This window comes from Maylandia zebra, linkage group LG5 (genome assembly GCF_041146795.1).
Source record: "Maylandia zebra isolate NMK-2024a linkage group LG5, Mzebra_GT3a, whole genome shotgun sequence".
Classification (NCBI taxonomy): domain Eukaryota; kingdom Metazoa; phylum Chordata; class Actinopteri; order Cichliformes; family Cichlidae; genus Maylandia; species Maylandia zebra.
The window spans coordinates 19,020,993-19,091,738 of record NC_135171.1 but is presented as its reverse complement, the minus strand read 5'-3'; the positions used below and the strand labels follow the sequence as shown (position 1 = coordinate 19,091,738).

Below are 70,746 nucleotides of genomic sequence, written 5' to 3'. Positions count from 1 at the left end.
GTGCCTGCTCGTGTGTCTGCTTCTGTGCTTTCTGAAATTGTCTCAAATCAGTATTCATGGTGTAGCCCACATTTTATCACAGTCTAGTATTCTGCTTCGCACAAACGCTGACAGTATCTGGGAACATGTGGACAAATTTCTTTAGTCTGTTGTCAGGACTGACATCAGTCCAAAGGCATTGTTTATGATTTTTATGATATTTGGGATTTAGTGTTAAAGGGGATCTTTTAAAGTCCAGACACGATAATGTTATGGCTGGAAGTCATGGTGATGCTTCCTCGGATATATAATCTATGTTTGAAAGAAGAGAAGAGAAGAAGAGAAAAGAGAAGAGAGAATGTGTTTCACTTACTGTTATCAGATCAAATCCATTTAATCTGATGTGTCTTTTTTATGTGCAGCAGATGTACAGCTAGTAGATAACTTGATCTGGCAGGCTGCTCTGCCTTATGAGCTTCTTAATGCGCGGTTTGTTTTATGCCTGTAATACTGTATGACTGGGCCTATTTGCCCCAATAAATCACCTGAGAACAAATACGCCTGTCACTTCTGCAAAAAGAATTAATTGAGGGACATTATCTCACACACATGCTTTCACGAATAAGAGCGGATGTGTAGCAAGCCCTTTGGCTCTGTCTGAACAGACATCTGATTACTAGCTGCTTGAATATTTGCCAATACTGTGACTGTTGTGACAAATATTACAAAGGAAATTGCTTCCTCTGATCATTAATCACTGCAGCAGCAGAAGCAACAGACCTGTAACAGACTATACATGTAATCATGTCTTACACAGGAACAATAACACCTCAGAAGGTATGTTAAAAAGAAGCACAGGGGGAAAAATGAACACCTACTTACTGAAATTCTCATGTTCTGTGAATCCATAAATGGTGCTGCTTGCATTTTTTTTCACTTTGCTGATAAAGGTTCATTTGGAGTAAAAGTGAAACCTAAGTTAGGAAGTTCTAGCTAAAATGTTGTACTATCTTTCTTCGAAACTTGTGGCCAAGTTTTCCTCTTCTGGTGTCACAATCTGCTGAAAAATGAAAATGAGATAAGTACATGATGTGTAGGATCATATTGTACAGATCTTTTACTTAGACATGAATCTATGTGCTCAGTTTCAGAAAATGTTAGCCAACTGATATATAAGTGATTGGACTGTTGATACTTACAACAATGTATGAGAACATTTATTTATATCCACTGTAAAGAAACTATTCTTAAGGAGGGGAAACAGGCTGAAGTACCAAATAACACAAGAACTGGACTGAAGATTAGTGCCAACAGTGCTTCTCACCAACTGATTAATCTAATTGTAAAATTTGATTTCAGCCAGCTGTACTGGGAATCTTATCAAAATTGATGGAATTATGAAAGCGGGAAAGTTTGATCTGGTTTTGATCCCATTTAGAAACCATCTGACTCACACTGGCTTCGATTTTCAACATGAAAGTGATACCAAACACACAATGGAACACTGTCAGGCATGGATTGGCCTCCCCACAGCTCAGACCACAATGATAATGGACAAGTGTGGGATCATCTTGATAGAGAGAACAGAATAAAAGGCAGTCAACATCCAATGAAGAGCTTTAATCCAACAATGTGGTGGTTCATCACTAACATCATATAGACACAAATATCCACAATCCTGATTAACGACTGCACAACAATCCCAGCCACTTTTCCTTATAGCAACACAAAGGACTCACTCACCTCCTCCAGTATCGTTTGGCCCACAGCCCACAGCTAAAACTAAATCTAATAGAACAAAATATTAATATCACCAATAAGTCACTGCATCAAACAAACCCATGACAATCTTATCAGTATTCAGAAATGATTTGGGAACATGAATTTGCTTTCTGCCCCTACTCCTCAACAGAAATCTGTAATAACCCTTTTCCACACCTAATGGTACAGATAAATTACTTACACAGTGTATGGATATTTACAGAGTTCGCAGCAACCACAGAGAGGAGTTTGCGGATGGCCAAAGAAACTCTCACCCTCTGTTCCTAGAAAGCTTTCTCGAAACAGTTTTCAGAATGTCGTTTCTCATTTGATTCATCAGCTCCCTTCTACGTCTTTCTCACTCTGTTCCTTTTTTTCTTGATGGTTCAGACCAGGTCAAAAAAAAGTTTGACGGATATTGCAGACGGATGTATCACGATTTATGCCAGCAGTTCCGATCACTCATCCCAAGCATGGTGAAGGTATTATTTGACTTAACCAAACTGATTGTGATGGGTTGCAAAGAGTCAGGATCAAATGTTCCAATCTAAAACATGTCATACTCAAACATATCTCCTAACAGGCTGCTAGTGCTTTTGCAATCACCATTCTTCACCATTTAGGGAAATGCTGGTTTCTGTTCAATTCTGTTTCCTTGGAAGTATTACAAAAGCTCATGAAGACCCTCAGTGGTGGGCGGCGTGGGCCACTATTTCACTAGCAAGCACCCTCGTTAGGGTGTGGAGGTGACTTAACACTGCGGATAACAATCAAGGCAGATACGAAAATTTGACAAACCGAGAACGAGGAAATTGATGACTTAGAAACCGCACCTTGCCGAGACAACGAAAACATAACAGAACATACACAGAACAGAGGACTGCAAATGGCTGCTGACATTCATCACACTTCAGTTTAGTACAGAGCTACAACGTTGGACTTATTCAGCTGGATATTATATCAGCATCATCTGGTTTCAGGCACTGTGCTAAAAATCGCTGATGGCAGATTCTCAGCACCTGACAGCACTCGTGTGTGACAGGATTAGAAACTGAGTTTTGAAGGGGTGAAGGGTTCAGACCAAAACTTACAACGAAACATCTGAAATATGCAGAACAGGCAGATGCAAGAGAAGATTCGCTCTTTTTTTTTCAGTAAAGCAAAGTGTGAAGAGGAAAGATTTGGCACTGTTTAAGTTGTCAGTTACATTTAACAGGGTGGTGTGAAACATTGACAAACTTTTTTTTTTAACTCCTGGCACAGATGCATTTTGGTAGTATTATGAAATCGCATACATCTTTTAAGTCAAAGTCAGGAATTCATTTTTATGGTTACTGTGCTGTGTTAAACTTTGTGTGGTTTGCATTTTGTAACATGCTGTTTCAAAAATAAGGAACAAATTGTTAAAAACTCTAATAGACTAATATGGTCTGAAAAGAGAAGCAAGAATGGAAGTGCTTTAAACTTGCTTAAACATGAAAAATCCTCTGGTTGCAAGAAAAGTTGAACTCTGTAGAAGTCCTCAAGAAAATGACCCTACTCTTCACTTAAGTTAAATATTTTGAGCTTGTAACAGTTTGTTTTCAGTTTACATTTCATCTAAAATCGTCTTGTTCTGCATTCAGATGAACTAAAACACCGTGATTATCCTTTGCAAGTCCTCTAGGGTCCATGCAAAAATCCCTGTGACCATATAGACTTGTGTGTGACTTGTTAGACTTCAAAGAGGCGTAACAAATATGACCAAAATAACACCTCAATACATGTTTTTTGTCCCGTCTTCCTCCCCTCACTCCCAACCAGTCACAGCAGATACCTTCACAGCCAAATGGTGTAAAATGCCAAGACAGTGCAGTAAAAGCCCAACCAAACTGCATCCATCTCTTGCATATAGAACCGTACGTCTCATGACAAATTCAGTTCAGTTCAATTCATTTAGCATTTCTAACACCAGTAATATACTTTAAACAAATCAACCTGAGGACTCATCAAGGTGGGGGAAGAAACTGACGGGGCTCCTGAGGAGGGATTTTCTTTTCACTCCTTCCTTTATATACAGACACAACGAAACACAACACACATTTTAATTTGTTTTGGGGGTTTTTCTAGAGTCTTTTGTTCCCACATGCTCTCCTGCTGTCTCCCCCTTCCTCTTCACCCTCTACACCACAGACTTCAGCCACTGCACAGAGACCTGCCATCTTCAGAAGTTTTCTGATGACTCTGCGGTGGTTGGATGCATCAGCAGGGATGATGAGACAGAGTATCGGGCTGTGGTCGACTCCTTTGTCACGTGGTGTGAGCAGAATCATCTGCAGCTCAACGTGGCAAAGACCAAGGAACTGATCGTGGACTTCAGGAAGACCAGGAAACACTTGACCCCTGTTTCAATCCAGGGGGTCAATGTTGACATTGTGGAGGACTATAAATACCTTGGAGTATACATTGACAATAAACTGGACTGGGCTAAAAACACCACAGCACTTTACAGAAAGGGCCAGAGTCGTCTCTATTTTTGAGGCGACTGAGGTCCTTCAACATCTGCCAGAAAATGCTCAGGATTTTCTACGAGTCTGTTGTGGCCAGTGCGATCCTCTATGCTGTTGCATGCTGGGGGAGCAGGCTGAGGGTAGCAGATGTCAACAGACTCGATAAACTGATCCGTAAGGCCAGTAATGTTTTGGGGATGGAGCTGGACTCCCTCAAGGTGGTGTCGGAGAGGCGGATGTTGTCCAAAATAAAGACAATGTTGGACAACACCTCCCACCCACTCCATGACATGTTGGTCAGTCACAGGAGCACGTTCAGTGAAAGACTGAGAGTACCAAAGCACCACTGAACGACAGGAAATCTTTCCTGCCTGTGGCCATCTCCCTGTACAACGCATCCACTTAACACACTGTTTACTGCTACAACTGCACGTTTCTTTTTTAGCTATTTATTAATAAGTGACTTTTTATATATATACATACATATATATATATATATATATATATATATGTGTGTATATGTATATATATAGGGCAGCACGGTGGCATGGTAGTTAGCACTGTTGCCGCACAGCAAGAAGGTCCTGAGTTCAATTCCACCATCAGGCCGGGGTCTTTCTGTGTGGAGTTTGCATGTTCTCCCCGTGTTTGCGTGGGTTCTCTCCGGGTACTCCGGCTTCCTCCCACCGTCCAAAGACATGCAGCTTGTGGGGATAGGTTAATTGGATAATTCAAATTGTCACTAGGTGTGAATGTGTGAGTGAATCTGAGTGTGAATGGTTGTCTGTCCTTGTGTGTTAGCCCTGCGACAGACTGGCAACCTGTCCAGGGTGTACCCCGCCTTTCGCCCTATGACAGCTGGGATAGGCTCCAGCTCCCCCCGCAACCCTGAAAAGGATAAGCGGAAGCGAATGGATGGATGTATATATATATATATATATATATATATATATATATATATATAATCGTAACTTGTGGCTTGAGTCTGATGACACTCTGGTTTTTGCTATGACACAGAGACAAGAGTTTTCTAGTTTTTCTATAGAGAAGTGGTTAGGTACTCTTGGAGGGAGGGGGGACTTTCAGAAACTTTTAAACTTATATGTTATTGAAAAAGATTGTGACTGAGTCACTGTGGATCACTGTGTATATATATATATATATATATATATATATATATATATATATATATATATATATATATATATATATATATAAGGGGTGCAACGATACACAAAATTCACGGTTCGGTTCGATACTTTGGTGTCACGGTTCGATATTTTTTCGATACAAAAAAAATGTTCATGCCTTTTTTATTTGTCATTTATTAAAATTATAAATATATGTTTTAACTCAAAAGTACAGTTTTTAAATTTAACCCTAACCCTTGTGCGTGTTTTTTATTTTGACAGCGAATGCGCACCTGCGGACCACTTATGTGCAGCCCTGGTTATTTAGCTCATCATATTGCAGCCACAGAAATTCTTTTGTCCATGAAACCATGAAGCTGCACTTTCTTTTTGCCTTATAGTCTGATTTGTCATAACTTCTCCGTTTTGTGGTAAGCTTTTCTTTGGCTGTCACTTCTTCACCCTGACCTGTCTTATTTGGCTCAGCAGAACTAAAATATATATCCTGCTGCTTTTACACACGCACTCACATAAGCTCAGCGATTCTCTGCGCGATCAACCTCTCACAAGTTTAAGCTTGCTGCGGGAGATTTCACTTGTCATGTTTGCATAGTAAGCTACCAATTAATAAGACGATGTCAGAGGAATTGGTGCACAAATTATCATCACTCACAGATCAGTGCTGTCGCTCTCTATACACAGTTCGCACGATTGCAAAGTGAAAGCAAAAAAACAAGCGCAAATTCAAACGCGACTTCAATATGTCACATATTGACAGTGGCTCACCGATGCCAATGACATAATTACCCAGCTACATTTCTGAAAGAATGCAAAAGCATTGACATATATTTTTCCTTCCTACAATAGCCCGACGGGCAGGGAAGAGATCGATTTTGGTAGCCCGACTGAAAAGATCGCTAGCCCCGGGACGTCGGGCTAGCGATATTGCGAGCCCTGTATCTGATTGAGGAATCACTCATCTTTGGAAAAGAGAGTTTATTACAGAGAAATGTCTCTTTCCAAAATAAAAGCTATACTATCCGCTTCTTCTGGGCTATATTCTCAGCAGCATAAGGAGAATCATGTGCTAACAGCTGTCTAAATGACTCGGCTAAAGTTAGTAGCATGCTTGCTTGTTTTTTTTCTGCTTCCACTTGTCTTTGCACTAGGATGATGTCGGCGTAAATGTGCAGTCATATTCGTCGTGTTCCCACTAGTGCTTTCAGGTTAATCTCGTTGAAATGACCTTAACGCCACAACACGGCAAATCTCCGTTAACGAGCTACCGCCGATCGCTCCGTGCATGGGGCTAGACGGCCAACACGTTAACGAGCTAACTGCGCTAACACACTAGTTCCCACCCATGTAATTGAGCATTGCATGGCACATCCAACATACTGTTTTACTTTAGTGCATGACTCGCTTACCTTCAGGGTCATACGTCACATGAAAACCAAAATAATTCCAAACGCCAGATGTGGGGCCCGTTCTTCGTACGTCGCTTACTACATCCAAGATCAAATGACACATCCAAGATCAAATCATCGCGCTAACCGTGAGCTCGCTAATCCGGTTCCCCGAACACACCTGCTGTTGACGATTACTACAGCTGGACGCAGGAATGTGACATCACTGGGTGTCGTAAAAGGGGCTACGCATCGATAGTAGAAACATTGATCGGCAACCCGCTGATTGGTCGGCGAAAATGTCGAAGGGGCGTGCTCGGTATTTTCCGGCAGCAGAGCAAGAACTCATGAGTGAGGGATTTCAGGAGTTTCAGAGTTTAATTAAAACGCAAGAGAACACTGCAAAGGCTGCAAAAGCAAGGAGAGAGGGCTGGCAGAAAGTTGCTGACAAATCAAACTCGTAGGTAATTTAATAATAATAATAATAATGGAGTGGATTTATATAGCGCTTTTCAAGGCACCCAAAGCGCTTTACGATACCACTATTCATTCACTCCCACATTCACACACTGGTGGAGGCAGCTACGGTTGTAGCCAGGCTGCCATATCGCGCCATCGGCCCCTCTGGCCAACACCAGTAGGCGGTAGGGTAGATCTATCATATGACACTATATTGTCCAATATCATATGGCATTATATTATATTATAATATGTTATATTATATCCCCTTTCACATTAGAGCCACAACAGGACCCACAAGAACATGGGAACAAGTAAAAGTGGAATACAGGAGTATTCTACAGAATGGTAATATTTATCTCTTAGATTGCTTTGCGTCTCTTGGCAAGGTAATACTGGCCTGTAATACTCTGTTAGTTTGTTCATAACAGCAACCAAGAAAAGGGCAGAGGAAAAAAAGACAGGTGGTGGTCCTGCACCCCCTCGTCAACAAGTTGGTTAAGTAAATAATACCCTCACGGGAATATCGACATCTCTCTATGAGCACACTGTCGCGCTGAGCTAAAGGATCCTGTCTATCCCGCAATATACGCTGAATTCTGAGGACTCTCCTTATCAATCTTGCACCTTCCGCAATGGGTTGGTCGCGTATACGGACAGGACATGGCTGCGACAGGCTTCCCAAATCCACCTTCGCTTTTATAGCCGTGGTCTCTCATCTTGATTACACGAAGTAATTTACAATTACTACTCTGAAATATGAATTACATCTGTAATAATCACATACATGTAATAGAATGTTAATAGTTCATTTCCCTTTTTTAGGAAATGACCTGTATGTATCTGTGTGACATCAATAAAAGGATCAAGTGCTGCATTATCTTTAGTTACATTGATAATATTTATTTATGGTGAAACAGTGGAAAAATATCGCTGTTGCTTTCGTATAAATGAAGCGGACATACCTGCGTGGCCGCGATCTAATCCTGTTTACATAAAGTAAACCTGCTCCCGAGCAGGTTTACGCTTACGGCTCTGTTGCTATGGCAGCAAGTCCCGGATGAGCTTCGGGGAACCGAACGATCCAAGATCACGCGAAATCGTCAACAATCTAATCCAGCTAACCTACTTAGCGAGGTACGAAGAACGGGCCCCTGAATGAGGGTGGGGGAGGTCCATGTTGCAAGGAGAGCTTAACTTCTGTCTTGCTAGCTTGCCCTGCGCTCTTCCTTCTGACGATGCTGTCTGTGTTGAGCGCTCAGTGGATCTGCGCTCGACAGTGCAGCCTAGGCGGAGCATCGTCAGAAGGAAAGTTGATAAAATAAATTAAAAATGTTGTATTGTTCGATACATATGCGTACCGAACCGAAAGCACTGTATCGAACGGTTCAATATCGATACGAATATCGTTGCACCCCTAATATATATATATATATATATATATATATATATATATGTGTGTGTATATATCTATCTATATATATATATATGTGTGTGTATATATCTATATATATATATATATATATATATATATATATATATATATATATATATATATAGGGATGGGTACCGGTGTCCGGTGCCATGATGGCACCGGTTCTGACATAAACGGTAGTAACCAGACCGAAAAGCAGCGCACATTTCGGTGCTTTATTTCGGTGCTTTTTTTTCCTGAGCTGTGATACACTTCTAGCCAATCATTTTACGTTTCCGAGGATAGTAGGCGGGGCCAGGTACGTACGTTCTTTTATGCAGAGCTACAGATTAAAAATGCCCAAGGCGAAGCGGTCAAAAGTCTGGCTGTACTTCACAGCAAAATATGCAAACTCAGCAGCCTGCAACAAGTGCTTTAAGCTGATACTGTGATACTGTCAAAGGAGGTAACACCTCAAATCCGATGAAACACCTGGCGACGCATAGCGTTTTTTTTTTAAAAGCCGAGAAATGCGCCGTATTTGATGTCAGCAGCAGCCGTTCTTCTCTGCGTGAGTAGCTTAATGTTGTTTGTGTGTAATTTACGTTGAGTAGGCTAACCACGTTATTACATTAATGCATGTAAGGTGAACTAGCAAACATCATCATAGCTACATGCGGCTGTCTTCTTGTTTGATGGCAGATACTCCCTTCACCCTGGCTAAAAAGGCTAAAATGACCAAAGAAAAAGTGGAAAACAGTTAAACATGAGAGGTTTTTGGACAAAGTTTGTATTTTTTCCATTGTTTAAGCACTGCTTCCAGCTAAGAGTGATACCATATATGCCCCATAGCTGCAGAAAAGGCTAACATTGTTATCTTTTTACAAAAAACCAGCTGAATATGAGAGGTTTTTGGACCAATTTTGTGTTCTCCATTCTTTAAGCACCGGTTTGAGCACCGTTTGAGCACCGGCACCGTTTCAAAAGTACCGATTTGGCACCGGTATCGGATAAAACCTAAACGATACCCATCCCTATATATATATATATATATATATATATATATATATATATATATACACACACATACACAGTGATCCACAGTGACTCATTTTTTTCAATAACATATAAGTTTAAAAGTTTCTGAAAGAGTCCCCCCTCCCTCCAAGAGTACCTAACCACTTCTCTATAGAAAAACTAGAAAACTCTTGTCTCTGTGTCATAGCAAAAACCAGAGTGTCATCAGACTCAAGCCACAAGTTACAATTAACATGTAAACTAATACAACGTGCTTTACTGAATTTAATGAAAACCATTTTCTCCCTGCGACAGACTGGTGACCCTGTGTTAGCCGGGCCGGGCTCAAGCCCTTCCGTGACCCTGATAAAGATAAGCAGAAGAGAACGACTGGATGGGCACAATTTCTGATAATTTTTTTAAAATTCAGTTCAATTCAGGTTTATTTATATAAAACCAAATCACAACAAGAGTCACCTCAAGGTGCTTTAAATTGGAAGGTAAAGACCCTACAATATTAAGTAGCTGCTTCTATCTTTGGTAGTTTAATGGGTCTGACAATGCTATTGATGCTATTATTATGTAGGTCAATGATTCAGTAAATTCTGGCAGATCATTCCAGAGTCTTCCTGCTTTGCTCTTTCAGTTGCACATATAAAGACAATAACAGTGAAATTATGCACTCGTGCAGCTTAATTCTGGATAAAAGTCCGGCTGCTAACTTCTGCCCTGTCTAAAGTCAAGCAGTATTTTTTTCATTCAAGCAGATAAAAAGACTGTTGCATCCCTCCAAGTGTTATTGGGTGAAAGCATCTGTGTCTTTAATGAATGAAATAGACTGCATTTCTGGAACATTCCTACACTGACAGAACACAGGTCAGCGTGAGAGCATGAGACCCCATGTGCATAGCTACCATTTACAAAAAAAAAACCCACGCAGGTTTAACCATTTCCTTTCCAGTAAGTCTCCTCCCCCTCATATCTGTCCCATTTTGCTAGACATTAAGACAAGCGGGATGACTTCTAACATTCAGCAAGCACCTCTTTGGAAGTCTCACACAGTATTTCTGCTCTCTGAAGTCCACCTCTCTTTGGTGTTTCCTCCTGTCCATCATGGTCTCTCTCCAGAGGGCCTTTTCATCAGGCTCAAGAAATTGAACTTTTGACAGATCCAAGTGTGAGTAGTATTTCCAAATAACACTAACCCAGCATTATATTGTTTTGTAACACTAACCTGCACACTAGCCTGAAAGCTATTTTACTGATTTTTCTAACTGGATCTCCAAGTTAAGAGACATGCAGACATCAGAAATGTGATGCACTGGCCTCTACTGCAGTTTGTGCAACTTAAGTTGATTTTTAAGTTGTTGTTTTTTTTTACTGTTAAAGCCAGTAAAATGTGGGCATACTAGAGCTTATTCAGGAGCTGCTTTGCATTCGTTGGTTTCTGTTTTCGTACGTAAGCAGCCTAGCTTTTGTGCCTTTCAAGAATATATTTGATTAGGTCAGCATGCTGAGATGACTAAGCCTGCCTTCCTGATTTGTAAACTGTCAAAGATTCCCATGTTTTGTTTTATTTTGCATTGCTGAGAATTAAAGAGGAACACACTAAATAGGCATTTTTTTCTCTCTTTTTTTTTTTGCATTGATCAGAGATCCCTAAACCGGATATAATATTGCCCCGTGGCTGCATTTGATCCACTTCAAAATCACACTGTTTGTGTTAGGGGACCGAATCCCAATACTCGTTGTGTCAAACATTGCTCCAACCCAAGGATCCGGTCCCCCGGCAGAAACAGAGTAATATTGTGCACGCTGTCAGGAGGATTACAGTGATTTATACATCAGAGAAGCCAAACAACCTCTGGCTAAGCAGATGGCACAACACAGAAGACCTACCTCCTCAGGCCAGGACTTTGCAGTCTATTCACACCAGCAGTTTACACCTCTTATGTACTGTTGGGGTTGGGGAAACCTGCAGCAAGCTGAGACTGAAGAAATCACTTGGATGCGTGACAAGACGTTTTTCCCATTAAAAACGCCATGTCCAAATGAACAGCATCAGCTTTTTGGAACGAGTCAATTTTTGCATCCAGAAAAGTACATCATGCTTTGTTTGTTTTCAGGACTCTAAATACATATGATATATCCATGTATCCATATCCATGCAGCTCGAGTGCTCAAAAATAACATGCATCGTTTAATGATTCATTCACTCTGATTATTAAGGTGGTATAATATCAAAACACAATGGAATTCAAAGAATATCTATTCAATTGTCTGGAGTGGCTGTAGCTGAGAAGGGAGAGCAGGTCATCTGCTGATTGGAAGGTTGGTGGTTAGCCAGTCTGCATATTTGGCATGCAGACTGGAGTAGCCAGATTTGCATGGGCAAGATATTGCATGAATCCATCAGAGTGTGAATGTTACATAGAAAGCATTTGCACATAGAAAAAAAGTGATTGGGTGAATGAGGCATGTTGTATAAAGCACCTTGAGTGCTCACATAGGGTAGAAAAATGCTATGTAAGAGCCAGTTTACTTACCAAGTGTGTTTATATATATAAAAAAATAAAATATCTGACGAACAGCAGACCAAGCATGGAATTAAAACGATAAGAATCTGTGAAACTGTGATTCATCATTACAGATGCACGGAGAAACTGTTATTTTTAATTTTCACTAATTCAGCATTTATACACTACATTAAAAAGGAATGTGGAAAACATGAGCTGTCACAATGAGCAGTTCTTACTTATGTGCGGTTAACACCATCTTAGGCACATATGCAAATTACCAAATATGTGCATGTGCTTACGCACTTTGACTTTAAAAAAAAAACCCCGCTAATAATAAAGACAGTATGGAGAATGAAACCTAATTCTTGATCATATCAAACTGAAGCATATCAGTTACAAACCAGAAAGTAGATTAACGAGTGAGTAGGTCCGGGTCAGCTGAACACAGGGAATTTCAGAGTTTCCCCAGTTGACAGATGACGACTCAGCATGAGCGCAGGGCTACTTAAGTTTCACATCACACCAATACGGGTTTTTCATACTGCTTGTACAGCTCTGCAGAAATAATAAATTTGTTGACAACGTTTTATTTATTATTGTATTCTTGTGTATGTGCATGTGTTATTCTGTGTGTGTGTGTCAGGTTAAAACCACTTAGGTATTGGCAAAAAGCACTTGTATAAATGTGTGTGTGAATGAATGAGGACTGTGGTGAAAACCACTTCAAGTGCTCAAATAGAGTAAATAGCACCAGTCCGTTTGCAGTCAAGTGTGCATTAAATAAATAAATGATGATGAATTCGTTTTTTCATTTCCATCACTAAAGCAGAGCACATTCATCACAGTGAGTAAGCTGGGAGGGCAGTTCAGTGACTGAAGAATTACTCGTAGTTCTCTGTTGGTCAACTACAGGGAACGAAGATGAAGCTCCAAGAAATTTGCTCTTTTACTGTTCTGAGCATTCTTCAAAATAGGCATCGATCCACCCTGTTACCAGCTGTCAGATCAGATCTCATGCAACTTGTTACCACACCCATCCATGTGAGTGTGACTGGCGGTATCAACGATACTTACTGACCCTGGTCATAGAAGATGCATTTCTGATCATTTCCTTTTTGAGAATTTCTAAAGCTACACAAAACTAGTGAAGACACACACACTCACACTTCATAACAATTGTTTATGTTTATATAACCAAAGCCACAAAATATAAACAATAACTGAAACATACCTGAGAAGAGTTGTGTGCTACAAATGAGGGGGGGGGGGGGAGAGAGTACACATACGCGCACACACACACGCATTCAAACGGACAAACAATGTGAAAGTGAAAGAGGAGTGTGGTGAATGTGACTGTAAAGACGCGTTAGTTTCTGATAAACTGACAAAAAATGTGATGCACAAGGCTGAGGAAAGGCATAACTACAATACAGAGTGCAAGTCATCAGGTCTGCAGAGCACAAGAAATTCACATTCAGACGCATTGTTATATCAGCTCATTTCTGTCAAGTTCCAGGAGTGGGTTAGGTTTCAACTGGATGTGATATCAGCAGTAGTTTCATGTAAAGTGCTGAAAATCGCTGACAGCAGATTCTCAGCACTGGTGCATGACAGCATCAGCAAACTGAGGTGAAGGGTTAAGCGCAAAGACAACAGAGACACCTAATTATTTACAAGGCATACGCCTCCCAGCCGACTGTTACAACAAAGCGACAAGATGCAAGATAAGCTCTGGTTCTGCTTTGTCCCCATTTCATTGAAGCAAATTGTGAACAGGACATGAAAAGGGATGTGTTGGCAGAAGAAAACCGTTGTATGGTGTGGGAAATATCACTGCTAAAGCACTTCTTTGCGGTTTCGTTTGACAGGTTACCTTTTACAGACTGAGATGAAGACGCCGCTTAACGAAAATGTTAACTTTCTGACAGCGCAGATTCTTTTTCATAGTATTGTCATATTGCTAAAACAAAGAGATAAAACTTCACGCCTGTAGCTTTCATCTATATTTTGCAGCGTTCTAGTGTGAAAGTCACAAGTCTGTCAGTTTACTTTATTTTATATTAAAATGAGACAGAAATGCAAATGTCACCCGAGAAAGGCAGCTATATTAAAGTGTATGCGGTTTTCCTTTTTTTGGTGCTACATACTGATTCAAAACCAGGAAACAGCTTGTTACAATGTGACTGATGGAGGACTGATGTAACCTCTGTACCAGAACAGAGAAGTCGACTATAAAGTGCCTTAGCCCTTAAAGAATAAGACCCAACTTCTCTCTTGATTTATTACCTCAGTAAATACTTTGACCTTTTAGCACTGTGTTTTCAGTTTCAGTAACATTTCCCTTGCCTTAGATTGCTGTTAAGATTTTTTTCAGTCTCGAGAAGAGTTTTTGCTTGCTACAGGCTGCATGGCAGCACGGTCCTGAGTTTAATTCCACCATCAGGCCAGGGTCTTTCTGTGTGGAGTTTGCATGTTCTCCCCGTAAACAGGAATGTGTTGCAAGAGGCTACAGTTTACATGGGCTCATCACAACTGGTGAGATTGGGAAAAACGTCAGGTGTGATGAGTCTAGATTTGTGCAGTGACATTTGGATGGCAGGGTATTGCATCAACAGTCAGGCTGCTGCTGCTCGTATAATGTTCTTGGCGCACTTTAGTACCATCTTAGCATCACTTAACTGCCACAGCCTACCTGAGCATTATTGGTGTATTATTGGATCCTTACTGGGTATGTTCATCCCTTTGTGATCCCAGAGTATCCATCTTCTCATAGACACCTTCAGGAGGTTATCATGTCCCAAAGCTCAAATCATCTCAAACTGGTTTCTTGAGCATGACTTTGAGTTCACTGTACTCGAATGGCCTCCACGATCACAAGATCTCAGTCGAACAGAGCACATTTGGGATGCGGTGGAACAAGAGATTCTCATCGTGGATGTGCATAACTGTCAAGTGAATATGAACCGAAATCTCTGAGAAATGTTTCCGACACCTTGCTGAATCTGTGCCACGAAGAATTAAAGCAGTTAAGGCAAAAAGGTTTCCAACTTAGTACCTACAACAGGAAGGTGTGGTGAAATGCTTAACTGGAGGCATGAAGACGGTAGCCCACAAACCAATGGATGACATCATTTTTGCTAATCTTTTGCATATGGTTTCAGGTATATCTCGTGGCAAACGGGATTAGCATTACTAATACCAGTAACACAATTTCAACCTGAACTAATCATACCTTGATAACACCTCAGTTCTGTGAATGGCAGGTCTGAAGACCTCATTTATTGTGTGGTGTGGGTTTCTATTACTCAGGAGTTTATCTGGTTAAACATCTTATGACAAAAGATTCTGACTAACAACTTAAAATTTGTCATTTTCAGAAAAATGACGTATCAGACTAGTCAGAAGTATCTTAAAAGCAACTAATTATACAAATTATAAAATCACAATGCAGAGCGCATACATGCACTGATGTGAAGTATGAGGCGTTTCCCATGAACTGGTCACTGCTGATTCATTTATTTTACGTGGAGTAACTTCAGCTGTTCCCTTACTTCCTAAGGTGTTGCCCCATGCATAGATTTTACGCTGGATTGGCCTTAATGACATAACCATGGGACCAAATGAGAGTACACTAGCTCATGACCCTCTAAGGATGGAGTTTGTCGGCTCTCGGTCTCAAATCAGGGATCTTTTACACGTTAGCGAATGGGTTAACGACTACACTATAGATTTCACAGATAATAGATATCGTGGATAGATTTGACCACTTCTTGATTTTTCTCTCCCTAACCCAAACCATAACATGTTCCCTTGCTCTGTTTATTTTTTGTAACAAACTGAAAGTTACACCACAATTTAGACATTTCAAATCTTCTGCCTTCAAAAACAACTTGAAACCCTTTTATTAAATCTCTTATTACAATATTATTGCAAAACTATGTATGTGTCACGTGTTAAATGAACTTTAGCTTGACCCTTCATTTGTCTGCTGACTGCAAAGTCTGTTTATCACACAGAGGCGATCACAGAATGACCCCCCCCCCCCCCTCCCCACACCCACACACACGGGCGTATTTTCCAAATGCCAGTGTTGCCTAACATGCACGGCCTAAGACGACGTGTGAATTGGGGAGATATCAAATTATCTGGACTGCTGGACATTCCATTCAAAAAAAGTACTAAGGGGGAAATACCTCTTACACTCCCAACATTACTGAATCACTTCTCGGTGCGGTTTCTCTATTACAAATCTGAAAACATATATACATTGTTTTTAATGCAAAATGGTTCACTGAGAAAGGATTATGGAATCTAAGAAAGATTGCAGTAACTCGAACTCAAAGTGAAAAGCACTCTTATTACGTATGTCTGACATGCAGCGAGAATCCACAGCGTCATCATATTCAAACCACAATTCATGTCATTTCCATATGGGGGTTCGATTTCCTTTGTTATTGTGAATAGTCATACGTTGCTTTTCATGGACTTTAAACAGTTTTTACACTGAAAAATCAGTTTGGAGTTCTTTATCTGCTCCTTTTAGGAACTTAGTAGGGTCGATGCGTGTAAACTTGTCACTTAAAAGCAACAGGTTGAATAAAAATTCTAAATATATAATGATTATAATAAGGTGATGAAGGATAACTATATTTACTATTACTGGTAGTGGTAGCAGCATTTTTATTATATATGCAATATTATTACTATATGAAAAATCATTTTTTTTAAAACAAGCAAAAACCTATTGAATTATTGATCACAGAAAATGATGTCAGAGTTTATTTCCATGATGTCAATACCAACCCATATGATGGGAGTGGTAGAACATATGCAACACACTAGCTGCTTCTAGGCCAAAAAAAAATTCCCCTTCATGTATGAAGCATGTTTAACCATTTCTCTTCCAGTAAGTCTCCTCCCTCGCCAGATTTTGCTATAAATTAAAGCAACTGATGAGCTCTAGTATACACATTTTTCTCTTCTGAGCAATTCAGCAAGATCCAACAAAGCCTTTTGTGCAGCAGCAGCAGGAGCATCAGCATTTCTGTGGACCAGCTATTCTCTTCATTCCAGCCAGAACACTTCAGCATCTTATCCAGCAGAATGACTTCTCAGACCGTCCTCCTGTGCGTCCTGGCGCTCGCGTCTTTCTTCAGCTCTGCTTTGTGCTCTCCTATGTGCAACAACCGCTGCTGCCGTTTCGTGGAGGGCTTCCCCGTCAGGCTCAAGAAGCTCAGACAGGACTATTCACGGATCAGAGATTTCTACGTGAGTAAAAGCACGTTCTCTGCAGGCATTTTTGCAGCATCACCAGCCTTCCCCACAGCGGGGATGCTGCACTTTCTCACTTCTGCCTGTCAGCCTTTGTGGGTGCACGGGTGTCTCACGGCGCACTTACTATTTTTTTCTCCTTCGCTGTTTTTGCAGGAAGCAAACGATGACTTAGACTCAGCGCTGCTAGATCAGTCCGTCGAAGACTCCTTTAAGGTAAGATTCTCGAGGGGGAAAAAAACCCTCTCCACAAAAAGTTTAGGATTTGATAAGAAAAGCATGAAAATAACCACGCTGATGTTCTGCTCCATCAGAGCCCGTTTGCCTGTTACGCCATGAACAGCTTACTGGAATTTTACCTGGACACGGTTCTGCCGACAGCCATGGCCGGAGTGACTGAAGACACCAAGAACTTAAAGCCTCACGTGGAGTCCATACAAGAAATTTTCAATACCCTGAAGAGAGATGTCACCCAGTGTGTGAGTATCTGACACGTGTTAACTCCCACAGCAAAACAAACCGTGTAAATATTCACCTTGCGCTGCTTTAAGGTCACGAGTATCCTCTGTAGAATACGCAAGTGCATGCCTTAAACTACCATTCAGTGGCTTCATATGACTTTTTTGTTATGTTCGCTCAAGTCGTTAAAGATGGCAATAAAAAAAAAAAGCCGAGCAGAATTCAATAAAACTATTTACAAGTAATCACTGCAAAGTATGTTTGGTCAGGTGGATAGGGTTTGGTTGATAAAATACACCTATAAATTGAGTTATATATTGATTTTGATTTTTACTTTAAATAGCCGTTTGACTTTGTGATCATCTGCAAGGAAGTTAGCTTCTACTCTGCATTTACAAATATCCAATTTCTTAATTCATTAAACCAAAAAATTTCCAAGTACCCTGCGACAGGTTGATTCGGGTTTAAGTGAGTGCTCACAGAACGAGTCTTAATACTGCATTAGTCATGTGATTTTTGAAATGCACAAGTGTGCATCTTCCAGATTATGCAAAAAGGGAAGAGAAGAGACTGAATGTTCCCGCCTTAAGGTTCTTTTCTTAATGTTGTCCGCATGCAGATCACCAGTAGTAACATCATGTCTCTTTTGCTCTTCTTACAGAGGAACTACTTCTCCTGCAAAAAACATTTCGACATCAACAATCTGAACTCTACTTACACTCAGGTGAGTGTCAAAGTCACACATGCAGTGAGGCAATATTTGTAATCCTGATTTCAAAAGAATATGCATGCCTATACTTTTTGCCATTTGTACTAAGTGAACCTGTCTTTGCTCATATGCAGATGGAGAGCAGAGGTCTATACAAGGCTATGGGAGAGCTGGACATATTGTTTAACTACTTTGAGACATACCTGGCTTCTAAACGACACAGACAATAACCTCTGCTGGAAGACCTCCTGACCTAAATCAAGATATGAAGCTCATCTCTGGGAGAAACAGAACTTTTACAAGTATTGACAGATGTGAATTTTTTGTATGGGACTTACTGAACTGTTGTCTTTATTTTTTATGAGACGTTATAACCAATTTGTCCTATGGACAATTTTCTGTTAGGATCCTTTTGAATCATTATCATGCTGTTTTTAAAAAAGGACACTTTGTTATAATAATATTACATTTGTTATAATTATTTATAAAGATGTTTCATTCTGTGTTTTTTATATTTATTGTGCCTTCTGTTAAATTGAAATAAATTACTTTAATAATATGACAGATGTCTCTTTAGAGTTGCTTTCACGATATGTAAAAGCTGCTATGTTTGCCATTAAAAGGAATAGAGCACTGAATACATCACATCCTGCAGTATACGTGAGGAACCATAGACTGCACTGTTAACATGCTGATGCACTAACCTCAAACGTGACCCATATACATCACTTACCAGCAGCAACACTGCTGTATCTTACCGTAACTCCAACTAGCCAGCCTCACCCTCAATGGCATATGCACACTTGCATGCATGCAAAAGTAATCTCACTTAGTCACACACATTTAGAACAAAACTGACAGGCAAACTAAAACCACTCTGTCACAATGAAGGGAGCACAAAGTCATGGGGAGCAATTGCAGATTTATTTTGGGGAGGGTGTGGTGAAAGCATCATACAACAGTCAATGATCTGAACTGCAAATAAAGAAGAAGAAACTGTACACAGACACCTGTGTACTGTAGTATCTTTGACTGTTTTTTTGAAAGTGAAGCATCTACAAAACAAACTCACAAGCATCAGTGAGGTTCCAGACCTGACTCAGGGCTGCACTGAAACTACTCCAGGACATTTCGTCAGTCACTTGCTGACTCAACGTGGGATGAATAGTATCAATTCAGCAATGACAGTACCTTGCAAAAAGATATCATTCATAACTTTGTTCTAACAGGGCATTGCTATTTTTTTGACCTGTGCAAAAAGCAGTTTTTCAGCAGTGTTGTGGTCAGTGCTTTTTTATTTCGATTTTTTTAAAGATGCTTGCAGATTCACACTTCAGTCACCCCCCGCCCCCCAAAGAGCTCTGGAATCGGTTCCACGTAAACCGATTAAGATCACATCTGGTTGTTATGTAATGAGTGGACTTTCAGACAGCAGTAGCTTCAAAGGAGGCTGAGAAAAACTGAAGAATCATTTTCACAAGTATCACGCTGGTACTCTTTTACACTAAATATTCACATCCACCTAAAGCATGGCATTGAGCAGAATGCAACATCTCTGAATATTGTACAGGCATGCTCACGAACAGCAGGTCACAATAAAGAAAGCAATTAAAATATCTGTTCCTTGGGCAAATGAAATACGGCTGTGTGGAATCTTTGAAAATTAAGTTTCATGGTGTTTTCAGTAAATAGAACATTTTCACAGATGCATGCGTGTCTGATTTTGTTGACGGAAATATAAACAAAAAAAGTCTTTCACTCATCTGTTTCATGGCTCACGTGTATAGGAAAGTAACAAACAGTGCACACAGACGCATATGTGTTCCGCACCCTGGAAAAAAAACATTTATTCAGAGGTTTCGGTACTCGATCACGAGGCAATTAATCAAAGGGAAGGTACCTCTTATAAGACTGGTTCTAAGGCTGCAAGTGCATATTGAAAGTTCAGTCAGTTTGCCGCTTCACTATATGGACAAAAACGGTCACCTTCACATTGCACCTACAGGAGGTTTTATGACATCCCATCCTACATCCGTAGGCAGAGCACCTATGATGTCTTCCGCTCTTCTGGGAAGGCTTTCTATGACATTTTGGAATGTGTCTCTGGGAATGATTGCCCACCCCCCAACAGTGGTGTTGGACAAGAGGCTTGACTTGCAATTTCTGTTCAATATTTTCTCAGAGGTGATTTTGATGGGGTTAAGGGAGGTCAGGGTTCTGTACAGGCCAGTCAGATTATTCCACACCAAACTCGTACTTTTTTTTTTTTTTTTAATTAATAGAAAAACAAAGTCTGTTTAGAAATCATGAAGCTATGTGAGGAAACAAAAGCATCTTCAAGAAGAAAAGGAAACAGCAGTCAGATGTCAAATAGACCAGCTATGATTCATTATTTTTAGAATAATTAAGATTCAGCATGTTTGCAAAGAATATTTCTACACACACATGCACCAAATTTAGATCCTTCAAAGACTGATACCCTTTAGATAGAAAGTGACAGACTCAATTATGAGTTATTAGTCCACCTTCTTGGCATGACACGATTAGTAAAAGGACAGTGCATGACATGTCACTTTGTAGGCACAGTATGGATATTCTTCCTGGCAACCTTTCTGCATCGTTCACTGGAAAGACATCGGTGTGAGCTCTGATCATGTTGTGACGGATTTCACAAACACAATATTAAGAGCTGTTCCCCACACATTGCACAACTGGGTACTTGCTGAAAAAGGACATAACCATATTAGGTTATGTTCTGCAAATGACAAAAGTGCCACACAAAGCATGTGGTTGTCACAGTACGATCCTATTCTACTATAACTACTCACTGTATAACTGCATATAAGATGAATATCACAGTGTTTCATGGCAGAATATTAGCACAAAAACTGTTAATAATAACAATAACTATGACTTATTATTACTATTATTAATATTGAGGCATCTGATAGCTGCCAAATTCATTTTGTAGCACCACAATGAGCCTAAACATGCAGCCTCATTCACAGAGAACAATCTTGAAAAACAATCCAGCAACAGGTGGTCTGACTGCCATCAGCTCAGGTCTCATAGTCTGAGAATTACAGAGGAGCCACTGAGAGCCTGAATTCATAAGCTGTTCTCCAAAATAATTTATTTATTAAAGCTTGAAACCAAGAAAAAAAAGCAGCTTTTCTTAAAAACAAAAAACAAAAACAAGTTCTTTGGGTAGCAACTGAGAAATCAAAAGCCATCCATTGTATTATTTCTAGAAAGGCCCCTCACTTTGCTTTCCAGTATTTATAACTTGCACTATACTAAATGTATAGTGACACTTCCTTGTGCAACTCAGCTTTAAAGATCAAGAAGCACACCTTTGTTACAGGGACCTAAAGAAAATTTATCAGAAAAACGTAATCAAAGCAACCGCACTAACCACAACATGCACGCTGGGCTGTTCTTGACAGTAAGATGATGTGGATTTCCATCACATGTGAAAGATAAGCCACTGTACATGCTAAACTGACAACACAAGGATTCCATTTCATGTCTGGTTTACTCTGTGCTGCGGGTTTCTTGCTGAGGTAATGTGCCGCATCTACGGCTCTACTGTCTGCAGCAGGTCAAGTCAGAGCCGGCACGTACAAGAGGATGTGTGTTTGTGTGTGAGAATCAGGATGGCATGCCACTTCAAAGAACTCTGAGCTGTGTGTCACCAGCTCAGCTGAGAAGTCTCCATCCTCTACATTTCCCCACACCTTTTAAAAACAGTGAACACAACAATAACATATTGGAGGCCAACTTGCTGACAGTTTCCAGACCAGGAAAAATTATTTAATCACTTGTTTTTAAATTGATGAGGGGGGAAAAAAACAAGCATCTAAACCAACTTCCTCTGATCGCATTTATCACAAATCACATCAGCTGCTGAGAATATTACTTTAGAAAACATGTACATATAGTGATGACATTTTACAATGCTGCTCATCTCTACCCACCCAGACCGCAGAAAGAGTCCGGGGACCCGTCTTTTGTGAAAAGCATGCCGAGTGGGCGCCCTAAGGTTCTGATGCATTTGTAGTGAGGGGTTGAATCTCCACAGGACTACTATTACAAGGGACTCCCCTGGGGCCCAATTTACCCCCTCTCTCACTTACCTGGCAGAGACACACGTTTTACAGAGATGACTGTGGGTTTCGTCACACTCAGAGCTGGAAGCTCAAAGTCTACAGTTGCCTTGCACCTGAACCATATGCACTAGCGGGAAACTGCTCTAAACACCCCACTGTTGGCAAATGTCTGTGTTGACTCAATGCCACTGTGCTGTTTTGCTACGCAAATGCGTATATTCCAGGAGTCACTCATTCTAGCAGGGATGATACAAACTGGTCACGAGTTGAGTCTGTGCACTTCGGCTGAAAGCCACAATTCCCAAATCGACACAAGAACCTGAATCATAACCGACAAGTGTTTCAGTTGAAAAATTCCCTGAATGTGGAGGCATAGGTCAAATATGAGGAAGATATTTTATATATATATATATATATATATATATATATATATATATTTTTTTTTTTCCCCCCGTATTTATTGAATTTCATAAAATTTCAGTTATACAACAAAACAGACTTGAAGTGCAAGACTTTCAGTTTTACTTTGAGGGCACCGGAAAAGGGTTTTAGAGCTCAAAGTCTTGGCTTTGTGATGAGATCTTGAATCCATACTATACAGAAACACAGGCATTCACACACAGATCCTGTTTTTTTCTTTAAAAGAAGAGATAAGAGAAAGTTGGTGTTTTATGGTTGTTGTTTTTTTTAATCCAAAGCTGAAGCAGACAAATGTACGGGAGCTGAACAGATTCCAAGACACATCTGTGTTTCCACTACAAAAATGTGTTGAGAGGGACAAAAAATAAAAAATAAACATTGTCACAAACATTTCATGAACATTTTTCCTGTAAGAAATTTCTAGGTGCGATATGACAAGTAAAGTGGAAGTGATCTTACAAAGTGAAGTGGCCTAAACTGACAAAATTATACAATAATATTCCCATGATTCCCAAAGTGAGCTGGGAAGTGTCCTGTTGCATTAACAAAACACTACAGAAGGAGAGACCATTATACTTTCTCTGAATGTGATGACAGCTTGCTGGTGGTAAATCAGACTGTGCACAAGGATGAGGAGCAGCTACTACGTACTTTCTAACCTATCAGTTTCCGAGGAATTGTGAAGAACTGACAGATGATAATGGAACTGCACTAGATTAGTCAAGTTGAGTATATCCTGACTAACCCTGGTGCAACCAACAGTAACTGGAAATGACCAGTGTGCCCTCTGTACTCCCAAGGGGATGCTACTGCTTACATAAAACACGGGAACACTCCCTACAGTTGCTCAACATCTCTTCAACACATGTACAAACAGAAATCACTCGTAATTTGATGACAAAAAACATCTGCATAGCATTAACCTGAAATATAATCTGGCAACGTTTTAAATTCTGAAGCAAAACATTGGTAAAAGCTTGAACCAAATGGTAAGTTTGAGTTAAAAGCCATTTGCTGATTTAGCAGTACTCATTAAGGCCTATGCTAAAACGTTTATAGAATTCATAAAAAGTACAGTATAGGCTGCCTCCAACTCTCCTATGAGCTACATGCAGGAGAAAGACGGGCCAGTTTCTGTATTTTAATCTGGCTTCCCTCTCTGCCCTAAAATTGTGTACCTGAAAAACAAGCGTAGATAAAGATAGGAGAGAGGGGCCACGAGTGAGGTGCTCTGTCAGAACGGCCCCTGTGTGAGTGCATAGGCCTGTGTTCAACATTCACAAAGACAAACTGAACCTGACACACACTCCGAGTCCCGGGAATCAGCAGCTTACTTCTAGCTGATTCCAACAATCGAGGACAGAGTCTTTACATTCCACTTGTCAGTTCAAAATACATCTGCTTATTTTGCATGTAAGAAAAACTAAACCTTCCCTTGTGTGTCTGTGTTTTTTTGTTTTTTCATTTTTGGGATTTAGCCATCAGAGTTAACATTCAAAGGTTTGGGGCTTGAGCTGGAGCAGGCTTGTGGGGGGGTGTAAAATCACTACTGCTAATGCTAAGGCGTACATCTCCTATTCCAACATTCGAGCCCCTGTGAGTACACAACCTGATATTTAGGAAAGAAGAGGCAAGAGGATGTGTCAGTTCCCCATTCTCCCCTTTTCTAAATTTCATAATCTCTTCAGTGGTGTAAAAACACAGATCAACATCCCCTCTGCTGTTGCAGAGCGACGAGTTGTTAAAATGGTAGAGTAATAAAAACAAACACTCTTACAAAACATTACAATTTGTCATGAAAAATAAAACACTGAGAAAAAAAAAAGAAAGAAAAATCCATGCAACCCGACTCACGTGTCGACAACTTATTGCTTCCTTTTCACAACCTGTGTTTGTATGTGAAGGCAGGCATGCATGCATCTTTCAGTGAGCAGCAGGTGTAGCCACGGCGTTATTTGCCTTCTTCCTCCTTTTCATTAGCAGTGGATTGGTCGAGTCCTCGATGGTCTTAATTCTGATTTGCTCGTAGTCGACCCTCATTGTTGCCAAGGCACTAGTCATTTCTTCCTGTTAAATTGAGAAACAAAACAAGGCCATTAGTTTTATTTACTTATCAAAATCTGTGGTTTTAATGGATGGGAGACATACATTTAAACTATTTGGTTTATCAAATAAGCAAAGCAGGTGCCAGAGCCTGGCATGCACTTGATGTGAAGCTACTACTGGGAGTTTTTAATTTTTAAATCCAACACAGACAAAATACCCTCACACCAGATTTTGATATTTAATCCATTCAAATTACCAGAGACCAACAAGCTACTGATAACTTCATCTGTTTTACTTGGTGAGCCTGTTGCAAACACACTCAAGTAGAAATAATAGATTAATAAACAAAAATCATGACATGATTCCAAAAGTTGATTTGTTTTTCCTTTTAGGTAGACTACTTGTTTTCCACACACTGCCCTAGATCCACACGCTGGGTTGGTAAAGCTGCTCAGTCTCAATGACAACATTGCAATTTTTTTCCTTGTTAAAGTTTCCGTTCACATGAATGAAAACTAATGTGATTAATATAACTATTTTCACCAGACACTGTGTTAGAGGAAGAGAAGAAGAAAAAAAAAAATACAGTTCCGCTGAAGCTTGTGGTTACACCGGTTCAGGTAGCACAGATGTTCCAGTATATTAGCTGCAAGCATTCCCAGTACAGCACATCAAGTACTCATTTGTTTTTGCTTACACAAGAAACTTGCAGTTTGTGTTTTCAGATTCATAAATAAATGACGAAAAAATACAACTTTCCATGTTTAATTCTGGATTCTGATATCCATGAGCTATTTAAAATGTTTGCTTGGAACACAATTTATTTTTGCACGGAAACCCCCACCCCCCCCAAAGAACTCTTAAATGTAAATGGATTTTTGCAATTATCAAACAACTGAAACCGCAACAGGTAGTAGGTGTCAACTTTCACATTAAGTAATTTTTCTATTTGACTATTTGTCACCATAAAAGCTGACAACATATGGATGGTGCAACGATAAGCAGGCATCTTTTACCTTGACTTCCTCCCATGCGTCCTTCTCTTCCATCAGAACCCGGCTGGTGTGAAGGGGGGTCTGGGGAACCTCCATTGATTGCTTTAGGATGACACAGAGGCAAATTCATTCATTCTTACTTTTTTTTTTTTTAATATATATATATATATATATATATATATATATAAAAATGGTGAAAAACACTCATGATTTTAACCAAAGGGGGTAAATAAAAGATCAAATAAATAAAATTTAGTAAGCTGTTTAAGCAGAAGTTAACTTGCGTGCTTACATTGATCCAGGGATGATTCATGAACTCTGTGATGGTCAACCTTTGGGTGGGCTCAGTCTTTAGAAGAGTCATAATCAGCTGTTTCGCTGCAAAAAAATTTTATTATATTAATAAAAAATAAAAGAGACATTTGTATGAAATCACCCTTTGTATGTATTTACAAATCTGATTTAAGGAAATGAATCAAAAAGAATGTTTTGTAGACAATTATGTCAGAGTGAAGTTGACTCTTAAAATCCAAAATAACTCTTTGAGTAATGTGATCTCAGCAACCTTTGACTTTCAAACCTAATTAGCATTTTGAATGTCTGTTTGTTCCAGATGTAATGATATAATAACAGTTCAGGGAGAGTCCATAGTATCCCATATTTGAAAACTTTTCCAAATTATTCATGTTCTTAACCAGGCCACGCCCTGGACAAGTCACCAGTCCAAATGGTTAATTTAAGATCACCAATAACTTGTGTCAGCAAGCCAGAGTGCCCAGAGATGACATGCAAACTCCACACAGCAACGACCCAGGCAACCACAAGGTTCAAATCTTTTTAATGTGGTACAATAGTGCTAAGCACCTCTGTCGCCTATTTCCTAAATTAGGTTATGTGAATTGAGAAAAAAAAAAAAAAGTGTGTAAGATTTGGTATGATGGTAATACTTTGGCTGCCTTAACCAAAACACTGTAAACACTAGAGCTCATCTTTCTTTGATATACTGCTTTGTCTGTTTTGTGGTTAAAAAGAAAAAAACCCACTCTGAAGTAGACGACTTTATCAGCAGTAAATACTGCACTGCTTCTTGAGTAATGCATTACAGTAAGTACAACCCATCAGTCGACAACTTCCACAAAAACTAGAGTCATTTTACAAGGTATAGAGAGCAACACCAGCTTGCATTTTCTCTTTTAAACAAAAATCCATCACAGAATAAATGCATCACTTTCAATTGCAGAAAATGTGAACGACAGTAAAGGATGTGAAACACATCAAGTTTCTAATTTTTGATAATAAAGTAAAGACCAGTCTGACTGTCATATTTAGGTGAAATCTTTTATAAAGACTTGAAAGTGATACCATTATGAAATTTCTTGTTTAGAAATAAGGCACCTCCATAGTTCCATTTTACATATAGATACACCACCAGTCACAAGTGTGGACACAGTCTCATTTAATGTTTTTTCTTCTTCTTTACTTTTACTACTTTCTACAGTAGATACATACTGAAGACATCAAATATATGAAACAAAATACATGGAATTTTGTAACAAAGAAACCATTGTTGAATAACTTTTAGTTTAGATTCCTGAAAATAGCGACCCTTTGCTTTGTTGACAGTGCTACAAACTCTTGGCCTTCTCTCAATGAGCTTTATGATGTTGTCACGTGAAATGGTTTTCACTAGGGCTGCCACAAACGATTATTTTGATAGTCGACTAGTCACCGATTATTTTTGCGATTAGTCGACTAATCAGATCATCATCCATTGGACGTACAGCATACAGCTTATTGCACCAGCAGCATCTGGTCTTATATAACTATCATTAGCTTACAGCTTGAAGTGTTTGTGCTAACTAAAAATAAAGACAAGATGGTAGTTTATTAATTTTTAATGAAATTTGCAGATTGTTTCGGTGAAGTTTAATAAACTCCTTGCTTTCTAAAATATAACAGGACACCGGAGTATATTCTCCAGCGTCTCACACTTCTGATAATCAGCTGTCTGCTTGACAGTTTTAGCTGTGCAAAAACTATAACTTTAATCTCAGCCAAACCGATTTACTCAGGAACAAATAAAATACTAAAGAAAGCCAAACAATAACATTTTTAAGTTATCTAAGTGACTTATATATATGTTTAACCTGACTAGCGAAAGACGGCGGTGGGTTTGAAAACGATTTGCCGGGAGTCCGGTGCTCTCACGGTTTTAGTTAGCCTTGCCCCCGCCTAGCTAACGAGCTAGTGGGTAACAGACGTCTCCGAAAACGTCGGAGCGCTTTTGAAAATATGTGGTGTCTTGATAAACTGAGCAGATATTTGAGGTTTACACAGCTACATTCTCGCCTGAAAATATGTTAAACGTTTATTTTGTGACCCAGAAAGAATAATAAGAGTAAAGTTAAAACTAACTAGCTGCCGCCATTGTTGACAACTGCGCTGGGCTGCGCTATGAATTCTGGGACACAGCTTCTTCTTCTTCGGGGATTAACGGCAGCTGGCATCCTTGTACATGCAGTGCTGCCATCTTCTGTTTCAGTCCGTTATTACACTCTTAAATGCTGCTACTCATTCCTGCGTCCTTTGTGATCTTACAAAGCTTCAAACGATGCGTCGACTATTAAATTAGTCGTCGACGATTTTAATAGTCGACATAATCGTGACTAGTCGACTAATCGTGGCAGCCCTAGTTTTCACTTCACGTGTGCCTTGTCGGGGTTCTTGCCTTCTTAATGGGCTCGAGAACCTCAGCTGTGTTGCGCAGTCAAGGTTTGTACACAGCTGACAGCCCTATTTGACAACTGTTAGAATTCATATTAAGAACCAATCAGCTACGTAAAGACAGTCAATCATTACTTAAAGAACTGAAGGTCAGTCAGTCTGGAAAAATGCTACAATTTTGAATGTGTCCCTAAGTGCAGTCGCAAAAACCATCAAATGCTATAGTGAAAGTGGCTCGCATGAGGAGCGCTCCAGGAAAGGAAGACCAAGGGTCACCTCTGCTGCTAAATAAAGTCGTCCGAGTCACCAGCCTCAGAAATTCCAAGTTAACAGCACCTCAAACTAGAGCCCAGATAAATGCACAGAGTTCCAGTAGCAGACATACCTCTACATCAACTGTTTAGAGGAGACTGTGCGAATACGGGAATTAATGGTCAAGAAACTACTAAAAAAAAGCAACAAGCAGAAGAGATTTGTTTGGGCCAAGAAACAAAAGGAATGGACATTAGACCAGTGGAAATCCATGCTTTAGTCCAAATTTGATATCTTTGGATCTACTTGCCATGTCTTTGTGTGACACAGAAAAGGTGAATGGATGTCTCTACATCCATGGTTCCCACCGTGAAGCATGAAGGAGGTGGTGTGATGGTGGGGTGATGGTGGGGGTTCTCTGCTGGTGACACTGTTGGGGATTTATTCAAAAGTGAAGGCACACACGGAAGCAGCATGGCTACCACTGCATCCTCCAGCAACATGCCATCACACCGGGTTTGCGTTTAGTAGGACCATTGTAACATGGTAGACTAATGTGCCTGTGTTAATTCAGCTCCATATTATTGTGTGAAGCTGCACTGGGTTGGGAGTGGTTTTGTGTGTGTGTGTGTGTGTGTGTGTGTGTGTGTGTGTGTGTGTGTGTGTGTGTGTGTGTGTGTGTGTGTGTGTGTGTGTGTCACATTTTTGGTGAGCCAATGGCTGGAATGGGGTTGGACTAATTAGAGGCAGGTGTACTTGATTGCACTGATACACTGGTCTACTTATAGCCCACACTACAAACACTGCTGTGTCGTTTTGTCTCTCTGTGCAGGTATGTAATGTGATGAAATCAGATATGTTTGGGATGGATGGATTTTGTGCTATGAATTCTATAGTGAAAGTGTCGTTTTGTCTCTCTGTGCAGGCCAGGGCCTATTATATGCCACAGCCTAAAGGTAGCAGAGTTGCAGAGGCTGGAGTGACCACTGGCTATATGCTTGCAGGGTGGTGGGTCTCCAAGGACAACTTCTAACCCTGTTACAGGCAACACGTGGAGTGCAACTTGCCATGTGGCATAGCTGGCTCTGGCCTTGGGACTGTGTGTTTTTTATATAATTCATAAATGGGACACTGGACTGTTTTATCTTTTATCTCTTGATATATTTTTTTGTCAATAAATTATCTTTTAGAATTTTATTGACTGTCATCTTTTTGCCCACGACAGAGACGGTTGGTCAGACCTAGAATCTTTCTTTGGGTGTGTTACACCATCATTTATTTTTCAACAGGACAATGACCCCAAACACACCTTCAGGCAGTGTAAGGGCTATCAGAAGGAGAGTGATGGAGTGCTGCGCCAAAAGGCCTGGCTAGAAAGTCACCTGACCTAAACCCAATTGAGATGGTGTGGGATAAGATGGACCACAAAGTGAAGGGAAAAAGGCCAACAAGTGCTCAGCATATCTGGGAACTCCTTCAAGACTGTTGGAAAACCATTTCAGGCGACGACCTCATGAAGCTCATCGAGAGAATGCCAAGAGGTGTGCAAAGCAGTAATCAAAGCGAAGGGTGCATATTTTCAATAATGTAAAATATAAAACATGTTTTGAGTTATTTCACATTTTTGTGTTCACTACAGAATTCCATATGTATTCATTCATAGTTTTGATACTTTCAGTCAGATTCTACAATGTAAATAGTCATGAAAATAAAGAAAAACCATTTAATGATATGGTGTGTCCAAACCTTTGACTGGTAGAGGAAATATTACAAGTCAATATAAAGTTTAAAAAAAATTAGTTTCGACATTGCATTAACAAAGTCTATTTTTATGATCTTACCTTCCTCTGATACATCACACCATTCAGGGTTGGGAAACTCATATTGACCATTTCTGATCCTCTTCTTCATCCCAGGAGAGATGGCTAGACCATGGTTAGAATAAAACGGAGGATATCCACACAGCCTGTGGAAGGTGTAAAACATCATTATATGCTTCCGTATTGAATGTGACATCTATAACAAAAGGATTAGAGGGAGGAAAAAAAACAAGAACTTACAAGATATACATAATGACACCCAACGACCACATGTCACATGACTTGTCATATTTCTCTGGGCCGAGAACCTCTGGAGCTGTATGCCATAAGGAAGAAAAGAAGGAAAAGGCAAGAGAGGGATGTTTTTAACTAGTTATCAATGAGAGCAGCTGTAATGTAGTAATAAACACAAACAGGTTCTTACCAACATAGTAGGGCGTGTAGCAAGGAGTAGCTAAAGAGTTAAGTGAGGTGGTCTCCTTGGCAAAACCAAAGTCTGTGAGCTTGAGCAGGGCACGGGGTCTCTTTGAGGAATACAGTAAATTCTCTGGCTGCAGGGAGTATTCAGGAATCCAGCATAAAGATAAGATTACAACATTAGTAACTTTAAGTCATCCTCAGTTTAAAGAAAAGTTTATTTCTTATGAATAAGTATGATAAGGCAATGCAAAGAGCACGTACCTTGACATCTCTGTGGGCGATGTTGATTGCGTGTAGAAATTGTATAGCCTCACCTATGCTCTTCATGATGTGAGAAGCCTCTGAAGTGATGAGACAGTTCAGTTTTTTAACAGATTTTAAGTGACTGTGTCAGCAAATGTCAAGCGTCACAAATGGAGACTGAATGTATTTAGCTGGTATCAGAGTGCATATGTCTTTATGATTAATCAAATCTTCTACATAATCACATCATAAAGCATAGTAAGAAATGCTGGGATTTTTAGGGCAATATAGGTTTATTACCCCTCTCTGTGAAGGCCTGGTCTCCTCTGGACTGGATTCGATTAAAAAGCTCGCCACCATCCATGCTAAAAAAGAAAAAAAGAAAAAAAAGCCTTATGTCAGTAAAAACACGTGCTTTACAGTCTTCTATGTTTGATTCCAGGTTATTGCATGTACAGCGTGATACCCTACCAGATGTCCAAACAAACAATTATGGTGGCTTGTTGCAATGATACCAATAGAGACAGAGGAAATTGCTCTCACTGGGACAAAATTAAAATGAGAGAAAAACTCTGGTAAATTAACTGCAGTGCGAAAACACATTAAAACACATGTCCTCTGAAACGTGTGTGTGTGGGGGGGGGGTAGCACAAAAGCTAAAATAGCTGTCAGGATGTGGGGTTTGGTGTGTGCCCTAGTTGTAGGAAATACAGCACACCATTCAAGCCGTTTCAAAGCAAAGAGGATGCTCTCTTCCTCTGCCTTGTAGAGGTGGTCTGCGGTCTGTTGGTTGACCAACAAAAGTGTGCGAAACCAATAAAATGACTTTTTCTCACACCTTTTGCAAACTAATCTAATCCGCCATCTGTAAGGTATTTAAATCTTACAGTTACTTCCTTCTTCCATGAATGTAACTAGTTCATCTTGTATACCACAAAGTGTGCATGGCAACAATTCAAATTTGCATGGTTTTTTTTTTTAAGTTAGTTCAAGTAAATTTACGATAAAAATTACTACTATTTTACTGGCAATCTACTAGGTCCAGCTAGAGTCTGTGAAAGACAGAAGTAGGTTGCTATGGTCTTTTACACACTTCTAGTATGACTAACAGACAGATTGCTGGTTGATTGATCTTCTGCTTCCCTGTGTTGCGCAAATGTTAAAGACTGCTCTAAAAAGAATGTTAATGTGTTCAACGTAGCTGATAAACTAGGTCTTTAAATGCCCCCCTTTCGTTCCAAAAACGTGTTATGCAGAGTACTTTTATATATGAACCATCTTGAAAGTATCTATATTTATACTGTAGTCAGATTTAGTAAAATACTGCTTACACATCCATGGCCCCTCATCACATTATGATAACACACAGGAACACCCCACACTATGTATTACCAATGAGGCGCAGACATATGCATGTGAAAAGACTTGAAGAAAAGGTCGATGTAAGCAGATGCTGACCACTGGTAAACTAATGAATGTTAGCCTGAATTTAAATGAGTATGAGAAACTCGCACTTAGCATGCTTGATGTTAAGTTTCATTTAATCTCATTGCACACGGTATGACTGTGAGAGTTTCAGGTAGAATCATCAACGTCAATTTTGTATCCGAGTGTGTCTAATGGTATATGGCAGTGTGCGTATGTATAGCAAGCAAGCAAGATCCGGGGACGCCACGGGACAGGGCTTCTAAACCACAGCACACTTCGAACTTCTTTAAATTAATCATTCACATTCTGCATACTGAAAAATGGGCAGCAGTTTGATTGAACTCATTTTGATTAAAAAAAAAAAAGTGTGAGAGATCAACATGTTAAACTGCCAGTTCTGAGGTGATCCAGCCATTATTCAAACTGATCTTATACTTTTGCACTGCAAGCAGTAGGGTTCATCAATGTAAATGAATCTATTGAAGCATCTGTTCTGCTGAGAATTCACACTTCTTTTAATATTTTCAAAAGCTCAGAGGAATTGCACACATTTTACACCATAACAGCAGCAAACTGTAACACACTTGTTAAGCTACAGTCTTTCACATGTACATGTGGAGGGTACAGTGTTATAAAACTGGATTTTTAAAGCTGATTTTCTCAATGAATATATCATAAAGGCAAGTTTGTATTTGCTCTAAGGATCTAAAACTCTAATAACAGAGTGTAATACTAAGAACAAAGTTTCTATCAATCAGGAGTGGTAGTAGCAACTGTGGTTAGCACTCTGAAATTAAAGAAATCCCATAACCACAATGCCATACGGTTCAAACCACCAAGTTTGTGCTGAAGGTTGTACAAATAACATGTTTATCCAGCAGTCCCAGACAGACTTCCGCTTCCAGTTTGTCATGCAGGAGAGATGACCAGCACCGAATTTCCAAAATTATGTTGCGGACCTGACATATTCACATGTTGGGTTTTTACACAACACGGGAGAAAACAAAAATGTAGGTCATCACACTGACTCAGTTACTCAGCGTATCTAGAAAAGAGAAATGCCTGACTATGTTTCTCTCTGTCCACAGGTGATTTTCTAGGAATCATTTTAGCTTCATCAGAAAACTTCATTGGCGTTTCATGCCTAGCACATTTTCTCAAGGAAATGAGTCATCAGCGGCGCCATTTTTTCGCATGTCAGTGTGTAAGCAGATCGGTCCACTAACGCCGACGACTACAAATTGAAACCGCAAACCTAATGAGTGCACGTGTTTGAAGTTGGTAGTGGGGGATGGGGGAAGGGTGGTTTAAAATGCTTCAAGTGGAACTACAAAAGCAAGGAAATTGTACCAATGTCATTTAGAAGAAATGGGTCATTTCAAAGGTTGTACACAAGTGATTTACAATAACTAACCTGGCAGAAATTTGCTTAGAGCAACAGAGAGGTCGAGATGAGTATCACTTCACCTTTGTTCTAGGTAATCTTACCTTACCTACCTTACCAATTCTAGAAACTGAAAACTATAACAAATGAAAATTTCACTCGATTTATGGTTTGGCATAATAGCCCATAGACGAGAAATACTTAAAGATGAGTGGGCTTATGTATTTTAAAACAAAGATAAATTTACGTTTAGGATTAAAGAAAACAAGCTGCTCACCAACACTTTGATTGTTCCCAACAAATCCTGTCAATCCTGTTACATATCGAACACATTGTTATCACTCTAATTTAAGCTTGCTTACAACCTTCTGAAAAGTTTATATTTCCCCCCGCCATTTAAGCGTTTTTTAATGAAGACATAATAAAGAAGAAAGTATCATTAATGAAAAATGTAATCCATAAGTAATAAAGTATTAAGTTTAATTTATCTCTACCTAATCCTCAGTTTTGCATTTGAGCACAATGGCAGCCACCGACTGTGTCCAGGTCTGGGTCAGCCCTTTTGCATTCAATACAATACTCTACTTAAATACTAGAAGTTCCTCCAAACTTTGAGCTTGATTTGTGCTTACATTAGGGCCGGGCGATAATTTGAAGCATGTGCGGTAACGATATATATCACGATATATTCTTTTCTTCTGTATAACGTATTTTCCACACTATAAGGCACACTTAAAATCCTTTAATTTTCTCAAAAATCGAGAGTGTGCCTTATGTATGAATTCTGGTTGTGCTTACTGACCTCGAACCGATTTTGGCGTGCAGAAATCTGTTAAAAAAATGTTTTAGTACAACTTTGGTAAGCTGCACAGCTTGATGGATTGTCAGAACATTGCGGCTGCCGTAGTGAGGAGCTTCGCGGAGTAATCTGGGTCCAAAACTCCGTCCCTTCAGATCCCAAAGTCAAATGAACACTGAAAGTTAAAAACGGTCTAAATTCTTTCATCTTTAATAAAATCATCAGCGTTGCTGCTTTAACAGGTGTAACAATTAAGTTTAACATCCAGGCATCCATGAAAACAATATTTATTAAATTTAACGGAGTTACAAGTTAACAGGAAGTTAGCTCGCTAGTTTCCACCTAAACCTGACAGACCATGTTCTGACTGAGAGATTTTTGAAACTAATTAAAAGGTACAGCTCTGCTACCACTTCCAACATAAATGAAGACAGAAAACTAAACAGCAGTGGTGTTTGCAGGGTTACTGAAGCTGGACTACCTGGTATATAATGTTGTGCTACGTGATTGCTAGCGACACAGCTATGTTAGCATAACATTAGCACAGTGAAGCTGGAGGATGAACGCCAACTTTTTTCCCCCCACTCGATAAAAGTTAACATGAGGGATTCGGGTGGTTAGGGACAAATGCAATCGCATAGCAGGATGCTATACACGGGGCAAACTTCAGTCAGGAGAACAACTGAGATTATTCATCCACAATACGAGGTTAGTTATTAATATACTGCAACAACATGGGAAAGAACAGCTGCGAGAAAATTCAACATTAACCCTTGGAGGTACCTTAAAAAGACATCCACCTTTGTGCCTAAGGACAATAAATGTCCTTAAGAGCCTCCAAGGGTTAATGAATGTTACGGAAGTGGAGGAAGCGCAGTTTTTGGCTTTCCCCATATTTCAAAAGTGCTTCATCACTTTGCTATGACTGTCGCCCGGCATAATTTGCAGATGATAATGGTTGTAGCTGCTGCGATGCTTTCAACCAAAACAGGTGCAGCTTGATGACATCATCAACACGCGCTATCGCGGTATAGTCAAAATCTCTATCGTTGGCCAAATTTATATAGTTTCTATCGTATATCGTTTATATTGCCCACCCCTAGCTTACAGTGGGGCAAAAAAGTATTTAGTCAGCCACCGATTGTGCAAGTTCCCCCACCTAAAATGATGACAGAGGTTAGTAATTTGCACCAGAGGTACACTTCAACTGTGAGAGACAGAATGTGAAAAAAAAAAAAAATCCATGAATCCACATGGTAGGATTTGTAAAGAATTTATTCGTAAATCAGGGTGGAAAATAAGTATTTGGTCAATAACAAAAATACAACTCAATACTTTGTAACATAACCTTTGTTGGCAATAACAGAGGTCAAACGTTTACTATAGGTCTTTACCAGGTTTGCACACACAGTAGCTGGTATTTTGGCCCATTCCTCCATGCAGATCTTCTCGAGAGCAGTGATGTTTTGGGGCTGTCGCTGAGCAACACGGACTTTCAACTCCCGCCACAGATTTTCTATGGGGTTGAGGTCTGGAGACTGGCTAGGCCACTCCAGGACTTTCAAATGCTTCTTACGGAGCCACTCCTTTGTTGCCCGGGCGGTGTGTTTTGGATCATTGTCATGTTGGAAGACCCAGCCTCATTTCATCTTCAAAGTTCTCACTGATGGAAGGAGGTTTTGGCTCAAAATCTCACGATACATGGCCCCATTCATTCTGTCCTTAACACGGATCAGTCGTCCTGTCCCCTTGGCAGAAAAACAGCCCCATAGCATGATGTTTCCACCCCCATGCTTCACAGTAGGTATGGTGTTCTTGGGATGCAACTCAGTATTCTTCGTCCTCCAAACACGACGAGTTGAGTTTATACCAAAAAGTTCTACTTTGGTTTCATCTGACCACATGACATTCTCCCAATCCTCTGCTGTATCATCCATGTGCTCTCTGGCAAACTTCAGACGGGCCTGGACATGCACTGGCTTCAGCAGCGGAACACGTCTGGCACTGCAGGATTTGATTCCCTGCCGTTGTAGTGTGTTACTGATGGTGACCTTTGTTACTTTGGTCCCAGCTCTCTGCAGGTCATTCACCAGGTCCCCCCGTTTGGTTCTGGGATCTTTGCTCACCGTTCTCATGATCATTTTGACCCCACGGGATGAGATCTTGCGTGGAGCCCCAGATCGAGGGAGATTATCAGTGGTCTTGTATGTCTTCCATTTTCTGATGATTGCTCCCACAGCTGATTTTTTCACACCAAGCTGCTTGCCTATTGTAGATTCACTCTTCCCAGTCTGGTGCAGGTCTACAATACTTTTCCTGGTGTCCTTCGAAAGCTCTTTGGTCTTGGCCATGGCGGAGTTTGGAGTCTGACTGTTTGAGGCTGTGGACAGGTGTCTTTTATACAGATGATGAGTTCAAACAGGTGCCATTCATACAGGTAACGAGTGGGGGACAGAAAAGCTTCTTACAGAAGACGTTACAGGTCTGTGAGAGCCAGAGATTTTCCTTGTTTGAGGTGACCAAATACTTATTTTCCACCCTGATTTACGAATAAATTCTTTACAAATCCTACCATGTGAATTCATGGATTTTTTTTTCCACATTCTGTCTCTCACCGTTGAAGTGTACCTCTGGTGCAAATTACTGACCTCTGTCATCATTTTAAGTGGGGAAACTTGCACAATCGGTGGCTGACTAAATACTTTTTTGCCCCACTGTATATTGTTTTTTCTTCACAGTTCAGTCTTTTAGGTTATGATCTAATTGTTCTTCAGAAAAAGGTAAGTGCATTCAGAGTGCATCAGGAAGTTACCTTTCTTCCATGATCAGTGAAAGTGGTAAATATGCTTGCCTACTGGTCTGCATGCAGCTAGCTAGCTAGCCAGCACCAAAGATCCTTATTCAAAGTAATATGCAGAGAATGTATGACTATGTCAAGTGGTTAGATGCTCATTCTGCATGGTCGGGCAGGTCGAGGGGGAAGCAAGTCGACTGGGAAATGCATGGGTTCTTCCACCTGACGATTTTGATTTTGACTCTGAAGGGGAAGCCCCCCCCACCAAAAAAAAAGTATCCAGAGAGTTAACACGTTTTCCAGCTCTTAGCCAGAGCACTATCAAATTCAAATCGAATTACTGCCCTGTTGCAGTCTTCTGAAAAGCTACAGTAAAACCCATCAATACCTGTTTGTTTGTCTGTGTGCACCAAGTTCAACAGTTTCTTGTACACTTGTGCATACAATGACGCTCATCTAATCTTAGCTGGCATCATGCTTGCATCTTTAGCAGTAATAACATAATTTTCTGCATGACTCCAGTCTTACAGAAAACAATTCAGTATGATATTGAGGAACACATTGTTGTTGAGGAACGTCTTTACAAGGTTGCTTCAGTTCATTGAGGTTTGTGGGTATTGTGTTTATGCACAGTTCTCTTAAGGTAAAGCCAAAGCATTTCAATCATGCAGAGGTCCTAACTTTCACTGGGACGTTGCAACACTATTTTCCTCCCAAGAGTTTCTGCTGTAGATTTGCTACGATACGTGGGGTCATTTTTTTCTTGCATGACTCAATTTGGGCAAATGGTCACACATTTGGGTGCCACAGTAGCATGGTGGTGACTATGTCTTAACTTAAATCTGAGCAGGTTTAGTTTAATATAAAATGATACAACTGAGAAACAGTTTGTGCAAAAGAACTCAGGCAAGTAATTTTGCAACAGTACATTTTTAAAAGGACAGTGACGACAGAGAAATGGGATATTTAGCTACTATAAACAAAACTGAAGGCAGACACACAAGGATCAACTGAATGTGGCAGCAGTAAAGGCTTGGGAAAGAATCTGAAGGGAAACATAGCATTTAGTCATGGCCATGAGTTCTAAACTTAAAGAACGAGAAAAAGCATTACTAAAATCCAATTAATTACAATGAACCTCAAATTCAGAATTTTACTAGTTTGTTCATTGAGTCTGACTTTTTTGATAATGTATACAAATTGCTGTGTATCAAACTGTCAGTGGAACAATTCTGACTGATTCAAAATCTACTTGGACAGTGTACAGAGTCAAATCTGTAAAGCCTGTGTCACTGTCTAATTACTTATAGACCCAATTGCACATTTTCAGTGTGTGTGTGTGTGTGTGTGTGTGTGTGTGTGTGTGTGTGGGGGGGGGGGGGGGGGGGGGGGGGGGGGGCACCCCAAAACTGTATACTCACCATTCCATAACGATAAGCAGACACTTTTTGCCCTGATAGAGGTTCTCATAAACATCGATGATACGCACAATGTGGTCACAAGGTGATGCCCTCCAGTGAAGCTCCACTTCCCTGCGGGCTTTGGCACAATCCTGTAGCATCTGAGTAGAACAACAAAGAGGGACATTGAGGTTAATAACAATAAGAATAACAATGAGAAATTAACAGGCTTTAGGAAGAAACTGGAGTCCATGTTATATTAAAATTATCAGGTGTATATTAAAGTTTGTTTGTTTTTTTAAATTGGAGTAGAGAATAAAAAGTTTGAATTTGCAGACCAACTGAATGCCTCCAATTCACATCAATACCAACCATTAAGAGTGCAGTGCTGCCATCAGGTGACAAAAATCATGAACCATTCCATTTTCCATTCATGTGAAAGTGGCACCCTCTGTTGGTTACACCTGGTCAATGCACCATTCAACATTATAAGCCATTGAAACAATATACAGTAAATGCAATGGACTGGAATCTATAACATACCTAGGCGTCTCATTCAACCAGTAATACACAATCATGCAATGCCTTTAACTCTACCTAAGCACTTTGCCTAACATTCAAAGACACTCCGATGGATTCATGGAGGGCAACTCGGGATTCAGTAAAATGCCCAAGGATAGTTCAACACATGGACAGGAGGAGCTAGGGATCAATCAACTGACCTTGGTAGACGACATGCACATTCAGCTGGTATGTAATATTCTGTTTATTCTATTATTCAATACTGCTACATTATGATCACATGTAATTAAACTTAGCAAAGAGTGTAAATGTAAGTTAAAGGAAAGGGTCAGGGTGTTATGACCCTGCCCATTGTAAATAACACATTAAAACGCCTACGAGATTGACACAGGAAACCAGCCGATTCTGTTACACTAGTAAAAATAGTTCCTTAGACAAATAAGGACCTGAAGGTCTAAAATATAAGCTCCTGCCTTTCTTAAATAGCAAATAAAGGAAAATAGATTAATATACCAAGCAGGAAAACATAAACTACACTTTTCAAAATGTCTCTAGAGAATTGTTTGTTTTTTTTAACTCAGTTGCACTGCTGATAGAAGTGCATGACTACATGTTTTTATTTACAAATTTAATTAAAAGATAATTAATGTAGCCCCACAACCTTAAAATATCTTTGTCAGCCCACAGAAAGAATTCTGCCATGTAGCTTAGCCAATGAGCCGCCGTCTGTTTATTTTGTTGTGTATTACATTCCAGCTCTACCACCCACCCACCCACCCACCCACCCACCCACACACCCACACACACACACACACACACACACACACACACACACAGTTTAGTTCCAGCTGGAGTGTCCAGTCTGTTGGCTGAGCATCATTACATTTACATACATGATAACCTCGTTCCCTTGAAATACCAGGAAAACAAGAAATTAAGCAAAGTGTTAAAAAAACAGTTTCAGTCATATCATCTATACCCTACCTTTATAAAGCATTCTGTCCTTATCATACAATGAAAGTAAATTCTTATTTGCCTTATGTACAAACTTTCTTCAACCTTTAGTCAGACCATCAGTAACATCAGGCTAAATAATGTTTTCTCTGGATTGGAGTTCAAAAACAGCATTAGTATTAAATGCTTCCGACCCAAATCAGTAATAGCTCTGAGTTAGATTTTTCAACAAATCACCACCTAAGGGTACATTTAAAAAACACAATTTTAACATGACAAAATACACTTAACCATGTACAGGCTATTAGACTAATGTCAGTGACAGTGCTGCATCAGATGATCTGGCCTCCATAATTGTCTAACTTAACCCAAACTGAGACGGTTAGGTTGAACTGGAGTATGCTGACCACATGAGGGAACCACCTAAAGGAATTTGGAAAGAAATTCCAGGCAACTATCATGAAGCTGGCCAAGAGAATGCTAAGTATGCACGAGCTTGTTATCAGTATAAGGGGGAGATGTGCGAGGAATTGAAAATTCCACTTTTCCACTACACTTTTTGACTTCCTACCCATATCCAAATGCTTTATGTTTTGTTTTAATGTCACCACTGCTTTCCAGTGGGAAAACAGGGAAAAACAAAAGAGTCAATGTGTCAAAACCTTTCACTGGAATGTCCCTGCATGGTACAAAACACATGGATTGTTAAGGTGAGAATCAAATGTCTTAGGGCTCACTGACCATTAAAAAGTGACAGTGTTACCCAGGAGGAGTATGGTGTGATGTATGAGTCCACTTTATGTCAACACTGAACTCACAGGACAGTTCAACCACCCTTTGCAACAGAACAAACAAGGGTGGGTCTTACTTCCTTCGTCAAAAAAGGAACGAGTCTATGGATACACACAGGCATGAAGGGAACAGAAGCTTCTGTGACATAACAGTTGATATTTTGTGCACATCTTGTGAATCAATTAAAAAAATGGATTTTGAAAATTAAAAATCCACGGTGCAGCGTGGCACATTATTACATGTCCTTCATCCTGACAGCAGGCTGTACAATCTACACATTTGAAATATAAAAAAAAAAAATTAATGAAATACAAAAAATAAAAAGTAGCTCACTGCTGGTTTACTTCACTTGTGAGAGACTATGCATAATAACACGACCGTCACAGGAGGAAGAGATCCACTGTATCAGAATTAGTCAGCAGCCAGTTTCTACCTGGAGTCTGGGAAGGCGGGAACAATAGGTAATATAAACTACAAACATACCCCAGCTCCTAGATACAAATAAAATGGAACAAACAAACATACGCAAAAAAACAGCCCAATACCTTAAACACATAAAACAAGGACATATACACATATATGCTCCCCATTCAGTATATAAAATTACTATAGACCATTTTATAATACATCTCGCATATTTAACAAATTAGTGTTGCTGTCTTGTCTTTGTGTCTGTTCATGTAGGCATTTGTAGAGTGAATGATTTTGGGTATGCAACCTTCAAAGGCAGGCTTACAAAAACAGTACACAGCCAGACGGTGACGATGCTATGCGTAGGTCAAATGCTGTTGAAAGCAGAGTTCAGTACAAAGGGGAAGAGGTGCAAAAAAAAAAAAAGAGAGAAAAAAAAAAAAGGGATAAAAGATCAAAAAAAGCAGCCTAAAACACAGACAGCTGCTGCAGTAGACAGACCAAACCAACTCCCTTAGTTCAGTACATTCTGTGATTCAATTAATTACCGAATACACTGTAATATCTCTCTGGACAGAACAAGTACAATAACAAAGTGTGAGTTACACTGGGAACACGTTAGTGCACCAGCTGTTTTCCATCAGTAAGAGTATGCTAATGGAGTAGGCCTTAAACACTGCAATAGTTATTTACATGAAATGTGTTCATTTTAAACTAAAACACTAAACATTTTAAATATCGGTCACAACCTGGGACTCACCCTGTAAGGGGAAACAACAAAACAGTCCGATATTGTGGCAATGTTTTTAAATTTGGTATTATTTATTAATTATTTCTAGATATTAGCCCTCTGGTCTTTTGTCCACCCTCACTAATAATAGTTAACACTAGAAAGAGAGCAAGAGTTACAGTTTTTGTGACTGAGAATGACTGAATTATTGTTACACTGACTATTATACTACTACTACTACTATTATTATTATTATTATCATCATCATTATCTTATCATCATTATTATCATCATTATTATTATTATTATTATTATGTTGTCCAATTGTAAAAGCACAATTTAATTAAAGACTGGTGTGCATGCATGTACTGGAAACAAAACTATTGTATGAAACACTCACACCACATCTTTAAGTATATGGGCACAGATGAACATGCTCCTGTCACCTTTCAGCTGATGCATTACTGCATTGCAACCCCCCTCCAATCTGCTGGTAGCCCTTTGAGACCGAAGCTTGTGGAGAGAAGGAGGGATATGTGGAAGACAGATGGACACACAATACACTTCCTTTAGCCGGCACAAAAGCTCCCCTGCCCAGAGCAGGACAGTGGGAGGTGGGATGGGGTTACGCTAAAGGAAGTAACCATCCTCCACCTGCTATTCCTGAGCCAAGGAAAAGCCCAGGGCTGATTAGAGTGAGACCAGAGGGTGGTAGGGAAGTGAAATTCAGTGGAGAGGCGATAGGTTAAGCTAGGCTCAATTAGAAAAACAAAAAAGGGTTAAACAACACTGTAGCAGTAGACTTGCTTCTGTATGTGACTTTTTCCTTTTGTGGGCTCAGTGAAGCACCAAACATGTTTGTGTGTTAATAGGACATGATCTGATTAAAGACATCTGTTAAGTCTCAAAATACAATCACATCTGTTGTTGTGTGTCTGCACACTTTCATGAAATCATGTTTTGCACATCTATGTAATTAGATTCGTACATCTGTACGTTTACTAACATTTCAATAAGCAGTCTCCAATACTCCTGTTTAATACAGATACAAAGGCGTACAATTTTGCAGTCAGTACAATAAAAAGTTCATTTCTTCAGCTAAATACAAACAGAATTTTATAGAGTGACTGCATGTCAAGACAAAGCAAAGATCCAAATTCACCCTGCACAGTGCAAATTAGACATCCATGGGTGAATACTGTTTGTAGTTGGGTGAAATGTTTGTACATGGAGAGATATACAAAGGTAAGAGTAAGGTGGGCTAATTGAGAGCGAAAACAAAGGCCTCAAATTCCCAGTGAGTTCTATAGGTCTGTCACTCTGAGCTAGAAAACACATAAAAAAATAATAATGCAGCTTGTTCATGCGTAGCCCTGTGACGGACAGACAATCTGTCCAAGATGTGCTCTGCCTCTGGTCCTGTGACAGCTGGTTAAAGCTAACATTTGCACAGAACATACTGTTTGTGGCAAGTAAACACAGTTTTCAACTGTGGCACTTGAGGTGAGAATTTGTTTAATTTAAAAAACTAAATCTACATTTTGAATGTCTCACCAGTGACCAAACAGCACTGTGAAGTTCTGTCAATAATAATGACTGTGAACCTAGCAGGACAGATGGCTTAAAGCATTTCAATTCATGAAAAAAAACAAGTGGCTTGTTAAAAGAAGGAAATGAGACAGGACTATGTCTCTATGACAAAAAACACCAAGTTGTCTCACTTCCCAATATAGACTGGAAGATGGAGGGGGTTTTTTTTGTTTGTTTGTTTGTTTTTTAAAATAGAAGCAGCTGAGTTGGGACAGATGAAAACCGTTTCAGGCAGTGGATGGAATTATTATAGAAGTGAAATAGTGAAATAGAGACTAATGACATTTAGCAACATTTTGACTATAACCCTTCCTTTTAGCTAGCCTCAGTACCGCCTCCCTTTGGCCACCCTGTGATTCATTGTGTAAATCCCCACCTGCACTTGTGGCTTTACTATATAAATACAAGCAAAGTGGCGTGTTATCAAGTGCTTTCAAATGACAGCAGGCCAACAATGTGACCAGTTCCCGGTTAGTCACAGGTGTGAGTGTGTGAGAGTGTTTTCAGACAGACAAACTAAGATGTTTAGCAGGACAAGTTCCCAGAACAGTTAAGCTATAAGGAAGTTCCACTCTTTTGCATATTAAGGATCCTTAAGAGTTCAGCAGTTTTATTTTGTTTCACAATTTCAAAATAAAGTTGCACAACAGCAACTTTTGCTTTTAAATGACTATAACTAGCTTCAAATCTGTGAATTACTAGAGTGTTGTGTCACAACTGACACAAAAGCAACAGATCTATGTGATATGTTGCATGAATGAACTCTGAGCAAGAGAAACCACTCACTTCCCGTTACTGTTAACACCATTCAGCACTATTTAACCATGCTGCTTCCATATTAGGAACTGATCATAAGACCCGAGCAGAAAATAATACATGAAGAAAGAACAAAAAAGTGAGGATGAATACATAAAATATGCCTAATTATGTTACATGAAAAAACTAAGAACTTGCAAGTACACAGAAACAGGGGCTAATTTAGTTTCACAAAGTACTGCATCAACTTGGAAATTACTCTGTCACATCTACAGTTGCCTACCTACATCTGGGACCATCTTTCACAACCACAATACCACATCCTTCCAAAAGCACTTCCCTCCACAGAAAGAGATGCAAGAAAAAGACATGGTCAGTATGTGTGGGTGGTTTCAGTTGAAATTTAGTTATTTATTCACAGGGGCCACATTCACAAAGAAGAGATGCACCATACCTCATTTATCTACTAGTCAAGCAACATCTACATCTTTGGGTGGTTACTACACTCGATCACAGACAACATAACTGATTAAATCATATTAGGCCAAAGAAGCTTAAACCCCTGAGATGTTTATGAGGCTTGAGCTAATCTCTTTGTTTGTGGCAAATGTCAAACACATTTTTTGGGGTAAATATGCCACCATTTTGACAGCAATAAAGATTTAAATAATGCTATGATACAGATCCCACTTGTCACTGAGCCTGTGACCTTCAGACTAAACACAAAACAAGCACAAAGAGTAGACAATGGTCTTTCTTCTTAACCTCCTGGCGTCCACATATGTGGAGATCACATTTTGGGTTGTCTAGACCAAAATGCCAATAACTAGTGAGTAACAAAACCCCAAAAGGTTTTGTTTCAGCGTCATACCTATGATCTGCATCATTGTAGCTACTGACTGAATAAGTAAACAGTTGGCTCTCTGCCCACAGATAAAAGGTACATATACACACTGAGTTATAACATCAAGTCAGTTCATTTTATTCTTGCTGTCCAGACATTCCCCTTTTCCTTTCACTCTTTAAAAATGAAAAACATTACTGTCTTTCAGTTTCACACTACCTTCAAAGCAGAGTTTCAGTGGATCAATGTGCCTGTTAGCGAAATTATGTGTTCTAAGAGTGAAAAACATTTTTAGCCAGAAGTTTGGTACATCTGGTATCTGATGGCAAAATGAAAAGAATACTTTTAGAGATTTAAGGATTAAATTATTGAGTAATACATTCTGTTTAACTCACTTTCCACAGCAAATCAGTGATGACTAAATGTATGCTGAAAGCAGGGGGATTTCAATCTTGCTTAAGCAGGTAATCAGATGCATAATGGAAGTAGCTCATCATCAAGCAATGAAAAGAGAGAGAGGAGATGGCAAACTCATAGGGGAAAATCATAAGGGTAGAGAAATAACTCAAAGGAGACCAAAAGAGAACCTCTTCCTTCCTCCCCGTCCTTCCTTTTCCTGCCATCTCATGATTAACGGGTGAGCAGTTTTTCCTCCATCAGTGATAATACTTAATCAGACCCCTTACCAGCATAAAGTCACAAGAAATTATGATGTTAGACTTTTTGTTAGCCGTTTCAAAAAACACTACTTTTAAAGCACCATTTAGACAGGTTTCCTCTGCTCTGTAGTCCAAGTGAAATTGTGGAAATGCAAACCACAAAAACACACATTTAAACTGCCTAAGATCACCACTTCCTCTTTTCTTAAACAGACCTTGACAGGTGTTTACTTCACTTGAATAAGTCAAGCATTTTTTTTCCTTTTTACCTCAGAAGGGACAACTGTTGGAACAACTCTGAAAATGTGACCAGAGGATTTAGTTTCTCTGTCTACTGTCATTTTCACACAATGTCAAGAGAATCAGTTTGGGATATTGCTCAAAGTTGCTATTTCTGATGCAGAAAGAGGAAGCTCGCCTCTCACTACAAGAAATACTGCAATACACAGACGATGTCCAAGTGACAGTTACCTGCACTACTCACACATTGCCACATCACGCTGACTTCATACTAGGAAGCTGACAATTTAGAGAGAAAGCATTAGGAATAAAATTCAGTTCATGTGGAAAGTGCTTAAACACCTTAAAAATGCACAGTACAGGGAGTTCCTTTCCAGATACGAACAAACTTCAGAGGGATATCTTCTTTTGAAAACATACTGTTAATTTCACATTTGTGGGTCAACATTATGCGAACATCCTAGTCTAGTGAAAATACTTGACTACAGCAAGATGACTGCTTTCTTCCAAAACAGAAAATATAGTTATAATAATATATGATAGACCCACACAGAATAAATAAATTATAAAAGCCATTGGTGATGTATTAATTCCAGAAATCGCTACAGTTTCCAAAATATCTCTGCTCATTCTAAGCCCATATAGTCTAGAAGGCCTAAAGCCCTCTCAGCCTTGTTCTGCATTCCCTTTTATGGTTTTGTTAGTTTGTTAGTGTTCATCTAACATCATTTATTTGTCTTTATTTAAATAATATACAAACTGCAGCCAACTACAATCACATAACACTAAAGTATGTCACTAAAATAACCCTTCTGTCAACCAAACAGGCTTCACTGTAAACTTCACTTCCAGCTGGAACACAGTTCAGTCATAATGTATAACAAGCCTATATAAACAGGCACAATCCTCTGTGATCTAAAAAATAAATGTACCCGGCTAGATCCTACAGGTTTAAACCTCTAAAGTGCCTGCTGTATTCAACCTCTTTAGTTACTGTGAAGACACCACTGAAATTGCACAGCAAGGAGTCCTGACACTGAAGTCCATTTTTTACCACACATTAGAGAAAGAGAAAAAAAATGATAGCAGTAAAACTGAAAAACTGTGTAGCATTCTGGCATCAAGCAAGTCTAATGAATGCCTTATCCCATTAGGACTGTATGGAGGCATTTCATTTTCTTATCTGTGTCATCTAACAACTTCACAAATAAAACCCTTTGTGTTTCGATTAAAATGTGACGTTGAATTTAAGCGCTTCCAATAACCTGCTTGCTTGTCAGCATTAAAATGCAGGCATTGTAAGACAACACCTGCAATGCTTCACACCTTGTAAGGGTTCGCCTGTGTTACGACACTTTAAAGATAAACCAATTCGTGCCCGTTTTACGGTACAGCAGATGCATCCATTAGGTATTTGCCTATGGAGAGGTACTGTCAATGTATACAAACATGGGGGCAAATACCAGTTGGCTAAAAAGTGGGCCGAAATAGGGAAGGGTACAACAGGCTTCTCCTATTCCAGTGACCTCCAGAACGAAGCCTGTTGCTTCCATCAACAAACAAAATTTCAATTTGATAAGCAAAGACAGTGACTGCAGTGGACACAATTCATAGTTTTTAAACACTTGTTCTCACTTCTCTTTTTATGCTATAATTCGCCCTTTTCAACACCACAAGCACAAGTAGCCTGCGGACCCGGTTGCACCACATATTTTGAACACTGCCTCCAAGAAACGCTCAAACAAGGACACACAACACTGTCTCCCACAAAAGTTAAGAAGTCAAAGCTAGTGTTTCTGTGTGACAAACTATATTAAGCACAATACATCAGAAGGTTGCAACTGACTATTTAAGGGACTCTAGGGCTGCACGATTAATCGTTAGAAAATCGCGATATCGATTCATACTTATGTGCGATCTCATTTCCAAATGACAACGATTTTTAAAAAAGACGACCACGATTGTACCGCATTTTGATCCGGGACGTAATCTGCATGAAAACAAGCGCTCACTCTTCCTGCTCAACAAATGACAAGGGCGGAGCCTTATACCACGTGATACAGAAGCTGGCTGCTAAAATTAGCAGGGAAAAAACAATGGAGAGCACGTCAGGGATGACGAGAAAGTGACAGGAGAAAATCAGTCCCGGTCAACCACCCAAGCATCAATACCGGGAACCTTATACAGCGCTTCCCTATACCCGTCGAACTCCCGCAGGCACAAAGAAATTACAGACGCTATTACTTATCACCTGACCAAAGATATGGCTCCCATCAACACTGTACAAAACAAGGGATTTAGGAAAATGATCAACACCCTAGACAAACGCTACACAGTGCCGTCCCACAACTATTTTTCTATTGTTGCACCACCTGCTCTATACACGCAGCGTCGAGCAACGGTGGAGACGGAATTTCAAGCAGTACAACATTTTGCGGCAACAACAAAACGTGAGACATTTGTTGTTTTTATGTTTATTCATTGTTTTTATGTTCAGTCTCAACTGTTACGAAGTTGATGTGCAGTTAATAAGTGCAATAAATATTTATACTGGAAAAGAAAATCGTGATCTCAATTCTAAGCCAAAAAAATCGTGATTCTCATTTTATGCAAAATAGTGCAGCCCTAAGGGACTCCACTTCTTTATCACAGTATCTCTTGCATGCACAGCTGAATAATCATGACTTTTTCATCTGTATTATTACCATAAAACCTGGTTCAAGAAAACATTTTACAAGGTGACGCCACTGTGGGAGATGTCGGCAGAGTCCTGAGGGTGGGGGTGGTGGTTGGGGCTAGGGCTGGGTATCGTCCCTAATTTCTATAATCAATTTGACTCCGATTCACAGGGTCCCGATTCAATTCGTTTCCATTCCATTTTGATCCAGTCAGAAATATTATAATTATGATAATTTATCAGTACATATCCACATTTTTATATCTATGTATAAAAACAAAGCTGACACTTGTGAGACTTCATCAGAGGTGTAAGCATCACAGCAGATGCAAAGATTATATGACCGCCTTAAAGATATTCTGCAGTAGATCAAAAACGCAAGAAAACCATGAATCAACATGTGAAAATTACCCGATACGGCTGAAGTGAAGCAGAGCAAAGTTACAGAGGTTTTATTAGAGGCGCAGCTAAGAGTTTTGCAATTTGGCGTAATTTTCAAAAAAATTTGGCTTCTACCAGTCGGAGGTCATTTTTGAGAAGAAAAAACACAAAAATCAGCAGCCGACAGTGCTGTACACAACAGTTGACTGGTGCGTAATAAGCAAGCGAATAATGCAGAAAACAGATTTGAGATGGGAAACGGTTCTTGTACACACACAGAGAGAGAGAGAGAGAGAGCAGTGCAGGAAGTTTGATTTTATCGTGCTGGAAGCAGAAAGCAAAAGTAACAGGGAATTAATGACGATGTTTATCAAACATGAAACCTAGATTTGATCTTTTGCTGCTGGTTCAGTGAATTTTGGTGAAAGACTGACAAAACCTGCAGCTTCACAATCTGTGACATCTCGGCTTTCAGCTCCTGTGTAGGATGAACGATCCGCGCTTTGTGTTTACGTCTTCGTGCGGAATCCGTTTACCTGCGCTCATTTGCCGTTTTAGCTGTTCGGCAGTTGTTGAAATAGTTTTGTGAGCTTTAATCTGAGATTCTGGCGTTTCTGAAAAAATACATTTATATTTAAAAATCGATTCAGGATTTAATGAATCGATATTGCTTTATTCAATTCAAAATCGATTAGAATTGGAAAATCAATTTTTTTTAAACCAACTCCTAGTGGGGGCTCAGGGGTCTTATGGAAGAAATAAAAAGTAGCCTTTTACAATAATTATTACTGTTTGAGTCTATGAAATTAGACAGGCAGCTAACAAAGCCATCTGTCCAGATGCTAAAACATAAGAATATTTATGTGGAAGCATATTTATGTTGTCATTCAAACAGTGTACAAAGATTAGGTAAAATCTTCACTAACTTTCCTGTAGCTGTGATACATAAACAGCAAATCCCCCCAACTTCTGTCTCCAGTTAGGAGAGAGAACAAGTGTTCTGTGCAAACGTTATCTTTCATCACTGCTATTTGTTCTTCCATTTTAGGGGCTTCTTTGCAGCAACATGTCTTCTAATCCAATTTTTCAATTGCATTTTATCAGTGAGGTCCTAACAACAGTTTTGACTTTGTACTATCAACAATATAATATTAATTAAGCCATCTGTCACTTTCTGCAGCTATTTCTGGCAAATATTTTTAAATATACAAGTTCATATCAGGGGAAGGACTGCTTTGCTGATGGAAATTCGGGGTTGGCAACATGACCAAAAAGGGAAAATCTACATGGCACCCCATATCTTAGGTTATGAGCCGCAAAGTGCTGCCAGTTGTAATGTGCCTTGGCAGAGATTTTGTAGGTCTCTGAAACTAATACATATTCCCCCATTTGGCGTTTTGATGATGGTGTACAGTACTGTTGAATATGCAACTCCAAAATTTCCAATAGGACTTCAGTTGGGTTGAGATCTAGTGTCTGACAATGTAATTTTCATCAACCACTTAGTGACTCCCCACCTTGTGCATTGTCGCCCTCGGAGGGACTCAAATCAGGATGAAAATATTTCATTGTAAGATAAAAGTGATTCCTCAGAAACTCTTTGTACTGATGTGCACCAACACCTAAAATTATAAGGCTGCGAGGTCACCTGAATTTAGGAGACAAGTGTTCAGATTTTATAACTTCAGTCATTTTAGTGAACCTAATGTGTGCAGTTAAGAAATTTGTTGTGTTGTGATTAAAAGGATAAAAATGATCCACTGTTGACAGCCTCTTGGACACGATCTCGAGTCTGACGATAACAAACGCTAAAGAAAAACCCCATATTGGCCCCTAAAAAGTTGATTGCATTAGCAGATGCAGTATGACTTAGGCGCTGTGGATGTGCATGGACAATGGGGTAGTGGTAGATGCAAAAGACAGGGTTTATTATTGCCCGGTAATAAACACACCCATACCACACCATAATTACTAAGGGCTAACCCCTCCCACGTGAACCAGTCTAAAATTAAATGACCCTACCACCCACCTTCAAACCAAAACTGTTGCTCCACATGATTACACTCAGACGTCAACAACCTTTACAGCTGGCATATCAAATGAGATGTGATAATACTGCGTGCCATAAAACATTCTCAATGTAGCGGCAGTAAAAAGAAAAAGAGATAAAAAACATCTAAAAAGGATGCATTCAAGCCACTATATCCAACAGAAGAAAAAGACATCTAAATAGTCAGCCTGTACACAGTAACAAAAAAGAAAAACACCAAACTGCAGCATCTTTGTCATTCAAGCAATCACATGACCCAACCTCCCTTAAGTTTTGCATAAGGTCCATGTTTTTCAATCGGGCATTTACAGCATTGAACACAGTAACAAAATAGCAAAATTTCCCAGCACCTAGACCAGAATAATGAACACTCAGGACTGAAGGAATCGGGCAAAGTAAATTATAGCGCATGCAGGTAGGAGGAAGGGGGGGGGGGATTCCTTTTGGCGTCTTATGTGTATCAACTTCACTTAGTTCAGACTTGTATATTTAGTTGGAGAGATGCCACAAAACAGGGTTTGCTCAGTGTGATTCATTTTAGATTCAGACAACTCTCAACACAGGAATGCTTGAAGATTCAAAACAATTATATTAATGTGCAATAATGGCAACTACTCAACTTCACCAAGTGACCAGAGTCAGGAGATGCAGCAGCAGTTGCTTTATTTATTATACCTCATATTGGATTAGGATCATAGTCACAGTTTGAGAATTACAATTTTAGGGTTTTTTGAAGTGTTATGGAAACAATATTCTTATTCTTACAATTTTATCTTATTCTTATATTGTTTCTAGGTGAAACACGGTTCTGGAACCTGTCTTTGGGAGCTCGGGGTGCCATGTTTAAAGGATCCCTGAGTGGACTGTCCTGAACGCCCTGATTCACAGAAACTTGGATGAAGCGTTAGTGTTAAGCAAACAATTTCTCATTTCAAGTCATTTAAACTGATACCTACTTCTAAACCCAACCCAGCAGTTAATTTTCTGCAAGGCAGACAGTGTTCAGGAGTCTGCCTGTACCTCTGGATCAGTTTACTTACTAGACCAGGGGTATTAAACTAAAATTTGAGGAGGTCCAGTTGGAGAAAATCTTCTCAAGCAGAGGTCCGGGACATCATAATGTCTAACTTACGTTATGATTGTGATAGAGAAGCAACCTTTTTTTTTTTTTTTTAAATTTATATCTGAACGTATGAACAATAGACTGTCAAATCAATGAAAATACAAGTTAAAACATTTCAACAAAATTTATTGTTAACACTGAAACACACAGTAGGCCTACATTAGAAATAGGGCTGCTGTTTAAAATGAATTAGAGAAAATAAATAAAATTGCTAAATTGTGCATCTTAAAACAAAGTGCTTAATTTCAGAAAAAAATAGTTTCCCTTTTTCTTTACATTTTACATCTCGACTAAACAGTCTCAATACATTTTCAACAGATAACCTCAAAACATTTTAACAATTTTACAGTTTCTCTTTCTTTCCCCCTTATATTCCACGTCCCAACTTTCTGTTGTTCAGTGAGAGAACTGAGCTTTAGTTCGCTCTACTAGGATTTTAAATCTGGGCTGGAATGGTGTCAGGGCCATTCTCATACACATGTGTAGGTGCTCATTGGTGATCCTGGAACGATATTTAGTTTTTATTATGTTCATTTTGGAGAAAGCTGCCTCACAGCTGTATGTGGAGCCAAACATGGCAGGTTCAGTTCTTCCAAACTGCTCTTTCAGGGCCACATCTGCTTGGAGATCAATTAGTTGCATTTGAAGAGGCCCAGCATTTGCCCACTTGAAGTGCTGTGTGACTTCCTTTGAGAACCCTCTGACATCAGTGATGGCAAATGGGTTCTTTATGAACATGGTGAGCTGCTGTCCAAAGCTGAAGCTATCAAAACGTTTGCTGAAGTTTTCAATCAGCTTATCAACAAAGTCAACAAAAGAGGACACATCTCTCTGTCCCTGAACCTGTTCCTTCACTGTTGGGAAGTGTGCATAGTCTCCTTGCAGGTCTTCTTTGAACACTTCAAGTTTCCTCTGAAAGCAGCGGACAGCTGTCATCAGTTCACAAATTGAATTGTCCTTGCCCTGCAGCTTCAAATTCAGTTCATTCAGGTGTGAAGTGATATCAACCAAAAAGGCCACAATATCCATGTTTTTCCCATCATTTAAAAAGAGAGAAAAGTTTGTTGCTTTTTGACTTTCCAGCTCTTCCAAGAAAGCTGCTACTTCACTTCTGATGGACCAAAATCGCTCCAATGCCCTGCCTTTGCTAAGCCATCTCACATTGTTGTGAAGCAGAAGATCATCAGCGTGTGCATCAACTTCTCTGAGAAATTCCCTGAGCATGCGATGCTGACAAGAAGAAGATGCCCTGAGAAAATTAATCATTTTCATCATTGATTTCATCACCTCAGCATACTCGTCTGACAGGGTGGAGCATAACACTGACTGATGAATAATGCAATGATAAGAGATTAGCTCGGGATTGTCCTCTTTCATTCTTGCTACAGCTCCTTTCTCTCTCCCCATCATAGCAGGGGCTCCATCTGTGGTTATTGAAACCACTTGGTTTGGCTCTATTCCTCGCTTTGTTAACATTTCCTTAATGGCCAGGTAAATATCCTCTCCTCTTGTAGTGCTGTGAAGGGAAGTTACACCTAGCAGGTCTTCACAGAACTCTTTCTTATCATTGTTGAAGAACCTTACATAAACTAACAGCTGAGCATTGTCAGACACATCAGTGGACTCATCTACAACCAAGCCTACACATGGTGTCTTATGAATAGCTTCTTCCAGCTGGGATAGCACATCCTGAGCTAATAATTCACTTCTCTTTGTGGCTGTTGATGCTGACATAGGTATTTGCTTTATTTTGTCATGAAGCTCTTCTTTTTGTTTACCCTCAAGTAATGTTTCTGCTACTGCACTCATGTACTCTTTGACAACACCTGCATCTGCAAAGGGCTTTTTGTGTTGACCTAAAATCCAAGCAACTCTGAGGGAACATTCATGAGCACGTTGTTGGGCGGTGAAAGAACTGGTTAAGATCCTTGTGGACTGATCATATTGGGCTCTGAGACTGCTAATTTTCTGGGACCTGAGTTCAGACTTGGGTGGGTATGATTGTTCAAAAGCTTTGTGCTTTGTCTCATAGTGGCGTTTGACATTGCCACTTTTAATCAGTGCCACGGTTTCTGAACATATGAGACACACTGGTTTGCTGCTTGCGGCCGGAAGAATGAACATATATGCGTCAGTCCATTCAGTCTTGAAAGTTCTATTTTCGGTGTCTACTTTTCTCTTTTTTGAAAGCGCCATAGTTGTTTTACCTCTTGTGACTCCCGCTCACGTCTTGTCTCACTGTATCGTTAATCGTCTCGCTTGTCATTCACCTCTCACCATGTCTTTCCTCTGTCTGTCTGTGTCTGCACTCAGAGTTGCAATCGCCTTCAATGCGCAGATGTGATTGGCTAAGTAGTGTCACGTGGGTGGCGTAACTCGCACACAATTGGTTAGTATGTTCCCTGGTCTAATACAGCATGTTCCCTGGTCTAATACAATGTAAGGTTACTGCTTAAAATTGAATCGCCCCGTCAAAATTAAATATAATTTAATATTTTGTTAACTATAGGTCCGGGTCCATATAGGATGGCGACTGGGTCCGGACTCGGACCCCGGTCCGCCTGTTAGTGACCCCTGTACTAGACTGATGACAACCTGGGCTGCTGTGTAAAGAAAAAAGGAATATTTTTGCATGAACCACATTCTACACTTTGCTAGCATTTGTGAACAAACAGAGGGGCTAGTCATTAATGCATCCAATTTAACAAGTATCTGTCACCTTAACTAAACAAAGTTGGTAAAAAAAAAAAAAAGCTCCTTTGCCATCTAATGGGGTGTTCCAGTGTTAGAGACTATGAATAGTCTGTAGTGGCTTAATGGATTGATTCAGGAGTTTATTGCTCAGGGTTGAGTCCATTTCTCAGTTGAGGGGTGTGACCAGATGGAAGTCTAAGATCCTTACAGTTGCAAAGAAATTTTTCAGTAACAGCATTTAATAAAGATTTGTTAAAAATGCTGGTAAATACCTCTGCTAGTTTGGTATTTGGTATTCTAATGTCAGAATTAAGGATGTCAGAATTAGTTGAACCACATCTAGTGATGTGTCAAAACATGTCATTAAGGATACAGGAGAGGTATTCAGATACTGTCTCTAAAGGGCAAGGACCTAATGTAAAAAAGCAGTTAGAGATTCAAAGATGTTATGACCCCAATGGCCACTAACCTGGGCTGCAGCTCTGACAGACAGATGCCACCCCCTTTCTGTCTGTTAATTTTTCTTTGAAGGGAAGTTGCAAACAAGCAAGGGGAAAAGTAAACAGATGACAGCCGGCTAGCATGGCTGTCACCCCCCCCCAAAAAAAGAAGTGGCCGTTTGTCAGGGTGTGAATGCTAGGATAAAAGAAGGCCACTGCTGCTGCTAGCACTGCTACGTTTGGTTAGCTAAATTCTACGAACACTGATGTTGTTTTTTGTGTAGCCATTTCCCTTGTTGCTAGGTTTCAAAAAAATTGTGGTTTTGATTTTTTGTGAAGGAGCTGCTCTCATGATTCACTGAGTGACAACAATAACTGGCCAATCAGTGGCATGGAGTCTGTTGACCTCACATTTTTGGATTATTTCAGATCACTTGGAACCTTGGCCAAGTAGGTATCTGGTGCCAGGTACTACCACATACTGGAAAACCCTACAAAATGGAGTTGAGTCGAGCCAAGCAGGTACTAGGCACTAGTGGAAAAGGTCTATTAGTCGCCAGAAACTTCCCTAGTTTTGGTACTGAGGAAATTAAGAAAATTGATTTATTATTACAACATAAAATTATTTTACAATGATGTAAACAAAATTATTTCATTACCGATTCCCAAGTCTCCCTCTCACAGCCTGTCATTTATCCCTCTTAAGCAATTATCTTATAAGGCAGATGTGCAAAATATCTTTCAGTTTTGGATCATTTTAACTGACACCGGAAATGGATTTAATTATATTCATATTCCAAGATGTTATGTTAACCTAACCACTGCTTTGTCACTACTTTTCTAGAAAGTTTACACTAAAATGAATTACTCACTTATGAGACAGAATCTAGCTAACACTAGTTAGTTACCAGCTGCAGTTCATATATCTTTTCTTTACTTCTTTTGAGAAAGAATTTATATATATGTGATCTGAAACTGATGGAAAATTGACAATATTTGCAAATGTGATTTTACCCTCCAGGACACATTCAGTCACAACCTAATAAGACTAAGATTTAATAAAAGAATGACCCAATATATTAAATCATACTTGGAGAAAAGTTCTCTACTCCCTCAGCCTTAAGCGCTCAAAAATCCTGGAAACAAATTAAGAAGTACAGAATTTCAGCCCACTTCTGTGTAATCTGTGGACCTTTAGCTTGGAAATTTTTTCACAGGGTGAACATAAAACTGATTTTTAATCGAGTGGCACCCATTTTACATGAATTACTGAGCAACTGCAACAATAATCATGGGAGCCTTTTGCCAACTTCCTTTCAGCTTTGCACTTCTATTGGATATTAAATACTGCTTTACTAGAAATGTTTTACACTTCACTGTGAACTGAGTCCACTTCCACTTTAAAAACGACAACTATATTCACATAAAAGGCAACTATAGTTTTACATGCAGCGCTATCAATGTATAAGGCCCCTGCTCACACAAAACAGCTGAGAAGACAATTGAGAAGGCCTGAAAGTTCAACATGACTTTCTAAGTTTATACTTGTTACAAGTGTTTTAACAACAAACAAAAACATGGCTGATTGACGGTTGCGTGGGAGCTTGTGTGAATTTGCTGTTTAACACACACACACACACACACACACACACACACACACACACACACCTGTTTTTTCAGGTTTTAGATTTGTATTTTTCGTTTTGTCTTTCCCTGACTCATTCACTTGTAGAAGATTTTGTGCAACAGTTATGTATGCTGACAATCTTAAGATTACACTCTCTATCATAATGATGGGGGGGAAGCCTTCAGTGATATTTAGCCTCACTGGATAACATTTCAGTTACTTGTGTGTTTATAACTGTTGTGACGTTTGTCCTTTATCAATCATTGACCAATACAGAAAATGATCTCTTAAGAGGTAGATCCTGATACTGCAGTGTCACTTTACAGCCACAACCCTAACAACCACCAGCCCCAACCCATACACGCTTTTTTTTAAAGCTACGTATGACATTCTTACCTTGTTACTCTACGTGGTGAAAGTGGGTGACAAATAAAACAATGACAATGTGAAATCAAAAAAAAAAACCAAACAAAAAAAAAAAAAAAAAAAAAAAAAAAACGCACACAACTGAGAAAAAGCTTTAACATCACATAGCAACCTCCAGTCACAAGAAGCAGCACTGCACACTTGAACTAGAGATACCTGTTGTGTATCAATTCATTATTTGCTTATAAGTTACTCTAGGTTCACTGTGCACCAGCTTATTATGATGAACTTACATGTTCTAATAATAGGAGTTAAAAATCACCCGTTGGACAACATCGGGACATGTTTTAGGGTAAGAAATTATTGCCAAAGGTGATCAAAAATTTAATTCGTGGATACACTTTTACCAACATTGCCACATCAATGAAAAGGAAGACAAAAAAAAAAACAGAAATTTGGTGCTCTGTAAAAACGCTGAAAGTCGAATTTCCTGAAAGTTTGAGGTCTTGATATGTTTTATCTAAACAGCAGGCTGCTAGCTAAATTTAATACTTTGCAGGACAACAAACAAGGAGAAATATGCCTAAATAATAAGTCTAAAAATGACACTGTGGGATAAAAATGAACTGCTCTGATTGACTCTGTTTGCCTATTAAAGCGTCCAGTGGTGTAGAATTGAACTTTAAAAGTCTTCATTGCAAAATAGTGACCACTGCATGAACTCATAGCTGGACAAAATTGTGTTGCTTTCATTACAGATATGACCTACCTTTAGGGCATACTTGTCGCCAGTGCTCTTCTGTACTATTTCGAGCACTTTTCCATTGATTCCCAACCCCAACACCTGGCTGGTCACCTTGTATTCGTCAGTGATTGCGTTCTTCCTGATCTGTAAGGTGGGTCTGGGCTGGAAGGAGTGGAACTGGCCCGAAGGGTTCTGTTGCCCGGCTGGGTTCTGCTGCCCCGCCGGGTTGGGAAACAGTGGTTGGTTCTGTGAGTTTGATAGCATGTTCATAGTTCGGGGCTGAGAGGTAAGCAGCCTCCCCTCAACAATACTGTTCTCAATACAGAGACCGAGTCTTCCTGAGTTAGCTGGCCTCTGACAAACTGCTCACCGCGTCGCGTCCAGGCCCGAGGAAAATCTGGCAGTAGTTCTAACGATACGGGTTCACAAAGTCGCTCGGTTAGCCGGTAAAAAGCCAAGTTAGCTAGCTAGCTATTAGCATCGTAGCTCGAGTCTTTTCTGTGATTCTCAGCTAACAACTCAGCTATCGGTTAGCTTATCCATCTCCGGTGGTGTCCGCCGTCCACCGGTTTCCTCAAAGAAAGCTTCAGGAACTTTTCTAAAACATCCTCTAAGGCGGCAACAGTGGCAGAGTTTTTTTTCCAGTCGATACCGTGAAACCTCTCGAGGGAAGTAAAAACAAAAATAACAGAAACACTTCACGAAAGACAGGCAACACAGGGAGAAAAAACTCCGATAGCAATAGCACGACAAACACACTTCACTTTCCAACGGACAGACACCCAGCAGGTTTAGCTTCTGACGTCATATGGCCGGGGCTTTTTTTTCGGCGCTTAAAGGAGAAGTGCGCCAGAGGAAACGACTGGATTCATACAACAGACTGGAGCGTCGGCCAGGAGAGGGCACACGCACAGGCGTTTACAAGAACAGAGACTTACTTTGCCAAAAGATAATCTAAGAGTAGCCTGCATTTTTATTGTGCGTTTCCTGTGTGACAGTATGAAGCGTTACGCAGGTTTTAATTGCCAGTCTTTCAGGCAAGAGACCCCCCTCCAGAGTTTATTAGCAGTCTAACAGGGACGAAAATAGACACACTAATCTCTGACCAGAAGGACCAAAGTGCTATAGGTGACCTCAGCGCTAGAGCTTTTGTGCCTTTAAGTCTGCTGTTCCTACTTTCACATTGATTTGTTTTGAGAAAGGTACGATATTGGCGAATTAGAACCCAGATCTGCATGAAAGTATTGAAGTTACAGAGCAACCAGGATTGTACACACACATACATACACACACACACACACACACACCTTGCTTTGTCTTTTTTCTGTATGTATGTCAAAGGGCAGCAATATATAAAATATTTTCCATGCAACTACTAATATTGTAACTGTCAAAAAATGAAACCTTATTAATTAGCCTAAAAGCAGCATTGAATGCTAACAATAGCCTGTGCAATCACTTTAATACCTATCATTTTTACATTCTAGTTATTAAATGAAAACTTCCTCAAGGATATAAAATTTCCACTTTCAACACAAGATACAGATATAACATGGTGTTTTGGTCCGTACGTTTTAATTAAACTGTGGTACCTTTACAGTAGGCTGTCTCTGAGCCTAAATCACTGCAGCATTGTTGCATTTCAGAGGGATACATTGTGTTGCTAATCTGCAAGGGAATAAGACAGCACAATAACTGTGGAAAAGAAATGATTACAAAAAATGTTAGGATAGGGGAAGGCTTATGGTAACCAGCATGACTGAGGAGGAAACTGAGCAGATGGGCCTCTGCAGGTCAGTCTGTGTAGGTTCTCAGTTGTCCATGTCAAGGTAGTCTTAACAGCTTTTTTTTTAAAAAGGAAGCTGGACTTCTTTAAGTTAGTGGAAACATCATCTAAGAGGCTGGAGAGACCTATGTCTTGAAACCCTAGTACAGTTGACCCAAGCTGTACATCACTTAAAGGAGAAAGGTCACTCTTTGAGGATGAGAATGTCCACATTTTAGACCAAGAAGACAGATGGTTTGAAAGAGGAATGCAGGAGGTCATTTATGTCCACTGTGAACAGCCATTGGTGAACAGGAGTGGTGGCTTACAACACCAGCTATCAGCCACCTACAATGCAGTTTTGATATCCCCTCCCTGGCGCTTTAACCCTCCCTCACACCTTGCCTCAGGTGACCTCAACAGGGTGGGGTGAGGTCTCAGTGTTTTAACCCTTAACCGCCATTGATGGTATTGACCTGTGCATTTTTTCACACCTTGGCTCATGTGAGAATTCAATTACTTCCAAAGGAGAGAAATCCCACTAGGCGCTAGGGGTTAAATACCTGGGTCTCTCCATCCTTTATTTTCAGAACTGAAGACGCTTCTTAGATGAGAGGTGACGCGTCTTCACAAACCTAAAGATGTCCACTTTCCTTCTTTCCCAGACTTTGAGGTGTATTCTTCATGTGTCCTTGAAACTAAAATAGTGGTCGTTGAGCAACTTTTAAAGCATCACTCTGCTCTGAAGTTCTGAAACAAGTGGAAGTGTGTTGAGGATATTCCATGCTTATATTCAGCTGTTCTGGTGAGTTCACTGATGCACTTAAGCACCTGGAGAAAAGGTCTCCTCTTTGTCTCCTGTTTGGCCTCTGAAATATTAAAAAGATAAAGTGTATGAGTGCAAGCAGTTTTTTTGTTGTTGTTGTTGTTGTTTTGTTTTGGGAGGGGGGGGGGGGGGTTGTTCCAAAGGAACAGCAAAGTGACTTTAGCCAAATCCTGTCAAAATTGGTTCCCTTTTCAAGTTAATATGGTGTAGTACTGGCCTTGGCACAATAACAATGAGCCTGCAATTTGAACAAAAAACAAACAAACAAAAAACGTGCAGAAATAGATGAGCACATTATTTCTGTTTATTTTTCTGCCACTTTAATTTCTTACTACAGTGTCAAGCACTTGGTCCGGAACTAATGGCGGTAGAGAAGCTATAAATTGAATGCAGCGCCTCTTTTTTACCAGGAGATGGCAGACAAGTCTTAACGAAACGCCTTCCTCAGAGCATATTAATATAGGGTTTTTAATCTCACTGGAGAAGAATATGAACAGTGTATAGTGTACAATGTGGGTCACATTAAAATGTTTTAATATTTCTTTATTTTTTAACTTTTTCAAAATGTTAACAGTGATCTGAAGAGCTTGCAATGCTTTTTCCATTGAAATGCTTTGGTATGTAGTTGTGTAGTTCAAATGGTAATTAGCCAAATCTAAAAACAATCTGAAAAATCAGTTTGGAACGCCATCTTCCAACAATGTATATGCTTTGGTTTCCTTTTGTGCAAAGTATTGTTTATTTCAATCATGCTGCACCGGCTCTGAAGATTTCAACTTAAAAAGTACCTTTTAATAAAAATTGGACTGTTATTGAACACAAACATTATTGCAGCATTCATATGTAGTATACAAAAACTTCATGTGGTCATTCTCATTGTGCTTCCAACAGTCACAGGTCAGTTTGGTTAACTTTCTGTCTGTGAGTGGGATAGATTTCACCTGAAAGTGTTGCTGAATGAAATCAAAGTCTATTTCACTGCCATCAGAAATGAGAGAATACAACTAAGATATGTTTAATGTGTGAAATCAAGATTTTAAAGGTTTATCCAAAGTAGTGCCACATTATTAAAAAACCTTAAATGGAAATACACATACACTCATCTGCCAGTAATTGGCTCACAATTATGTAGAAACGCCGCGTTTTATTCTAGTGACATATGCTCACTGACCACAACTCTTATTGGTGGCAATCATGCTGGTCTGAATATTTCAGAAACTGATGATATACTGGGATTTTCCCAGTAATCTTCTCTAGGGTTTACAGAAAAAAGTCTGAAAAGGTGAAAATATCCAGTGAGGCAGTTCTCTGGACAAAAAAGTGTGTCTCGTTGATGTCAGACGTCAGAGGCAAATGGTGAGCATATTTTGAGCTGATAGGAAGACTAACAGTAACTCATTACAGTCAAGGTATGCAGAAGAGCATCTGTGTAATAGCAGCAGAAGACCACACAGAGTGTCACTCCTGTTAGCTAATAACAGGAAACTGAGGCTACAATTTTACGCAGGTTCATAATAAAAGATTGGAAAAACACTGGCAGCATTCGCAATAATCTCAGTCCAGAGCACCTTCACTACAGAAGAACAGGACAAAGAACTGTGATGCTATCATGTCAATATGGACCCAGATCTCTCAATAGGTTTCTAGCATGAATCTTTGCCACAAAAATAGGACTTTTATCACAGATCAAGATCCAAAAATGGTAGCTCCTATAAGCTTCACCATACAGACTTAAATGGTGGCCAAGCTCTGCCAAAGCTGATTTTATATACTACCTGGACACAGCAGAAGAAATGATACAGCTGTTTTAACCAACTGCTTCCTATTACAAGTAAGCTAATATGCCAGGGATAAAGGACATCTTACAAGCTTCATAAATTTCCAACCAACAGAAATTTTCTCTGGCATGGTGTACAGGCCCATCTCTGTCTTTATGCCTCTTTATCCACAGTTATGTAAGAGAAGCACATCACATGTCCTGACGGACCACCTATATATATGTATGCAGAGAGTACATCTTATAAAACACTTTTGCACAAGCACGTGAACACACATACAGACTCCATATACCACATGCGGAATGTTTGAGTGAAGGCTCTGAAAATGGAAACGCTCGCCTGAGCTTTTGACAGCTTTGTACTGATGAATTAACACAGTCTCCTTACATAACTCGTGGAGTACTTATAGTGTCTACCCAGACACTGGTCTGACCTGTTTATAACAATATTCACCTAGGGTTTAGTGTCCTGGCTCCAACCTTTCTTCATTATCAAAGCAACCTGAGTGACTATATGACACCAACTAAACATAGAAGATTTCTATCCATGGGTTATGCAGCAGTGTCCCAAAGTTTATCCTGTTCTACAAGAATCAGGAATGCATGGCCGGTGCACAGGGCTGCACAGTTTGGCATGTTGACATTTTCCTTTTCTCCACTCTTTCCCAGAATGCTCCCTAGACACTCTCTCCTGTTTCACAGCACCTCTTTTAACTTCCTGACAGGGGCAGGAGGTGCATCTCCTTTCGTATTTCCTGCACCCCTCTCTGTTCTTCATTAGAGTGCATAAGTCAAAGCAAGTTTGGATCAGTTATTTCAGGCTGGCTAGAACCCATCTTTCTCAGAATAATCCTCCGCGCAGGGCTGAAACTCTAGCCGACTCTTGATATAGACCCATGGTCAGCACTGGCTCTGATATAGGATTCTAGCACCCGAACACTTCCAACCCTCCTGCCCAACATGGGACCCGATGAACCTGCTCACCCCACTGATGCACTCAAACACACACAATCAGACACACACCCGTTATAATGCCCTCTTATGATCTTTGTCTCCCACCAACTTTGGCTCTTTTCTCTTTGACTCTCATGTCTCTGTAATTGTTATGTGAAACAACAAGAACCCATAAATTAATGTTTTCCCATTTTACTCTGATTTAGCTGCATCTGTTTGCATGCAGTCTGATTTCACTTAGCCAAAAAACAATAATCTGTAGACTCTTCAACTAGAAATTCAGTTATTTCCATGCTTATGGTCTGGTTTTTCAGAAAGCCAATAATAAAATGCTCTCTCCTCAGGAGATCTGGTTTCTCTGTTCTAGTTTTGTTAGAAACAGATATACAGTAGCTTTTAAAGACAGTGCATTACTAAAATTTCCCTTTCTCTAGCCTCCTTTCTCACGGTATCCCTCTCTTTCTCATGTTCTCAAACATAGTAGGTTGTAAATATCACAACGATAAGTCATAGTCACTAGCTATGAGGCAGTCCAGTCATGTGGCTTGTGGTGGAGTGATACAGCGTGTGCAAAGACACGTGCAGTCTCACTACATACATTTCTGGAATATGTCATGGTCTGTAGATGATAGTGTAAGCGTGAGTTAATTCGTGAGTTGGTGTGCAAGTGTGCTAACGGAAGTGAAAATAATTCATTAATTCATCTCATAAAGTAGTACAAGTTCTTTCACAATATTCTCATGGAGCACGTTTGTGTAGAGAGTTTACACACTCACTTAACCAAGAGGAGACACAAATCGGTGGGTTTACATTAGAAAGGGCATCCGGTGTAAAATCTGCCAAATCAAACATACCAATCATCAAGAATGAGACTTCCATATTGGGTCAGTGCGGCCTATGTTAAGAATGAACAAGGTCCTCATTCTGTTCTAGTATTGGCCGAAGACAAAGGAAGAGGAATGGGGGAGGCATGTTTGAAGCCAACTAGAGGGAAGGAAGAAGAGATGGTTGAAGTGGTAGAGAGTGTCCCCAGGGGAAGAGAGTGGTGATTGGAACAGATGTAAGCTGATATATATTCAAAAAAGAAGGTGGCAAAGAACAGTGGGATAGTTAGGGAGATGAAGAAAGTAGAAAGTGTAGTATCAGGTAAATGTTAAGAGGTAGGAACGTTTCTGCTGGGTTGTTGTGGGGGGATGAAAAATAATAAAGGACACTCATTGGAGTAATGGCCCGTCTCGTGTCTGTGAGTCATGCCTCCAGTCAAATAACATCCATAACCTCAACTAACGGAACATGGTGTCAGAAGACAACTGGAAACGTTAGTTGGGTATAAGCGAAAGGTTTCGGCGTCGGTGCCAGGTTAAAGGTCAGCCATAGAGGAGCTGCGCGAAAAGAGACGTGACGTCATGAGTCAGTTTCAAGTCACCCCGCCGGAGACATTCACTTTTAGGTCCGACGACTGGACCAAATGGATAAAGCGTTTTGACAGATTTCGCATCGCGTCTGACTTGGAGACGCAAGCGGACGAAAATCAAGTGAACGCCCTTATCTACACTATGGGCGAGGAGGCAGGTATCCCTGCACCTGACTCCCGAAGAGGCGAGCAATTATGAGACCGTTAAAAGGAGGTTGGATGCTCACTTCGTAGCCCGAAGAAACATCATATTAAAGCGTGCGGGTCTAATCTGATTTCTTGGTTATATCCCAGCATCGCATCCTATTTAGTAGGGGGGTGTAGTATCAGGTAAATGTTAAGAGGTAGGAACGTTTCTGCTGGGTTGTTGTGGGGGGGATGAAAAATAATAAAGGACACTGTGTCTGTGAAGGTTCTCAGTCATCCAGGTCATCGTAGTCAAAGGACACTCATTGGAGTAATGGCGCGTCTCGTGTGTTTTTGAGTTTTGCGTCCAGTCAAATAACACCCATAACCTCAAATAACGGAACAGAAAGAAAGAACAAAGGTGGTATGCTGATAAAGCTGATAGGCATAATTTGAAGATATGGGAACGTGTTGATGAAGCTAGGGTAAGAAACTATCAGTGAGAGTGACAATCGGTGAGCTTCATGCTTTGAAAGGACACTCCAGATGTGCTTTTTGCTTTCAGAGTGTTGATGGAGATGTATAGAGAACATCAGAAGAAGTCGCACTGTGTCTTTCTGGATCTAGAAAAAGCCAATGACAGGATGCCAAGAGATAAACTGTGGTACTGCGTGAAGGTGTCAGGAGTCACAGAGAAGTATGTGATATTTGAGGACACGGTGTTGAGGTGTGCAGGAGTGACAGATGGGTTCAAAGTGGAGGTGGGATTAAATCAGGGACTGGTTCTGAGCCCCTTGTTTGCAGTGGTGGTGATGGACAAGCTGGCAGATGAGGTCAAGCAGGAGTCTCCGTGGACTATGATATTTGCAGATAACATTATGATCTGTAGTGAGAGTAGGCAGCAGGTGGAAAAGAGCCTGGGGAGGTGGAGGTATGCTTTGGAGAAAAGAGGAATGAAAGTCAGCAGAGGCAGGTCAGAATACATGTGTGTGGATGAGAGGAAGAGAGGTACAGTATAAGACTGAAGCTGCAAGGATAAGAGGTAGTGAAAGCAGATGAAATTAAATATCTGGGGTCAACCATCTAAAGCATAGGTGTTAAACTCTGGCCCGCGGGCCAAATTTGGCCCACAGCCTAATTACATTTGGCCCGCGAAGCCATACCAAATTACTATTAGAGCTGGCCTACTGGTATTATACAGCTAATATATATATTGTTTAGTATATAGCATCAAGAGTGAAAGTGAAGGTTTACAAGGTAGTAGTGAGAGCGGCTCTGCTGTACAGTTTGGAGATGGTGCACTGACAAAGAGAAAGGAAGCTGAGATGGAGGTGGCAGATCTGAAGATGTTAAGGGTTTCACTGGGAGTGACTTAGTGCGTTAGAGAGGCAAGGCTGAGATGGTTTGGACATGTGCAGAGGAGGGACAGTGGATGCACTGAACTAATGATGCTAAAGATGGAGCTGCCAGGCAGGAGGGAAAAGAAGAAGACCTTAGAAGAGTAGTAAAGGAGGACATGCAAAGGGTTGACATGACAGAGGAGCATACGGTGAGATGGAGGCAGATGATCTGCTGTGGCAAACGCTAAAGGGAGCAGATGAAAGAATAAAACATAAAAGCCCTCATGACAAAGACCAAACATTAAACTCACTTCTCTCTCTCTCCCTCTAACACACACTTATGGTACATACCTGTGGAACTAAAGACAAAAAAGGAATGCGTTAAGCATAGACTGACATTGACCTGCACAACGCTATAGAAATGCTGTATGCACATGCATCCAGACACAAAGGAAAACCATGTACGGCTTATTTTCCATGCAGTAGTTGGCCTCTTCTATAGCGCCGCAGGAAGCATGTGACCGTCACTGGAATCCCCCTTTCATAAGAGAACAGAGACTATATCACAGAGGTCCCTGCAGAGGCACGAGAGCCCTCATGGTCACATAGTCTGGCCTTTTTCAAACTGGTCCTCTGTGGAGCTGAGGAGGGATATTTTTAAGCTGGTAAAAGAAATAAGCAGATGAACAAGATTTCCTTCTTTCTTTCTTTTCTCTTTCATGGATAGAAGGACAACAACTTGTGGGTTTCATGTGTGACCAATTGCTCTCACGTTTTAGTCACATGAACATTCCTGTCCCCCTCTGCCCCCCGACCCCCCGACCAATAAACAAGAGACTGTTTGATGATAGGACATGATTATTTAGCCTACTTCTGCTGCCAGCTCCTCTTTTGCCCTGCTCAGCTGTAAAGAATGCCCTAATTTCAGTTCCACCCTACTAACAACCAGCCTCACACGCCCCCTTTTCATTTTACAGCTTTGGCCATCTCTTGTTTCTTTCTCACTTTTGGGCACACACACAGATATGCAGGTCTGATTCTGCTGACCCAGTGGCATGTGGCTGCAGGATGCTCCAGTTATTTTGCACAGAGAGTTTCTGCATTTATTGGTCCACTGGCATAAGGCCCACTTCCAACCAGACACAACAATTCCATGCTGCTTTTTTCCCCAATGATTCACTCCTGTCCACTGACCCAGTCTTGGAAAGAAGATACACTCTCACACTCACTCAGTTATTGCTGGTAGTTAAATCTGTCTGATACGACCCTAGGACACACTCAGCACCTTAAGATGACTCAAAGGGCTGCTTTGACCCCAGGCGGTTGTTATTTTGTCACGGATGGAGATGCATATGCAGAATATCCAAACAGCATGGTACACTAACCGCAGTTCTGCTTGTTCCTGAGATATCAACATGAAGCTCACAGTGTATGTTTATGTTTACATATTCAGTTCAGTTCAAGTTTCCATGCTTTAAATCAGTGTTCTCTCACTGAGCCAAGTACATGGCATGTTTATATATCAAACTTGGCCCGTTTCTCCTTTGTTCAGTCGTCCATTTAAGATCAGTTACAGCTGTAATAAAACATAATTAAGCTTCCAGAAGCCATGTAAAGGTGCAATACCTTAGGATCCAGCTATAAAAGAATTTATTCTATTTCACCAACCTGACAAGTTGTTTCAATACATGATCAAAATCTAAGAGACATGGATGTCAGTAAGATAAAAACTCATGGTGACGTTACAGAGATTCAGTAACAGAGTTCTCTAAGTCAGTTTTAGTGATTAAATGTTTGGCCCTAGCAGATCAGCTACAAGTCCATCCCATCAGGCACTGGTGGAGGTGGTTGGTGTCCCTTGCCATTGCGGGAACTTGATTATGTGACTCTTGGATTTTTGTGTATATTATAGGTAATTTTGAAAATGAATGTGATGTCCTCTGTCCTCTGGAAATTTAATATTGGTAATCACAGGACTTTTGAACAAGACAGTGATTCCAAGCATATTTGTTGTTCACAGTAAGTTTCAGGAATCTCTTTGAGCATCTGTCTCAGTGCTCAGAATCCCATGAAAATAAAAAAATCTTTCATGGTATTTAAGGCTGGCTCGTAAATCACTTTATGCTCTGCTTCAGCGTAAAGTCTAGTTCACCATTAACTTTTTATAATTTTTTGAACATTTGGCAGAGACACAACTGAAGAAAAAACGCTTTAAACTTCAAAACAGTAGAATCTCATTTGTGTTGGAAAATTTAGAAAAAAAATATTAGAAGCTTTAAATGTCATGTGGACCAAAACTTTATTATTTTACTACACCAAAGTTCTGTGTTTTCTACCAGGTAAGCCCAATATATATTATGGATCTTTTCCTTGACTGTTCACTAACAGCTTATATGATGTTCTGATTAAAGCTCATCTTCTGGCAGGTTAGCATTGTCCTGTCTGTCTGCTATATATGAGCCTGCTTAGCTTAGCTTAATAACTTTGTGTTACAGAAACATGTCATTTTAGGTTCTATACTAAATTATTTAAACAAGTCACTGTATGAATTTTAGTTCAGTCACTTATTGGAATTTGTTACCCTTTAAGAGCCAGGTTAGCTATTTCCCCAGCTTCCTGTCTTTATGCTAACATAAGATAAGCTAAACTAAGCTAAGCTATGTGGTTACTGGTATCAGCTTCGTTCTGCAAGTGTAAGTTTCAGCTGTCCATCTTTTTTTCTCTCAGTCTGTGTCCCTGCCTCCCTGCAGGGGGAGGGGGGGCTCGTAATCCAATAATCCATGTTAATCCAAACTGAGATTACATGAGGTGAAAGAGCCACTTTGTCCATGGGAATATGGTCCAGTTTAAATCAGCCCGACATTTTATATAGATTACATTTGCTGCATGTTTTGTACATAATCAAATGTATTAACATCTGTGCATGAGTGTTGATCTGTTATGGAGAAGAGCGCTGTGCTTCTTTTTAATGAACAGCTGTTCCTGCAGCCTAGCGGTGCTTCTTCCTCCCTCCACTGTGTTCTGCGTATTAGCAGAGGTCAGCCCAGCCAGTGCTCTTTAATCCTGCCAGTCTGATCCTCATCACGTTTCACCTCCTACACTCAGCCTACTGCCCCACTGCCCTAACACGTCTGATCGACTAGATTTGCTTCAGAATATTCCATATTCTTGGCGTACTTGCTCTGTTAATACAGCCCTAACTGACTTACAGCATCACCTTAACCTGCCTGCATCACACTTCTGCTGGTGTCTTATGATTGAAGAAAGAGAGCTGAGATGAATCCTAAGACATAACTTGGTTTAATGATCATCCTCTTTGTCTCAGCAGACATCACAGCTGAGAGAAATCTGCTGTGATTTACTGGACTTGCGGTCATGTGTTCTTAGAGTCCCATGCAGTTGCAATCCTCCACTCGGCACTATTTTTAAGCTGCCCAGCTGGCACCACCACCCCCCACACCACACATGCACACACCCACACTGATGTATGTGCTTG

General features: G+C 40.0%; 3 protein-coding genes across 3 annotated transcripts in view; 2 read left to right on the top strand and 1 right to left on the bottom strand.

The window, feature by feature from the left end:
* The window catches only part of il19l (interleukin 19 like), a 3,990-nt gene extending 3,490 nt beyond the window's left edge, over nt 1–500 (top strand). The window contains exon 6 of the mRNA XM_004545365.3: nt 1–500. This exon is cut by the window's left edge and continues 470 nt beyond it. The gene's annotated coding sequence lies outside the window, so the exon portion shown is untranslated.
* Nucleotides 501–17,165: 16,665 nt separating this feature from the next.
* On the top strand, nt 17,166–19,132 carry il10 (interleukin 10). Its single transcript, XM_004545069.3, has 5 exons — nt 17,166–17,442; nt 17,602–17,661; nt 17,760–17,924; nt 18,566–18,628; nt 18,748–19,132. Exons 1-5 carry the CDS (start codon nt 17,278–17,280, stop codon nt 18,841–18,843), a joined length of 549 nt encoding a protein of 182 aa, XP_004545126.1. The 5' UTR covers nt 17,166–17,277; the 3' UTR covers nt 18,844–19,132.
* Nucleotides 19,133–23,383: 4,251 nt separating this feature from the next.
* mapkapk2a (MAPK activated protein kinase 2a) lies at nt 23,384–59,890 on the bottom strand. The gene is made up of 10 exons (XM_024802440.2): nt 59,073–59,890; nt 39,469–39,608; nt 31,943–32,007; nt 31,661–31,740; nt 31,404–31,530; nt 31,220–31,295; nt 31,001–31,125; nt 26,476–26,561; nt 26,205–26,285; nt 23,384–25,209 (listed from the first exon to the last, which is right to left on the bottom strand). The coding sequence occupies exons 1-10, from the start codon at nt 59,316–59,318 to the stop codon at nt 25,066–25,068; spliced, it is 1,170 nt and encodes a 389-aa protein (XP_024658208.1). The 5' UTR covers nt 59,319–59,890; the 3' UTR covers nt 23,384–25,065.
* Between the last annotated feature and the right edge of the window lie 10,856 nt (nt 59,891–70,746).

Coding starts and splice junctions, on each gene's coding strand:
- il10 (XM_004545069.3), top strand. CDS start 17,278: ATGACTTCTCAGACCGTCCTCCTGTGCGTCCTGGCGCTCGCGTCTTTC. Junction 17,662..17,759: donor CCGTCGAAGACTCCTTTAAG/GTAAGATTCTCG, acceptor CTGCTCCATCAG/AGCCCGTTTGCCTGTTACGC. Junction 17,925..18,565: donor AGAGAGATGTCACCCAGTGT/GTGAGTATCTGA, acceptor CTCTTCTTACAG/AGGAACTACTTCTCCTGCAA.
- mapkapk2a (XM_024802440.2), bottom strand. CDS start 59,318: ATGAACATGCTATCAAACTCACAGAACCAACCACTGTTTCCCAACCCG. Junction 39,609..59,072: donor GCGACAAGTATGCCCTAAAG/GTAGGTCATATC, acceptor TGTTCTACTCAG/ATGCTACAGGATTGTGCCAA. Junction 31,126..31,219: donor GGTGTCATTATGTATATCTT/GTAAGTTCTTGT, acceptor CACCTTCCACAG/GCTGTGTGGATATCCTCCGT.